Genomic DNA, 72,089 nt, shown 5'->3' with positions numbered 1-72,089 from the left:
ATTATTTGTCATTAACATAGAAAGTTGAAAAAATAAAGTAACAATTTGTTGTAACCACTGATATTAATTATTCATAATATTAAAAAACAGTTTCTAATGTTTGAAATATTCCAGCTCCAGGCCGCTGCAGATCCAGCAGAGCTGCTTCCAGTCAGGAGGTTTGGATCATCAGTTCGGAAGACCACGAGGAGCCGCTGCCAGACCCCACCCCGACACTGGGCCAGGAACTACCAGGATATTTTGCCCCCCTGCCTTCTGATTTGGCTGTGTCTGTGTCCACAGGTCCGGCTGACAGGAAGAGGAAGGGGCAGAGCGGGAGCCGGGAGGAACCAGACGATGGAAGTCCATCCACTTCATTTAAAACACCTGCGAAACGTTCTCGCAAAGGTCAGAATAGACTTATATTAAAAAGTTATGGCTCAATTATTAAATGATTTGTCATTAAAAAATATTCCTCAGCTGTTTGATGTAAGGACTGCATTAAAGTTATGTCTTTTGTACAGCTTTAGAGACTGCAACATGTTTTCTCTTAAGACGTTTCTTTGATCGTATGTTTTGCAGAAGCATATACGAAGGGCCGTTTGCTGGGAAAGGGCGGATTCGGCGCCGTGTATGCTGGGATCCGCAGGTCTGACGGACTGCCAGTAAGACATTTTCTTCCCTCCTTTGTTCAGACAGCCTTTATAAATGTTGATATCAGTAAATTCAGGTGTGATTTACTGTGGCTTATCGTCTACAGGTGGCCATCAAGTACGTCTCTAAGGACAGGGCCCTAAAGATGCTGAAAGATGTAAGTTCCAGCGTGAATCTGTTGTTCTGTTTCCTCCGTTTCGCTCAGCGCTGGATATAATGGAGCATTTGTCCCTGCAGGAAGGTCAGGGTCTGCTGCCTCTGGAGGTGGCATTGATGGCCCGGGTCAATTCGGCTCCCGCCTGCCCCAACGTCCTGCAGCTGGTGGAGTGGTTTGAGCGTGACACCCGCTACAGCCTGATCCTGGAACGGCCAGTTCCCTGCCAAGATCTGCAGAGTTTCTGCGAGGAGAACGGCTGTCTGGATGAGAGCTTGGCCAAGAAAGTGCTGGTGCAGCTGATCTCCGCTCTGAAGCACTGCGAGAGCCGCGGAGTCCTGCACCGGGACGTCAAGCCAGAGAACCTGCTCATCTCCACAGCTTCACACCACATCAAGCTGCTGGACTTCGGTTGTGGAGCGCTGATGAAGGACTCGGCCTACACGTCTTTTGCAGGTGGGTTTGCGTTACAGGAGGAAACGCTCTGTGGATGTTTGTGAACTTTTGGTGAGAGAATTAGTTTGGACCGGAGTTTATTCAGTGGATGTTTCTGGTCTTCTTGTGTCTCTCAGGTACTCTCGAATACGCCCCTCCTGAGTGGTTTAATCAGCGCCGCTATCATGCAGGACCGGCTACTGTTTGGTCTGTGGGGGTGACGCTCTATAACATCCTGTGCTTCCCCTTCATAGCCGCAGACAGGATCTCCTTTAGAAGCAGACTGATCTTCCCTAGAGAGCTGTCTACAGGCAAGAGATAGCAAACATTCAGAGGTAGAAACCCAGGATGAGTTTGTTGGTTTGTGTTTCTGAAGACTGTGTTGTGTGTAACAGAGTGCCATCAGTTGATCAGCTGGTGTCTCAGGGACGCGGCGGCAGACCGTCCCACTTTAGACGACATTGAGGTCCATCCCTGGTTGCAGTGAACAGGTGACCAGTGACATTACACTTATCTGAATCACAGCATTCATGGCTTGGATTGTATTGTTAGGATAGTGTAGATAAACGGTTTTGATTATGTGTTTAGGGTGAGCAGGAGTGACACCGGAACTGCAGAGAGCTTCCTGATCACCTACAGAAGTGGACCATCAACTACAGTTTACATCCTCTGCTCCCACTGATCTACACAAATATAGACACACTGTATTTGTCATAAATATAGATCAGTGTCTGCTGCGCTCTGTGAAGCTGTGTAGACGCTGGAGGAGCTGAACACGCAGCGCCAGCTGAAACCAGAGCCCAATGGGCCAGAGATCTGCTATTCCAGAGTAGCAAAACACGTAGTTTGTACCTCAATAGACCAAAGGGGAAAAAACACTGGGACAGAGCGCAGGGCTGCATTTCCCGATAACGTTGTCTCTTAGCGCGCTACGAAGACTCTAAAGGTATAACTTAACTAAAGGTATCCCATTTCTAGGCGTGCCCCGAACTATATCTTAGGAGGTTGCTTAAGGTTTACCTTCTTAAGTGCGGCGTCAGCAGGTGCTGAATTAGTTTATCAATGACTCAAAAATAGATGAATCACTCTATGCAGGGGCTGTTTAACTGCGTTATGTGAGACAGCGGTGTTCTTTATAATAGAAGCACTTCAGAAATTGTTGAAATTGCATTTATCAGGACTCGTGAGATCTTATAAATATAATCCAAATTGCAAACTAAATTAAAAATAAAAACCGTGGATAATTTATATAATTTTGAAATGATTGTGCGAACCTGCAACCTCTCATGCCCAAAGGTATCATGCATCAACCCACTAACGGGCAGTATGCCATTTATATTATCATAATATATTTTACCATAGTCTTCATTTACTCCACAAGCAGAGTTGATTGCCCGCATAACATTATTGGTGTAAATCACTAATTTCGGTTATTGGATGACCTACTCAATAAAGGCGCCACACGCGAAACATAATCAACAGCTATAGCGGAAAAAAAAGAAAGAAAGAGAAGAGTGGCGGCAGCTGAATTTCGGGGCTACTCCGTTGAGTTTGTCTTGAAAAAGTCGGAACAACAAGATCAAAAAACCGCTGAATTTACTGTCATGGCAGGCAAAATTAATTTTGAATTGCAGCTTTGGACAGGGTAGCCAGGGGACTAAAGTTTTCACGGATGAAATAGTGCACATAGAAATGGCTCCGCGGACGGCGCCGTCTTTGATTTAGCACAAATATTCGCTGTATCGCTGCCATAGTTTGACCAAACTCCCCTCCACAATCATTCCCTTTAAATAGACTCCATAATGGTTTGCCAGCTGATGAACCTTTGGATAATATAATTAAAAAGCTAACAACCATTAGTGTAATGACAATTTTAATCCTTACATGAAAAAAAAAAAACAAATAAATTAGCCTAATTGAACACTGGGTGTACAGTATATTACAACTTCAGAATTATATTCATATGGACTGACATGTAAAGAAGCTTTTTGCACAGTGGTGGCCACCAGTGGAATGAACTGTCAATAATGATAAGGTATAGCTAAGAGTGATTCAGACCAACCTTACGAAAGTAGGACTTACAGAAGGTATTCTTAACTAAGATCGTTTCAGGAAACACGTATTAACGTTAAGGTGCACCTTAAGGTATAACTTAAGAACGACGAGAAATCCAGCCCAGAACAGTCTGAGGCAGTGTTAACAAGCATAATGTGCTTGTTTTTCTCTTTTTGAAACTAGGACAGTAAAAATACAAACAGTCCAGTAGGCGGAGACAGACACACAGAAGCATCTATAAACTAAATACATTTATTATGCTCAGAACAATAACTAACATATTGTACGATGAGGTAGAGGGTGTGTGTGAAAGTCATTGAACTGCAGAGTGTAAACTAGCATAATGAGGTTTATTTATTATTACAAGGACAAGGAACAGAAATAAAATTAAGAAATAGAAAATACAAGAAATTAAACCCAGAGCTTAAATTAAACCCTTCCTGCAAAACAAGAGACCCAGGATCAACTAATTAATATTTATATTTATATATCTATTGTATTTTTTAAATTATTTATAAAAATCATGACAATGATTAAAACAATGTGTAAATAAAAGCCTAACACATATAGTGAGTGTGTCTATAGTCAGTGCTGAACATTAAATGCAAAACGGTTCAAATATAAACACTTTCAAAAACTTGCCCACCGTAACACAGAAAAACAAAAGCACGGACTAAACACACACACATTTACTGATCTAAAAATAGTCATTCTATTAATCTTATTTTTATATTACCATTACAACAGTCCCTTTACATTAACTGCTCTCATAAATATAAAAATTTTGTATTTTATACCTTACAGTCAATAAAAGGCATATTTAATGTAGCAGAATGTGTCACGTGTGTTTGGTTTTGTTTCCTGTTCATGTTTCATGTCTTTTATTCTGAAGTTGATCACAGTCATGGTTCCTGTTAGTCATGTGATCCTCTTGCCCTCATGTGATCTTATCATGTGCTTCTCTTGTGTCATGTTGTCATTGGTTCATTGTCTTGATTGTTCACAGGTGTGTCTTGTTTAGTCATTAGTCCTTGTGTATTTAAAGGGTCACTTCAGTGATGTAGCATTAAGCTTTGTATCAGTAGAAACCCCGTAGTAGATTTGAATTATGGTACTTTCCCCCCCTCATATCCCCCTGAGACGAGAGAATTATGCATTTTATTTCTGGAAAAAATCCTCCAATGACGCGTAATCTGAGGATTTTTTTGGCCAGAGGCTGTAGACTACAGCCAGTAGATGTTTTCAACCCGCCCACAGTGGGGAGATCTCACTCACTCACTTCCAGGCCCGGATTGGCTAATCGGTAGCACCGGGAAAATTCCCGGTGGGCCGGTCTGTTTTTTTGGCCACGAGGGCCGTTGTTGTCATGGCACTGGGTTGAAATATGGATGCTGTCCCTATAGCTGCCTGCACTCACAGCAGCCCCACTTTTTTATTTATTATTTTACCGCAGTCCCACTCTTTTTTATTTAATATTATCACGCAGAGTGCAGCCTGCAGGTTAATGATGACGTGATTATCTTTTCACTCCCTGGCCCCGCCCCCGACACAGCACCTTGCAAATTGCTCAAAATAAAAAAAGTCCGATTTTGGATAATAGGAAGCGCAAAGGCGGCGCTGAAAAGGCCAGGATAAAAAAGAAGAAAGCTTTGGAAACTGACGCGGCCAAATGTTCTAAGCTGAGCACATTTTAAATAAATGAAGACGACGAGGCCGGTAATAAGCTAACGTTAAGGTAGTTAGGAGCAGTGCGAGATGCTAGCGACCGTGCAAAACAACGTTGTCTGCAAACCACGTTCATGTATCAAACTTTTTCTTGTAGCTCTTCAGCAGCAGCCGCCTCTAGTCCGGTTTGCTGCTAACAGTGAAGAGCAAGGCCCAGTAACGTTACTAAGCACCAGTCATGAGCCCAACACACCAGATTGTCATTCAGAAGAACTAGTAATAGTAACGAAGCGCCCTAGTCAATGAAAAATGCCCTGAGATAATTAATGATACCTGATGATTCAGCAATACATTCATGAAACTGACTTGACTTGATTTAAAAGCTTTGTAAAAAGGGGATATTTGTGATGAGAAATAAATGTAACAAATTTAATTTAGTGTCAGAAAGAGAGCCAGGACCCAGTTGTGAAGAGACTTATGCTCTCACTGTGAAATACACAGGTAAGCTGCTATTGTACCATAGTGTGTGAATAAGCAAACATTATCACTGAAAAAATGCTTTTCTTACTTAGTATCTTACTTGTTTCCAGTTCAAATATATAAATTATTCTTAATTCAAGATACATTTACTAGACAAGGGAAATGGCATAAGAAATGATGTCTTGTTTTCTGGAGAGAAAAAAAACACCCTAAAATTATTATTTTGCTTAAAACAAGCTAAATCTAAAACAATTATTTTTTAGATAAGTGCAATACTTGTTTAATTCTTTAACTAATGTTCTCATATTTGTGAAAAATATTTGAAGTTGTAAAGCAGCTGTTTCCTTGAAAAAGATGCTACTGTCATTAGAAAGTGCAATACATTTTATTTTAATCTTTATTTTTTATATAATTATTTTTGTTAAATTTTTTTTTCTTTTTTTCAATGTTTGGATATGAATACTAATTCTTAAAGAAAATAGATTCTGATACTGTCCTGTTATTTACTGTTCTAATAAATCTTCAACTGTGAAGCAAAACTTAGGCTACTGTTCTTGCACTGAATTGGAAATGATGTTGTTTTTCAAAAACACAAAGAATTACAAGGCTGTAGAGAACAGTGCGCCTATTGCAGACTTATATTCCGAGGTTTTAATTACATTATTTTAATATAGTCAGTCGTGAACTAAAGTGGGCCGGTCTAAGGCATGAAACTCCAGGGCTGAAAATGAGTCCCAATCCGGCCCTGCTCACTTCAGACGCTTGTAAGTCAGCGTTTGGGCATGAAGGCACCTCACCAAACTGATTTCGGACAGACTTCTTAGGCAGTGTAACCGTTTAATGATCTACAGCAAAATAGAGAGAGCTTTGGTGAGAACTAAACACATATTTAATTACTACATTAGTCATTTCTCGCTAGAAATGACATCAGAAGTAGAAAATGTTGGTAAAAAACTTACATTTACACACAAACTGACCAGCAAACGCAACTTTACACAGAATGTCCATCAGTTTGACGCACATGCGCACATCGGCCCTCATTCAGTGAAGTCTAAAACATATTGTCATGTTCAAAAAAGCCTAACAGCTAAAACCGCACCAAACTAGCACTTCTAGTCTGGACCAGACTGGACATGTGTTGATCTAGAAGCTGATCAGAAGGGATCCTCACATGATTCATTTATAATGATTTACAAGAAGAATATAATGATTGACAAAAGGCATGCGATTTTCTCTTAGACCGTTTGATAATAAATACATTAAAATTGCTATTAGATTGTGTAGCAACTCATAATGTTGCACAAGCCCCCATGACTTCAATGTTTGAATCGACCATTCAAACTGAACTAGGAAACACATAATGGTTTAATATTAGTACAGGGGCCCGTTTCAGAAAGGAGGTTAAGTGAAAACTCTGAGTAGGTTAACCCTGAAATAAGGGAAACTCTGGGTTTTCTGTTTCAGAATGGGAGGTATGTCAAACCCGAGAAAGCAGGGTAAGCCAAGCCCGTTTCTGAAAGAGAGGTAACTTATACTCAGAGTCAGTTACCAGGGTAACTTACTCTGTGAACCTAACCTGGTCTGGAGCAGGTTTTCTTTGGTAAACCCAGAGTTTCTTTCGTTCTCCTTCCCCTTTTTAAAGCACCAGCAGTGTTTAAATAGCCTACTTTATTCATTCATTCAAACGCCACAAATTCTTTTCTGCTTTTTTTTCTACTTACTGAGTATTTTGGTCGTATTTCAAGTATAAATATAAACAAATTTATAAATTTTATCTAAATCTAAAATAAGCGAAGTTGACTTAAAACAAATTAAATTATCTGCCACTTGACAAAAATACATAGTAAGAAAAGCATTCTTTGCAGGAACATTCATTGCTTATATTTCATCATGAGGACACTGTCAAAGAGACAAAAATGGCATGTCCTTTTGATACAGGATCCTGACCTTCACTTGATAATCCTCTAGAAGTATCCTAATAATTTGAATTTCCTTTAGGATTTACAGTGGTTGGATGCATAGATGACACTCATATTCCCATCATCACACTTTCTGAAAACGGATTACTGTATGGGATGGAAGGATGCTGCCAGATGGTAGTACGAGATATATGCCATAACCACCACCACAGCTGTTAAATACATTTATTTACAATTAATGTATTTAACGTTATTTCCTACAAATACTTTATTCTTTTTCCTGTTGGATGTTAATATTCTTCCTCCATCTCCTCTTCATCTGTCAGTGGTGCTGGTGTTTGGGCTGCCCTGAGTAGAAGTAAACTGTTTAATATCATTACCCTCATTAATAAATGTAACTGGTGGGATCAGAGAACATTTCATTATGTGAAAGAGCATAGACCCTTTTCACATTTCTGGGTTTCCGAAGCTGAAGTCGTCATAGTTGGGTTAACTCTTATAGCGGTGAATGAGAGAATACATTAAATATATATTTGTGTGTCTCCATTTGCTCAAATAGCAAAAGAAAAACTCCACAATAGTGATTTCACAACTTTCAAAAAGATGGACAAATTAGAGTGAGATTGATAACGGAAGAGAAAAGAGAGAAAGATGTTAATTTTAACTATCACTCCCATAGACACTGTATTAGAAACACTAATACACTTTTTGATGCAAAAGTAATATAATACAAAGTATTAGTGTTATAAATGTACATACATTAAAAAAAAAAAAATACAAAACACGTTTCAGGATTTATGATATTGATGACCATTAAAACACGTCGTCACAGTCTGTGAAAAGGGTCTATGTGGGAAAAGCTGCTGCACATTGGACTCTGAATGATATTTATTTAATATGTCAAATGTTTGTAAAGTCATTAAACCTACACCCATGAACATTTTATGCTTAAAGCTTTTCCTGATTGAATTATGTTTTTTTTTTTTTTTTTCATTTTTAGCTGCTGCCACATTCTTTGTTTGCCTTTTGGATACCATGAAAATTAAACTTAATTAAAATAATTAAGAATTAAACTTGTGTATTGACCCGGAAGTATGCAAACATCTTTTTGTTGGGTGCTGTTGCCATGGTGAATCGTAATTTCGGAGCTCCATTGATCGTGGCTTTTCATAGTTGGAGTGCATGAGCTTAACTCAGAGTCAGTCTACTCAGAGTTGATTAAACTACCTCAATTCAGCTGTTCTGAAACCCAAAACTCAGAGTTTCCCATCTCAGAGTTCAGGTTTAAACTCAGAGTTGGTTGAACCTCCTTTCTGAAACAGGCCCCAGGTGTATGACAAGGCTGCATTACATTTACATTTATGCATTTGGCAGACGCTTTTATCCAAAGCGACTTACATTGCATTCAATGTACACATTTCACATTTAGTCAATTCTTGCTTTCCCTGGGATTCGAACCCATGACCTTGCATTACTTCTTCAACACCGTTGTAGCGGAGCTCAGCCAATCAAACTTGAGGACCGGCGGTAAGTGGCATCTGTCTAGAAGCACTTTATTCTTCACAAATGTTTTCTTAACTCATAACTTACATTCGACTGTTATCATCATCTGTAAAGATTAAAACATAAGTATTTCTAGGTTCTCATCTTAAGCAAGTTTCAGTTAATATGTAACAGAAGCAGCGCTTAGACAAAGAAGTGCAATGCAAATCATTTTTATTCATGAAAATAAAAGTGCAATGTGTTAATACACAGATTATTATACAATATAATCTCTTATAAATTCAGTTTTATATGTTCTTAAATTCTCAAAAAGTGGTTTACTTTGGCATGACACAAAATCAACGTGTTGTCCAGAACTTACAAGCATGGAAAACATTTTAATGTTCTGTGGGATCCAAAAGTCCACAATCTGGGATTTAAACCTGAAAATGAATAATGGTTTTAGGATTTCTGATTTAGATCCTGTCTTTTTTTTAAGATCACAAATCAAATAAATACATTTTGGTGCAGACGGTCAGATGTTCTCACAGATGAACGGATGTTGTCACTCAGTGTATTCATTCAGTATTGTATACTGGCCGTGTCATGATGTCTAAGACAAATTTCCCAGGAATGGGACAATAAAGTATATTCTATTCTATTCTATTCAATCAAAGGGAAAAAACGAAGAGATTCTGAAATTCATGAATATTTCATATTGCAACTTTGGATGTAAAGTGGACTTTTGGAGCCCTGTAGCTTTAATGTATAGCCATATATTAAGCAATAAGTCTTTTGTAAAGAACACTGATGCTGATTTAGAAGCTGATTACACCATTTGTATAGTATTTTTCAGCATATATCCTGAATCACTTTTAAAAGACAGTGGTGCAGCAGAGTGTGTTGCTGTGTATGTGTGTGTGTTTCTTCAGGACATGAATGCACGCACACTCCCACGAATGACCGCCCTGCATATGGGGCAGTGGCGCAGACTGTGCAGACGACCAGATGGCCACAGGGGATGAAGACCATGGAGACCAGCTTGTCCATGCAGACCTTACAGGTCCTCTCTTCCTGAAGCTGTCTCAACTGTTCCTCTGGACTCAGATCTGATCGCACTGAAAAACACAAATACACTGACATTTCAACTCAACCTGGGTCAATTAAGATGATTATGATCTGTTCCATCCCAGAGGCTACTAGATAGAGAGAAGAAGATGATACACACACACACACATTATAAGTGCAATGAGAGCGGGTTAATATAAACCTTTCTCCCTGACTGAGACCTGCGTTCTTGACGTTCTCGGACTCTCCACAGTCTCTGAGGGGAAAAAACATTAACACATTAGAGGAGGGAAAACGGCACATATCATTTTATTACATTTTTTAGTGAACACGTGGCTATTAATATACAGTACTGTGCAAAAGTCTTAGGCACGTTAGTATTTTCACCAACAAAAAAAAATGTTTTAACACTCGGGTACTGTTCACGTGTACTGTTTTTTTTAATTATTTTTTTTATAAAATGATTGTACTAGGCTATATTTTAGTTTGATAATGTTTTTTAATACATATTTTGTGTTTTAAGGGTACTATAGTACTAATGGTTTTATGGTACTAAATTATATTTATGCAGTAGTTATAATCCATTTATTTACTTTTTGAGTGGTATTATTTTACCTCTTAACAGACGAACAGAAGCTAACTAAGTTTTGGTCCTGGTCCGAATCGAAACCACATACAATCACAATTTCATCTCAGTTTCATCTCACACAAAAAACACCCTAGTATGAGATGGACCTGTATAGAAGAAGCCAGCTTGTGCCAGCGTGTCGGGCTGAACTGATGCTCCTGTGGGCCAGTTGTGGTAGGTGGACAACCGGCTGTCCTCGGACTCCATCTCCAGGTTCACCGGCTGCCCGGGCGGCACCTGCTCGTCCACGGTCAGCCGCTGCAGTTGACTCAAGAGCTGCCCATCCACAGAGTCGGACGCGCCCCGCGGAACATAATAATAATAATATATATATGTGTTTGTGTGTGTATTCTACGCGCAAGGCTTTAAAACCCATGCAAATAATGAATTCTCATTCAAAAATAAAACAACTCATATCAAGGGCATAGTAAGTAACCTTCTCCAGCAAGCAAGCCGCTCTCTCTCCGTAGTGTACAGTCGCGGGAGTTCTTGTCTCGCAAAGTAATGCCGCCTAGCCTAGGTAAACTGTATCTTGGAATTGGCTGTTTTTGGGCAATGCATGTAATATTATGGAAGCTTGTTTCCGGCACGGAATAAAAAATAAAAAAGGAACAAGATTTAAAGTCGCAATTGAGTCAGAATTGTGTGGTATAAAGTCGCAATTGCGAGAAAAAAAAGAACTGCGAGATATTAAGTCAGAATTGCGAGATGTAAAGTCAGGATTGCGAGATATAAAGTCAGATTTGCTTGTTATAAAGTCAGAATTGCGAGTTATAAAGTCAGATTTGCTTGTTATAAAGTCAGAATTGTGAGTTATAAAGTCAGAATTGCGTGATATAAAGTCAGAATTGCGTGATATAAAGTCAGAATTGCGAGTTACAAAGTCAGAATTGCGAGTTATAAAGTCGGAATTGCGAGTCATAAAGTCGGAATTGCGAGATATAAAGTCGGAATTGCGAGTCATAAAGTCAGAATTGCGTGATATAAAGTCAGAATTGCGAGATATAAAGTCAGAATTGCGAGTTATAAAGTCAGAATTGCGAGTTATAAAGTCAAAATTGCGAGTTACAAAGTCAGAATTGCGAGTTATAAAGTCGGAATTGCGTGATATAAAGTCAGAATTGCGAGTTACAAAGTCAGAATTGCGAGTTATAAAGTCGGAATTGCGAGTCATAAAGTCGGAATTGCGAGATATAAAGTCGGAATTGCGAGTCATAAAGTCAGAATTGCGTGATATAAAGTCAGAATTGCGAGATATAAAGTCAGAATTGCGAGTCATAAAGTCGGAATTGCGAGTCATAAAGTCAGAATTGCGTGATATAAAGTCAGAATTGCGAGATATAAAGTCAGAATTGCGAGTTTTAAAGTCAGAATTGCGAGTTATAAAGTCAGAATTGCGAGTTACAAAGTCAGAATTGCGAGTTATAAAGTCGGAATTGCGTGATATAAAGTCAGAATTGCGAGTTACAAAGTCAGAATTGCGAGTTATAAAGTCGGAATTGCGAGTCATAAAGTCGGAATTGCGAGATATAAAGTCGGAATTGCGAGTCATAAAGTCAGAATTGCGTGATATAAAGTCAGAATTGCGAGATATAAAGTCGGAATTGCGAGTCATAAAGTCAGAATTGCATGATATAAAGTCAGAATTGCGAGATATAAAGTCGGAATTGTGAGTTATAAAGTCAGAATTGTGAGTTACAAAGTCAGAATTGCTAGTTATAAAGTCAGAATTGCGAGTTACAAAGTCAGAATTGCGAGTTACAAAGTCAGAATTGCGTGATATAAAGTCAGAATTGCGTGATATAAAGTCAGAATTGCGAGTTACAAAGTCAGAATTGCGAGTTACAAAGTCGGAATTGCGAGATATAAAGTCAGAATTGTGAGTTATAAAGTCAGAATTGCTAGTTATAAAGTCAGAATTGCAAGTTACAAAGTCAGAATTGTGAGTTACAAAGTCAGAATTGCGTGATATAAAGTCAGAATTGCGAGTTACAAAGTCAGAATTGCAAGTTACAAAGTCAGAATTGTGAGTAACAAAGTCAGAATTGCTAGTTATAAAGTCAGAATTGCGAGTTACAAAGTCAGAATTGCGAGTTACAAAGTCAGAATTGTGAGTTACAAAGTCAGAATTGCTAGTTATAAAGTCAGAATTGCGAGTTACAAAGTCAGAATTGCGAGTTACAAAGTCAGAATTGCGAGTTACAAAGTCAGAATTGTGAGTTACAAAGTCAGAATTGTGAGTTACAAAGTCAGAATTGCTAGTTATAAAGTCAGAATTGTGAGTTACAAAGTCAGAATTGTGAGTTACAAAGTCAGAATTGCTAGTTATAAAGTCAGAATTGCAAGTTACAAAATCAGAATTGCGAGTTACAAAGTCGGAATTGCGAGATATAAAGTCAGAATTGTGAGTTACAAAGTCAGAATTGCTAGTTATAAAGTCAGAATTGCAAGTTACAAAGTCAGAATTGTGAGTTACAAAGTCAGAATTGCGTGATATAAAGTCAGAATTGCGTGATATAAAGTCAGAATTGCGAGATATAAAGTCGGAATTGTGAGTTATAAAGTCAGAATTGTGAGTTACAAAGTCAGAATTGCTAGTTATAAAGTCAGAATTGCGAGTTACAAAGTCAGAATTGCGAGTTACAAAGTCAGAATTGCGTGATATAAAGTCAGAATTGCGAGATATAAAGTCGGAATTGTGAGTTATAAAGTCAGAATTGTGAGTTACAAAGTCAGAATTGCTAGTTATAAAGTCAGAATTGCGAGTTACAAAGTCAGAATTGCGAGTTACAAAGTCAGAATTGCAAGTTACAAAGTCAGAATTGCGAGTTACAAAGTCGGAATTGCGAGATATAAAGTCAGAATTGTGAGTTACAAAGTCCGAATTGCTAGTTATAAAGTCAGAATTGCAAGTTACAAAGTCAGAATTGTGAGTTACAAAGTCAGAATTGCGAGTTACAAAGTCAGAATTGCAAGTTACAAAGTCAGAATTGTGAGTAACAAAGTCAGAATTGCTAGTTATAAAGTCAGAATTGCGAGTTACAAAGTCAGAATTGCGAGTTACAAAGTCAGAATTGCAAGTTACAAAGTCAGAATTGCGTGATATAAAGTCAGAATTGCGAGTTACAAAGTCAGAATTGCAAGTTACAAAGTCAGAATTGTGAGTAACAAAGTCAGAATTGCTAGTTATAAAGTCAGAATTGCGAGTTACAAAGTCAGAATTGCGAGTTACAAAGTCAGAATTGCAAGTTACAAAGTCTGAATTGTGAGTTACAAAGTCAGAATTGCTAGTTATAAAGTCAGAATTGCGAGTTACAAAGTCAGAATTGCGAGTTACAAAGTCGGAATTGCGAGATATAAAGTCAGAATTGTGAGTTACAAAGTCAGAATTGCTAATTATAAAGTCAGAATTGCAAGTTACAAAGTCAGAATTGTGAGTTACAAAGTCAGAATTGCGTGATATAAAGTCAGAATTGCGTGATATAAAGTCAGAATTGCGAGATATAAAGTCGGAATTGTGAGTTATAAAGTCAGAATTGTGAGTTACAAAGTCAGAATTGCTAGTTATAAAGTCAGAATTGCGAGTTACAAAGTCAGAATTGCGAGTTACAAAGTCAGAATTGCGTGATATAAAGTCAGAATTGCGTGATATAAAGTCAGAATTGCGTGATATAAAGTCAGAATTGCAAGTTACAAAGTCAGAATTGCGAGTTACAAAGTCAGAATTGCGAGTTACAAAGTCAGAATTGCGAGATTTAAAGTCAGAATTGCGAGTTACAAAGTCAGAATTGCGAGTTACAAAGTCAGAATAACATGATACAAAGTCGGAATTGCGAGATATAAAGTCGGAATTGTGAGTTATAAAGTCAGAATTGCGAGATATAAAGTCAGAATTGTGAGTTACAAAGTCAGAATTGCTAATTATAAAGTCAGAATTGCAAGTTACAAAGTCAGAATTGTGAGTTACAAAGTCAGAATTGCGTGATATAAAGTCAGAATTGCGTGATATAAAGTCAGAATTGCGAGATATAAAGTCGGAATTGTGAGTTATAAAGTCAGAATTGTGAGTTACAAAGTCAGAATTGCTAGTTATAAAGTCAGAATTGCGAGTTACAAAGTCAGAATTGCGAGTTACAAAGTCAGAATTGCGTGATATAAAGTCAGAATTGCGTGATATAAAGTCAGAATTGCAAGTTACAAAGTCAGAATTGCGAGTTACAAAGTCAGAATTGCGAGTTACAAAGTCAGAATTGCGAGATTTAAAGTCAGAATTGCGAGTTACAAAGTCAGAATTGCGAGTTACAAAGTCAGAATAACATGATACAAAGTCGGAATTGCGAGATATAAAGTCGGAATTGTGAGTTATAAAGTCAGAATTGCGTGATATAAAGTCAGAATTGCGTGATATAAAGTCGGAATTGCGAGTCATAAAGTCGGAATTGTGAGTCATAAAGTCAGAATTGCGTGTTATAAAGTAAGAATTGCGAGATATAAAGTCAGAATTGCGTGATATAAAGTCAGAATTGCGAGATATAGTCAGAATTGTGAGTTATAAAGTCAGAATTGCGAGATATAGTCAGAATTGTGAGTTATAAAGTCAGAATTGTGAGAACCTGTGAATGTTTAATTCTCGCAATTCTGACATTTTAACTCGCAATTGGTATTTTATATCACGCAAATCTGAATTTTTTTTTAAATTGTGAGCTGTAAACTTGCAATTGTGAGATAAAACGTCGCAATTATCTTTTTAAATGTTTTATTCCATGGTGGAAACAAGATTCCATATAATATAAAAAAAAAAAATTCTGGTTTTGTTTGAAACAGATGGCCATTTCCAAAAGTGCATGTCCATGTCAGACTGTGAGATGCAGAAACAGAACTCCTACATCAACATCAAGTGCTGCCAGAAGGACTTTTGCAACACCTTTGACTGATCTGAGCCATATATGAGCCTGATTCATAAAACATTGTTTATTAAAATACGTTGCATGCCTGCTTCTGATTTGTTACTTAAAAAATATAAATCAACATTTCCTCATTGAATTTTGAGTTGTGCAAGTTACAAAGTCTAAAAGTGGCAATGGTCGTTAAAATAAACTAAAATAAAAGCAGTTTGGTGGTGTGATTTACTTGCTTTTTAATTCAGATATCATACAAAAATACATAATTCTCATTCACACAAAATTGTTTATCAAATCAGGGCCCTAAAATAATCCTTCTTTTATTTTTTTTGTCCATCAGAAAGCTTATATTATTTAATTTTTGTAATATTTGTTCTAGTCTTTAATGCATAATAAATATATATATATATATATAATTTTTTTTTTACCATTAAATTACTAGATTTTTATCAAGAAATAATATAATTTAAGCACATTTTTCGCATTATTTTAACTTAAATTCAAAGTAATTCTTTAAAACTCAGCTCAAATCTCACATTGGGCCAATTTTTGTCTTTGCCGACCTCTTGTGGAAAAATAAATATATATATATATAACATGATATTTCATATGGCCTTATAGCAGTTCTCAAGTTTATCACTTCAGTATGCATTCAGATCCACATGTAGACATTATAAAATCATTTTGGGTGAATAATTTTTTAGGTTTTTCTATATAAGCTGAAGCATTCCTCGCATTCCATTCATTCCAGGATTTTTTACTTATTTAAATTTCAACCAAAAAACTCCTCGAATCCAGTCATTATGTTTGTGTGTATTCGTGGGTTCAAGTGTGACAAAAGTCCCAAGGTCTTGGACCACTCAATTTTATATATATATATATATATTAATAAACTTATTTAGGCCAAACCAGCCTAACTAGCTCAAATTTATGACCTTGGTGATTATAAAACCCTTCCTATGGCCCTGCCTGTGCACGACTTAAATAACAAGCATTGTGTGTGATGATTTCTTAAATAAATCTGTTTTATTCTGCTTTTCCTAAGTACAATAATGGACTGGAGTACGAGTTCAGGTGCTACGCCGAAGCCCCGCCCACAGCGCAGAACGGAATTCTCTGCGGCTCTGGAATGTCATTTAGAATGTGACGTCATAGTAGCTCGGTATAAAGAATGTTACTTTGCTCAATCTGCACCACTCACTGTTCGTTGATGATCGATTTACTGCTTCTCGTGTCTTTCACTCGATTCCTGCTTAAACCACAACAACTTGCTTGCATTTTAACTACATTGATTTATTGCGCACTGGATTTTACACCATTTTTATCTGTACACAACGTAAATTCAGCAGCGATAAATAACAAACGTTGACCTCGCTTCACACTGCAGGTTCGCCTAACAAAGGCATCAAAATGCTGTTTACTTTGTTAGGATTGTACGCCTTTTTCCAGCGTGAATGGAAAGTCCAAAACAACCACTCACAGAGTGATGATGGTAAGTGAGATGTTCATGTTATGAGAATATGTAACTGCTTATTGGAGTCTGCACTGGCTCTACGCTTATTTTTGCTTTACGGTTTTTTGGAGGAAAGTAAAAAATGTAGAAGCACAGTAATTTTATTAATACTGTAATATTTATGTCATTACCATCTTTAGATGAGCCTTCATATCAGGATATCCCCAGCGAGCCTGAAGTCAGCGATGACTGGAGTGAAGACGATACGGACTCGAGTAATGACGAAGCCTATTACAACTTCCTTACTCCTTCTCAGTTGAGCCTGGATGAACAGAACGCAATGGGGGGTCAGTTTGTTAACAAAACCCTAACATAACCCAACACACACACACTTTAATCAGCTGTTTAATGGTTTATACTTCAAATTTACTTTAAAACATGCTTTGTTTAAGGGTAGTTGAAAAATAACACAGGTTTCATTTAAATGTGTGTATGTATGGGTGAAGTTGTATATTTGACACTGATTTCTGTTTTTTTTTTTTTTTAATGCCTACAGTTTTCTTAAATAGTCCTGTAGTGATGAATTTAATGAATAATATGATGAATGTTATGAATGAATGAATATTTAAAGGCACAAATATTCAATTTAGTAACTCAATTAATCAGACAAATCTTGTTGAAATAGTTTTAGGTAAAGTAGCTGCTGTCACTGCTTATTATTAACACCTCTTATTTTTCTTTTAACAGACATCAATTACGAAATCGGCTTTCAACTCAGCCAAAGAGGTTTTGGAGATGGTGGTCCAGTGGGTTAAACCACTGAACTGATATACAGATGCTGGTTTGATCCCAGCGGAGAAAGAAGCGAATTGAACTGGAGAAAGTCAGTCTTTTTTTTTAAAGTTATATTTACTTTATATTTTTTATATATATATTTTTAAATGTTGCCTCTTTTTGTTTGTGTGTGTATATATATATATATATGTTGTTTGTGTAATGTATTTAAACAATTACCGGATTTCTTTTATTGTTTCAAATTGCAGACGTATAATGAGGAGGGGGAAAAGAGCAAACCAGCATCCCATACTTGACCAGCAAACCAGCATCCCATTTATTAAAAATAAATCCCATTTATATAAAAAATATATCCCATTTTATAAGTTTTAATATATTTTTTATTATTTATTTAATATATATATATTACATATACAATTTTAATATATATACATTTTTTTTTGTAAAGATGCATGAATTTAAAGTATATTTAAGATATTTTAAGAGACTTATTGACCTTTCCTTGTGTGATAGTATAAAGACTCACTTGTTAATAAATTAATTATGGAAAATAATGCAGGACATGTCACAGTACAGGCTGTTTTTTCACAAATTATTTCTACCCGTTTCTTTAGGGGTGAACACGAGGAACTACAGCTCCTTCTCCTTCATGGTAAGTTCTTATACTGTACCTCATGCTTATTCATAATGATCTGCAGGGGCTGTTTAATGTTTTTGGTATGTTGTTTATATATAGTTAAGCTCGAAGTCAAAAATACACCAAGATTTTTTGCATAGGTATATCTTTTTCAGAGAAGGACAAAAGTTAGAAATTAAAAAAAATAGTGCTAAATGGGTATGTATTCAATTAAATATAGATTAATCCTTGATTAAAGCTATGAAAGTCATTTAAACAGGAACAGTGAGTAACTGTGCTTCTTAAGTAAATGTATCTTAATTAAAAATGTTTAGGTATTTGTATACTGAAAAACAAGACAAAAATAATAATTAAGCAAATATTTTTTTTCCTTTTTCTGTAAATGTATAAAAAGAGCCTTTTGAAAAATGCACAATATTTCTTAAAGTGCCCCTATTATGATATTTTAAAGGCTCCTGATGAACATAGGTGAGTCGGCTACATATTTATTTTTGGGTACCCAAGACGTCTCCGGCGTGATGACTCCGATCTTTCGAATATTCCTATTTTATAATTTTTTAAACGACATGTCATCCTCAATAAACCAGTCTCTGGCGTGATGACTCCGATCTTTTGAATATTCTGATCTGATATGACCTCTGACCTGTAAAGTTGCCAGAATAATAATCATACACTGTTTGTTAATTGGCCAGAGGAGAACTGGCACCCCGACTGAGCCTGGTTTCTCCCAAGGTTTATTTTTCTCCATTAGGTCACCTGATGGAGTTTTGGTTCCTTGCCACTGTTGCCTTTGGCTTGGCTTGCTCAGTTGGGGACACTAAATTTATAAAAAAGTTACACAGTCCTTAAGTGCGGCGTTTTCTATAATACTCTACCCTACAATACAATAAACTACCTAAATACAAGTCATTGGACAACATTACTTAGGCTGCATATAAAGAACCAAAATGCATGTGCCATGGATAAATAGAATTAAAAAAATTAACATTTCTAATATTACAGTAATAGTAAACATTAGGGATGCCACAATTCTCAATATAATATTGAACCGTTCGGTACAGCATTCACGTTCAATATGAGCTTGTGAATTGCGTTTTTTTATTTCTCTCCGAAATGGCTCTGTTTGAGTGTGCCTGTGAGTCTACGCGCTGATATGAGCAAATATCCAATCACTATACTCTAAAGTTAGAGGTGTTTAGCCACGCTTGCAATGCTGTTCACACTTTAACAGAGCGGGGAAGTGAGGAACGTGTGTCTGTATATTAGATGCGTGCAGGTCTTAAATTGACAGCAGTGCAGTAGTGAACACGCTGACGCTAGTCCTTAAAGGGATAGTTCACCTCTAACTGTCATTATTTCCTCACTCTAATATTGTTCCAAACCTGTATTGAACCGTGGACTAACTGCGCTGAAGAAAATTAACACTGGTAAACTGAAGAGCTTGTTCTTCCCAACAACACGCTGAAACATGGCAACTAAGCCCAAAGAATTCACAACATTTTATTACAATAGTGTATGTGGCGAGGTTGGCGAGGGACATGGGAGGAGCGAGCGGGACCGGTGGGTGATTGAGAATGAACACCACCTGCGAGTCACACCGGTCTCGAGTTCTCTCATGAGGGAGCCCGGAGACATACAAGTGGAGGACGAGAGAGGGCCAGGCCTGGAATTTTATGTTGTGTAAACGGGTTTCCTTTTTTGGCTATGCCTTTTTCACCGAACTATAGAGCGCTTGGCGAACGCCGGCGACTCCTCCGCTCCCTCCAGGACGGCAGCCACCCCACCTCGACCCAGGGGCACAGCAGCGAGCTCTCCGTCCCACCGGATCTCTCTTCACTCGTTCCAGTACCACTGCCTCGTAAATACCTTAATATTACGATAATACGATTTATATCTGCTTGAACTAATCAGAATGTGTAAGCCGTAGACGCGCTCTTCTCACAAAAATGCACTGAAACAACTACCGTTTATTACAATACTGTTCTCATTATAATTATAGTTGACCTCCTCTTTATTAATAAAATATCATAAGTCATCATTGTCGTCATCACTGTGGTTTTTTTCACTGTGTCAATGTATTAAAAGCATCACTCTTTCATTATTATAGTAGGCTAATTGTGACTTTGACAGTGATTTATTTCTTGTGTTTGTAATTTCTTGTTGTTTAGACAGTTTTCACACTTACACTGCAGATCTATATCATTTTGGTAACACTTTACAATAAGGTCTCATTTGTTAACAATTGCATTAACTAACAATTAGTGATATATTTTTACAGCATTTATTAACCTCAATTGTTCATGTTAGTTCACAGTGCATTATCTAATGTTGACAGATACGACTTTTGATCATACAAATGTATAAGTAAATGTTGAGATTAACTAATGTTAATGAATTGAATATTATTTTATAGTTACCATCATTTTTTTATTAGTCACTTGAATTGTTGCATTTGCAAAATATAAACTTGGAATTACAATAAGATATTTTTTTTTTTATCACTAGTTTTCAGGTGTAATTTTGAGAAAGTCAGTTTGAGATTTGAATGCAAAATATCAAACATCTTGTACAAATAAACTGATAGGACACAATTGCAACAGCACAAACATGTGAATTTGTTAGTGTGTAATGCATTTGGCTTCAATGAAACATTTATTTATTTGATGTTAAAGTGTGTTGTTGTATATGTTGCTTTACTCAGATATATTTTTCAGCAATGCCACATCTCGCAGCTTTAGATGAAAAATAACATTCACACTGTGTGAATATGTGTGTGTGTGTGTGTGTGTGATTTTGTGACTTGACATCAAGAAGGTCCAATAAACAGCACTTCGAGAAGGATTACTTGTGGAAAGATCTCAGAAGAGCTCCATGCTGCTGTGTCTGCTGCCCTGAGGGAATGGGAACAAGAGATATTCCTCTCCTCCACCTCCATCTACAGATCAGAGAAAGAAAATGATAATAATAATTAAGAGTGCAATCAAGAAGAAATTTACATGTGTGCAATTTGTGACCTTGGAGAATGTAAGAGGTTTTCAGTCCCATGACCAAAACTTGATATTTGACAGTCGAAAGATCTGGTTATGAATTCATCCATTCATCCGCCACTTACAATACACACTATTTTAAGAGACTTTCCCCTGGTTTCACAGACAAATCTTAAGCCTAGTCCCAGACTAAAATGCATGTTTGAGCTGTTTTAACTGGGAAAAAAAGCCCTGTCTGTGAATCCAGGAGAGAGTCATTAATCCCCAAGCGCATAACAGCCCTTAATCCCGCCTTCGTGGACAAATTTGGGCACGAAGGTCTCAGGTGTGATCCCCCTTAAAAAAAAAAAAAAAAAATGTTATATCACCACCTACGATAAAATAAATTCTATTAATTTGTGCCTTTTTTATGATTTTTGGGGTATTAATGAATTGATTTACCTCTAAAAGTACCATATTTTTTTAATGTAAAATATGCTTATTTTTATGTTATATTTAATATTTCTTTAACTTCAGTAAAAAAACATATCAGCAAGTCCAGAGAGCCAAAACCTAAAAATGTGGTGACTTTGGTGACATATGATGGTATTAATTATTTTTTAAAGCTACAATATCAATAGCCAGTAGATGGCAATAGAACTCAATGGCTGCATATGAACTGAAACCTTTTTTTATTTTTTATTGCTTACATAGTTATTGGCTCATTTAATTCCTTTGTTTGTGTATATGTGAGTGACTGTTTTTTATTTGACAAAAAAAACCTTCTGTTATAGGCTCATTCAATGGCTTTCAATGCTATGCTTTTGTGGATATGTGTGTGTGTGTGTGTTTTTGCCACTTTGAGAATGTTGTATAGGCTCACTCCTTCATTTGTGTGTATGTACGATCTGCATTGTGTTGGATTTATTGATTTTTATTGGACAAATAAATAAAAAAATGCTCTGAATTAAAGTTTTTTCCATTCATTCCTATGGGTGACCATTTTTGTCCATGAAGGGGGGATTAAGGAGGTTTTTTTTTTTTCAAGCACTTAACATTGTATAATCGAGTCAATTTGTTTTGTGTGTGTTCAGGTGGCAAACTTAGAAAAAGTAGCCAAATCTTGTACCGCTCAGATTAAGGAAAGTATTTAAAAAAAAATTTTAACAATTATTTTGCCCACATTTGTCCCCAAAAGGAACACAACACTCTTTTTTTGTTAAATAGGCTAATTTTCCAGCTCCCCTAGGATTAAAAAGTTGAGTTTTACTGTTTTCGGATCCATTCAGCCGATCTCCGGGTCTGGCGGTAGCACTTTTAGCATAGCTTAGCTTAGCATAGATCATTGAATCTGATTAGACCGTTAGCATCTCGCTCAAAAAATGACCAAAGAGTTTTGATATTTTTCCCATTTAAAACTTGACTCTTCTGTAGTTACATCGTGTACTAAGGCTGACGGAAAATAAAAAGTTATTATAGGCCGATATGGCTCGGAACTATACTCTCATTCCTGCGTAATAATCAAGGAACTTTGTGTCGTACCATGAGTGCGCAATGATATTACACAGTACCTGAAAATAAGCTAACTTCAACATAACCAACGTGACAACCTAATCTTCAGTGTATTCCGGTTCAAATACGGTTCAGGATCTGCACCAAAGTAAATATCTTCTGAATCGTCTCTCACAAATGTCTCCATTATTACAAGGCACGCTCCTTGTGCACCGCGTAACTCAAATAGGACACACATTATGGCGAATGGTTTTAAAGACATGCAATACGTAACATCCGAGACGTCCAAATACGTGACATCATCGCGCTACAGTCTGCAGTGAGGGGCATCTCCGGTAATCCACTGCTATTCCTGCAGTTCCCGGATCTGAAGTGTTGAATTTTCTGTCAAATTTGAGCCAATGAATTTGTGGAAGTGAATTTGTAAAGCAAAATAAAATGGACCGGAAATTGGCTGTCGAATATTATAGGTTGTATTTTTAAAGCTGCAGTCTGTAACTGTTTGCGCTCTAGCGGTTAAAGAGCACCTATTATGGCATTTAAAATGTTCCAAATATTGTTTTAGAAGTCCCCAACAACAGTTTTGCATGCATGCAATGACAAAAAAAGACTAGTTTTCTTATAATATGCATTTATTTTTACCTGTTTTGACAGCGATTCTCAAATTATTCCTTTAGTGATTCACTTTTCAAAACTCGCCTTTACGTGACGCTAATCTGCGGTGATTGGTCCGATGACCCAGTCAGTTGTGATTGGTATAGTCTGTGCAGATATTTTCGGAAACGGAACGCCCATCAAAGTCTTAAAGTGACAGTAATTTGTTAATATGTGTCAGGAGTTATGAATATGAAAACCATGTCTGTACCGTTTGATTGTAATATGAGCCTCAGCTGATCTCATTCATAAAAAAACTCCTCCATTCTCCTCACGAAGACTCGCGACAAATCAACATCCCTCAGGGTTTTTAGTTCAAAAGTGTGCAGATGAGGAGAAATATTGATAGATTCTCATCTGTCTGTGTCAAATTTCTAAACAGAGGAGTAGTTTTTATTCAATACTTCCTCAAAATGCGCAGATGTAGCCTAATTGAGCGACTGAGTCTCTTATGTGTTGTTTTCAATTCTGGCAGCCGGAGGGCGCTCTGTGCACATGTAGTCCATATATGGTACAGACAGACGAAGAAGAACCATGTGCCATAATAGAAGTCCATAATAAAAGCTTCCTGAGATCGCGAAACATGCAGACATTTGAAGACTAATAAACACTCAATCGCGACGATGTATGGTTTGTCTTCAAGCCACTTAGTCTTCAAATGCTCATCCTTGGGCAGATGAAAAAAGTTTGCTTTTGAGTCGCACTTCAGAACACAGCGTCTCGTCGCCATGATGTTTTCTAGTTTTCACTGGCGTCTTGGAGCGCAATAAGTATCGTATTCAAATAACTTGACAAGTTGACGTCATCTAGTCAGAGAAAAAGCTTCGGCCTTCTAACGATTCTTAAAAATGACACAGATTTGACTCTTACTTTTGAAAGAAAATAACTATATATACGGTGCACTGTCATATTTCAAACTTTGCAGGATGTTTTTGTTCACTTAGATCTATGTTACACACTACATGAAAGGTCAATTTCAAAATTCCATGATAGGTGCTCTTTAATAAACAGAACAGCATGTGTCTTGCGGAAGAACATTGCAGCCGGAGCTACTTCTCTGTTTATGTCTATAAATGTCTATCTCTATGGCGAATCACGCAGAGACTGTGCTCCTCCACAGCGGTTCCTACCAGACCAGTCTGAAATAATCCCAATATAAACACTTATTATAAGTTTACCATAATGATTCAGGGTAAGACAAAAACAAAGTTTGGAATAGATTCATTTTGTACATTCTCATTATATAATTTTTGTAAATCTTGAACACAAAAAAGTTACGGACAGCAGCTTTAAACAGAATGAATATTTTGAAGTGAAATCTGAGGTGAATTTGGATTATTGAATTTTTAATAATGAAAATGTGCGTGCAATGTTTTCAATTGAAATATTCACATCTTAAATATACAACCATGTTGACTATCAGCCCATAAAAATGCAAGCATGGTTAATGCAGTGCATATGCAAATAAAATGCCCACTGCTGTGATACTTTAGTTTAAACGCCCACTGCTGTGATTGGCTGCTGTGATACTTTAGTGTAAACGCCCACTGCTGTGATTGGCTGCTGTGACTTTCATTTAAACGCCCACTGCTGTGATACTTTAGTGTAAACGCCCACTGCTGTGATACTTTAGTGTAAACGCCCACTGCTGTGATAATTTAGTGTAAACGCCCACTGCTGTGATTGGCTGCTGTGATACTTTAGTGTAAACGCCCACTGCTGTGATTGGCTGCTGTGATACTTTAGTGTAAACGCCCACTGCTGTGATTGCATGGTTAACTAATTGTGAAAAGTGTTTATAGTGTTATAGAATGAATGCTTTCATTATAACCAACAGTGCAAAAAAAGATTTGTTGACCAATTACAGTCACAATTTAATCACAGTTTAAATAACAGATAATTTTCATCCTAGAAACAATGTGACCGTTTAGTCCAGTGTTCCTCAAACTCGGTCCTGGAGGGCCGCTGTCCTGCAGAGTTTAGCTCCAACCCTGAGCAAATGTTGCAGGCCCCGGCGCCCATTAAGTACAGAGGCAGAGGTTTTTGACAGAACTCTTCAACAAGAAAAAAATTATAGCACCAAAAATTTTAAAAGCAAAGCTGCAGTTATTGAAGTATGTGAAAATTATAATGTAGACTGACATGGGAAACAAATTGTCCAGTGTGTAACATTTTGGGGGGAATCTATTTGCAGGAATAACCAACACACACACACTTTTCATGATTACCTGAAAATAATAATTGTGCATTAATTAATTTAGAATGGGCAGTTTTTTATCTAAATACGTTCCCTTTCCACGGAGGCCGCTATGTTGCACCTCCATGTTCCTACAGTAGCCCACAACGGACACACAAACACTGGGTTTAGATTGTACCTCTCACATTTTCTCGTCGGCTACCGTAGCTTGGAAAGATAGAGGTGAGGGAAGCTGGTTGCAATCGTCAAACCTCACTGATAGATACGACTAAATCCTACAGACTGATCATTTAAAGAACAGAATTCAATGATTGAGCTGAACTGTGCTACTACATTATTAGCTAATTCCATGTTGGTGGAGTAGGATGCATACAGTAGCCTGAATTTATCAACCTATTATATTATATAGTTATACCATTCTGACGGTAGAGGGTTCGCTTCCGGTGCCTCACACTAAGGTAGAGCCCCTCAATTGATTGCTGCATTCCTCTGTGTGTTGTGCCTTGACTGGCACGAGATGTATCAGGTGTCTCTGTAGAAGATATAGTGAAAGCAAATTCACTGTTAAAACAACACAGAACCGTTTCTCTGTTTAAATTTTATGTAAAACCTTTTAATCCAACTTATTTAAACTTTGTATGTGCACTTCCTGCAGGGAACTGGAATATAATAATAAACCTGAGAAAAATGTGGCATCACATTAGATGATGATCCACCTACTATTTTCTGCTGCTCTTTAATATCAAACATAAAATTTAGATTGTAGAAAGGGATGTTTGTTGTTTCTTTTATCTGGTCATGCTTACCACCAGCTGCCCATTCCTTTACATCAGATAGCCACTGTGTCACCACTTCATCTGTGCAATCTAGCTCTGTTTTTAGGTCAGCTAGCCTTGCAGTCTCATCATTGAGTCTCTGACAAGTCTGATGAACAGTGTTATACAATAATCAGGATTAAAACTTTGTATGATTAACAACAGGCCAAGTAAACACAACAAAAGGACACACAAAACAATTAATATGAGACTTACCTTCACATATCTCGTGGAAAGTGCCTGATGTAAAGAGAGATTTTTTTTCTCATTCCACCCTATTGCATGCAATGTAAGCATGTCCACCCGTGCTGTTGAAAGCAAATAATGAGGTTATGATGATCAATCTAAAAAAAAGTATACACGAATATTGCAAACTCTGATCACCTGCTTTGGACATATATTTGGTCGTCAGGGCACAACGTGAGAGGTAGCTGTTCACTTGCTCCACCTCCTCACCAGCGGTTGTCCCTGCTCCTTCCTGGTTCCTGCCACTCCAATTAATCTGTTAGTAAAGGGTGGAAGAAATTCAATTTAATTTTATTTATATAGCCCAATATCACAAACCAAAATTTGCATCAAAGGGCATTACATTCCATGCAAGAAATGGTTATGCAAAAAGACAAGATAATATAGTGTAGCTTAACTTATATTTCATATTATTAATGTGCTTGTAAATATTACAAATGTACATATGATGCCAAAATATTATACACACCTCACACTTAGTAGCATGGGCTCGAGCATGCATTACACTGAGAAAGGGTTTCATAGTGGTCAGTTCCTGAAGAGCAGGAAGGACACTAGCAACTTTCTCCAGTATTTGCATGCCACGTCCATTGCGAAGAATTGTGCCTTGGCTGACATGAGCTCCCTTTGAAGGTACAGAGGGTAGGCAAATATCTCCCCCCTGTACATATTAAGGGCTTTCAAAAGGAACCCATGGCGACACACAGCAACCTCCATCCCCTCTTCATCCAATTTTGAAGCCCTCCTTGAAGTTTCCCTCGCTGCTGTCCACTGGGAGTCCCCACATGTGCCTCTTCCCTGTGTCTATGACACACAAAACAAACACGACAAATCAAATTTCAATACAATGGCGTCATTCAATATATGGCATTTATTCTCTCAATTTGATTTTGTAATTGGTAGTCAACAGTAATTGAAGTGGGGGTTACGTTTATTATTGTAACAACTATTTTGTCAACTTGCATTTTTCACTGCTTTCTGTATGGTGTCGACAAATCTAGACACCGCACTGTCTTCAGCCACAAAGAGCCCCTCAAAAAAGCCAGGATCATCAGAGCTGAGGAAGAAAGAAAAATAGAAACTCCATTCATGAAATATATGAAGTAAGAAAATAAATCAATAAAAAGACTGGAAGAAAGATCACCTTCCGTTTCGGCGAAAGCGATATAGCTTTCTGTTTCCATCTGCTGAAACAGCCAACATTTCCGGCGTGCAGGCTGGGCAAGTGAAAGGAGCACTACAGCAGAGCTGGTCTTCCTCAAATGATGCATACGAAAGCTCTAAGAAGCTTTGCTGCAGTGCATCGCCGTTGATAGGTCCAGACTGGACAATATATAGAATGAAATTATATTTTGATATTGTCTGCTTATGGATTTTTTTTTTATATAAAATGTTAATAACATTTACACTTACTCTTCCTCCACACTTAGTGCGATGTTCCAGCAGCTTTGCGAAGGCTTGTCTGGAGAATCCCGGAGAGATGATCTTGAGTTCCTGAAGGGAGCTCAAGAGGTCCAATGTATAAAGTGTGGAATTGGTGACGGAGGCTGGCCAATATCCACTTCTTAGGAGGTCTTTAAAGTCAGGGGTCCACTGCTGCTGGCATGTTTGACATTCATACAGTGGCTGATGCAAGTCAAAACGCCCTTGGAACAAAAAAAAAAAATTAAAAATATAATACACATTTACCAAATACTTAATTTTACAACACTTAGTTCATTATGCACATTGTGAATGGTTGAGAGACATTGCACAAGTTCCTATAATCCCACATTTATATTTTCTAATTCACTAAATTCCACACTGCTGTGTTGATTGGACATCATGCTGGAAAGATGCTAATTATTTTTTTCTTTGCGGAGGACAAAAAAAACCAAACAAACATCTGTCTTTGTTTCAGTTAATAACAATACCATGTGCTATTCCATGTGTTCTGTCACTTCTGCAATTATAAGCACAATGCCACAGCACACTATATATATATATATATTTTTTTTTTTTTTTTTTACCATTGATGGTAATTAAAATCACTGATTTGCCTGGTAACACAGTAAAGTTTGTGCCTCCACAGGAGCAGTCTGGCACCTTCACAGTTGGCAAAATGCAAGCTGGCAAAAAGAAGGAAAACCAATTATTTAGATTATCTATAACTGTCTGCTAACACACATTGAACAGCAAAATTAAAGCTTTCGTGAGAACGTACCTTGCTCATGGGTGCAATATCCATCTTCCCCTTTAATGATGCATGTGGTCGGAGGAATGGCTTCAAAAAAACCACGAATCACGCATTCCCTGTTGTGGAGTGGCTGTTTTTTGTGATGCAATACATCACAGTCCCCACAGAACCACTCCTCAGGAAGACACTCTCTGCACCTAAGGAGAAAATAAAACAATATTATAATATAATACATTATTACAGGTTAATAACTCATATAAAGTACTGTACACTCTATTTAAGCTATTTCACTTTTACTAGGTTTGATTTTATTGTATAGGATTGCATAGTGGCTCAGTGTTTAGCACTGTCACCTCACAGCAAGAAGGTCCTAGATTTACTTTTCTCATTAATGTGTTTTTCATCTGGGTATCTAAGTCTTCTCCCATCCCAAAAGACATGCATCTTAGCCTATAAAGCAGGGCACTCAGCAAACCTACCCTGGGTAATTGAAGTTTGGTATTAATGAAAACCAACCTAATAACAGCAGGCTCGTTGCAAAGGCAACACAGGGGATGACCAACAGCCTCTTTTGAAATAAGGCATTTTAGGTGGTATGGTCTTGCTTCTTTCCAGCGCTCAGAGGCTTTCTGCTGCCGAAAAGACCATGATGATGCAGAGCTACTTTGAGGCTGAGCAGCAGAAGAACATGACGCCAAAATATCAGAGAGCCTCTCCATATTTTTTTCTGTAAAGAAAATCCAAAAATAAAGCGGTAAGGGATCATTTACTGTAGATAAGGAACAATTAAAAGTCAACTGATCAGTATTAGAATGAACACTTTTTTTATACTGTACATGCATAAATTCATCACTGTGAATTACCAAATTCCTCTTGAGGATTTAGTTTTGTTGAGGTTGCAGCAAGTGGAGCAATCAACCGTGGGGTGTGTGGCTGTAAAACAGTAATAGAAGAATAAGAACAAGTTAGGCTATCACACTCTATTCTTGTTCTTCTTTTCAAACTATATACTAAACAATTTATGAAATCAGACATATGTTTGTTAAGTACTTGGTAGTGTCTTCTACAATAATGTCACTGAAAGGTTTATCTACTTTTTAATGTCTTTTTAGATATTTGAATATTTTAAACTCTCAATAAACAATTACATTGTTCTAATTTGAGTTGGTCCAACATTGTCATAGTAAATTCCTACAAATGTCAAATAATCCAGATATAACCTGTAGCGGAGGCTTGGCGTCGCCCTCGGCTTACCACGTCCTACAGAGTCCCTTTTAGAGGTGTGTGGAGGGTCTCGTACACGTTTCCTCTCATCAGCTGCTCTCTGTGTATTGGAGTGAATATTTCTTGTAAGACTGATGTTGATAAAAGTATGGTAACCAAAAGGCAGGTAACTTGTGAAAGGAAAACACAACATAGTGTGTTAGTAAGGTGTTGAACAGCTTAAATGAGCCTTGGAATAGATTCTCCAAGTCTCTGTAACTCAGAGGAATGGAACTGCATATACTATTATTATTATTATATTCCCTTATTAACACGTCACAGAGCATGGCAGGATGCATCATGCAATATACCTGTATTAAATCTTCTGCACTCATCATTCTTACATATTCCTCATCATGTTTTACTTTAATTTGTTATATTTGTTATAAAATGATTGAGGTGTACAAAAACTCTAACCTTGGCTTCAGCTAGAATGTGTTCATGTTTCAGCTCCAGAGCCATGCGTCTCCCCTCTTGGTAGTGGGGATCCTTTGAATCAAGTTTATGCTTGGTGGCCATTGCAATGCAGTCAGATACAGACAGTCAGACAGACACAGACAGACAGTCAGAGTGAGATACAGACAGACAGTCAGATACAGACAGACAGTCAGATACAGACAGACAGTCAGAGTGAGATACAGACAGACAGACACAGTCAGATACAAACAGACAGGCTGACAAAAGATGGGTAAGACAGACAAGTAGACAAAGACAGACAGGGAGGAAAGAAAGAGCAATAGATAAAGACCGTGAGATAGATAAAGATTAAAGAGATGGACAGAAATATAGATAGTGAGAACAAAGAGGATGTAAGATATAGAAAATAATGAAGAGATGGCTCTTAAAAGTGCCTTTGGGTTTTAAAAAGCAGGTTCAGATATGTTTGACAGGTGATATGTTTGACAGGATCTGCAGGGAGAACAAAAGAAAATGTTAATTATGTAGTGTTATGTTGATATAAGATTTAAAAAGTGTACCCTAATAGTGAGTGATTCCCATTTTCTTATAAATGCTTAGGATAAATAAATACAGATCACGTTCTTATTTCCTATGCTACTGTTAAAAGTCACGTAACATTTTTTTAAATTAATTTTTATTAATATATATAGGCCTACATATATATCTAGAACCTATATCTAGGCCTAGAACATGTTTTTTTAATAAACTCGTAATTGTATTAATTTTGGACGTGTAAATAATGCTCATGAATTCATCTTGCTTATTAGACTGTTGTAAGCGACTTACCGTGGTGGAATCGCGCTGGGCAATGGTTTCTGCGATGGTCGCACACTGTGACGTGTTGCACAAAATTGCGCCAAAATATCAATCATAATTAAAAAGTACAGTCTTAATATTTTATATCCGTGCTCAATTTTAAAGGGGTCAGCATAAATGTCCAAGTGAAGGAAACACGAGTATGTAGCCATTACATTTAAACACATATCTCTTCCCAGAATGCATCCATCTCTTTGCCAAAGGATATGTCCATATAAAGTAATATAAACATTTCTGCAGTAGGCTATATAATTCATTTTTTACAACTTCATAATCAGTATTGAGATGAAAGTTATATAAAAGTAGGCTATTCTTTTTGTCTTTTCTTTTTTGGCGCAAAAAAAAGCAAAGTAGGCTCACTATTGCAAATTGAAATACCATCGACAATTATAAAATATCCCACAATAAATCAAGGCATGTTTTAAGCCTACAGCAGATATGCAGTCCTGCAATTATGTCGTTTTAATGTATTCCGAAATTATATTAAAAAGAGAGGAAAAATCGTGATATTACCGAATGAGAAAAGGGTTTCAGCTAGCTACCCTCAACGTCGGCTTATGGACGTGAGGGGAAAATTACCACAATATGTGATCGAAAATTATCAAATATAATGATGAATGTTTTAAGCATATAGAAAATATACCGTCCTGTAATTATGTAATTTTAATGTATAAAATTAAATAAAAAAGAGAGGAAAAAGAGTTAGTGTTAGAAAAATAATCAAAGTTCAAAATTCAAAGATGAGGGATTTGCACTCAAATCTATCGGACGACCCTCTCCGTTGTCAAGTGACGAATAGGGGTGAGACCGTGTTGCAAAGAAAAACGTGGTGCAGGCACGGAAAATACGTCCCGTTGAAATAGACATTAGATTGAAAGTCGTGCTGCATTTAATAATTATTAAAAAAAAAAAAAAAAGAGTGATTTTAAATTTAGTCCTGTGAATTAAACCGGTTAGTAGTCGAGGGGTGAAGAAATTAAAATTAATAAACGAGCCCAAAACAAAACGAAAAAGCCCATTATATGATTTTACTAATGAAGGAACGGGTGATGACCTTCATGATGTATAATGATCATAAGCACCATCTCTCAGTGTTTATGAACACATATCATTTAAGTTTATTAAGAGTTAAATGTATCTGCGATGTCATGTGACGATTCGGACTTAAATATTACGGTTAGGAATAATGCATGGTAATAAAACAAAATCATACATCGAAATAAAATAGGCCTAAACTTTATGAATAAAATAAAACTTCAAAGCTTGACTTCAATGGACGGCAAACAAGTATGTAGTTTGCCCCGCTATTTTAAATACATACATTTCTAAATTTTAGGTAAATTAAACAGAGTCCCAATCAAAGAAATAGGCTACATTTAAATCAAATGTCTATATTTTGAATTGAAGGGGTGTCATTTGCAACTGTGAATTCATTAATTGTACTCAGTTTTCTTATGATGAACAATTAAGGCTTTGAAAATGATAAATTCCAGGAATTATAAAACAAGTACAAAACCGAGAGCGTAACTGCACTCACGCACGCGACGTTATTTGTGTTTTTGCGTGCGTGCATATGAGCGTGCTCATATGAGTTGCTATAGCGACGCGTCCTGTGAATATGAACTTTAAATATAAACAGTGGAATCCGTCGCTGTTTGTTGGTTGAGCGGAGGCGAGACACCGACACGGTTGCAGATTGTTTCCTGTGCAAATCTCGAGATTTTGAGGCTGTTTGAAAGAGTTTTGAGGAGGCTTTTATTCTAGAAGGAGATCGGAAGATATTTTCTTTCCATCGACTTTTATTTTCTGAAAGAGTTCATATTATTTCTGATTACAATTTTATTTTATTGTAATTTTCGACGGAGTTTGGAGTTTTATTTCGTTTTTTTATTTGATTTGATTATTTTTTTGGGGAGGGGTATTTCTGAAGAAGGTTGTATTATATTCTCTTTTTTTGTATTGTATTTTGTATTGTTTCTATTACAGGTTGGAGGACGATGTCGATGGCTCTCATGGGTGAAAGAAGAGGTGAGTGTTTATTTTTGTTTCTGTATTTGTTGATTGGTTTGGGTTATGGTATGATCGAAGAGTAGAGAAGCCCAAGAGGCGAAACTCTGTTGTGTTATGGGTAACAGTCTGTAGATGGCGCTGCTGAGGCGCGGCCGCCATTATTGACTGAAAGCTGCTGAAATCGTTAGCGCGCCAGTCACAACTGTGAAGATGAATATAAGTTTTGTCAAAACGCAAGCAGTGTTCTGCAATAAATTGCAAAAATTATACACAAATGCACACACAATAGATGGTGGTGTCTGATTAATTACTGAGATCTTATGACACCACTTCCATTTTAGTCCTGTTTATAGTTCATGTGTGCACTTGCTAGATTGCACATCTTTTTTGTACCTTTCCGCCTGTAATAGGACATTCACAGATTGATTTTGTTTTTGTTCTTGCCATTGAAACGTTCACTGTGTGCACTTTCACTGAAGATGTTGAAAAACAAGTTGTTAATATTTTTGGGATATTCTATGTAAAAGAAATTTCTTTAGAAATGTTCATTTATTATTTTATGAATTAATTTATTTTTCCAAATCATATATATGGTGATGTTCACTATTATCAAAATCAACATTTGAATAAATATCTTATTACTGTGTGTCTGCCTATATATTATTTCATGAATTTCTGTTATTCATAAAACAAGGAAAATGCATAATAGAACATAAATATTGATAGATTAAAGGTTTGCAGTAATTTTATAATTGTATCTTTGCAAACCGTAAGTGGTAGGCTAATGAAGCCGAATCGGTGGGGCATACCCTTACGAAAAAGTACTACAGGAATCTTATAGTATTTTGGGACAAAATATTATAGTAATCTTATAGGAATACTGTAGTAATTTGGGACATACTATAGAAGTACGATAAGACTACTATAGCAGCTTTAAAATATTATAGAGGTATTACAGAACATCACAGAAGTATGTTATGTTCTGTAATGCCTCTAATATCCTAGAGCCGCTATAGTATTTCTATAGTAGTCTTATAGTACTATAGTAATATTTTGTCCCAAAATACTATTTTCCGAAGGATAATTAGGCCATTCATAACCAGCACATAGACGTAACATTTTCTGTCATTTAACGTCGGTCATCCTCATTAATGTATTTGAAATTGTTTTCATATTTAGATATGACGGCCAGAAAAAATTAAGTTATGTTAAGTTTTTATGTTAAGTTGGTTCAGTGCCATTGACTTCCATTATTTTTCGGCGTTTTCCTTCAGTTTTCAGTCCATAATGGCGGCCGTCATGGGGCAACGGTTGCTATGGAGCGTTCTATTGAGTTTCGCCTCTTGGGCTTCTGTACTCTTTGGTGTGATGTTGTACAATAATTGACTAAATTAATGTGAAGAAACTTGTGCGAGGTAACCACATGTGATCCCTAAATTTCCCGGGCAAAGTGATCACATGTATTTGATTCCTTGCATATGAAATAAACTTGAGTTACTCTAAGAACAATTTGTAATTGATTATTATTAAAATATGACTAATTATTTGATGTGAAATATTCCAGCTCCAGGCCGCTGCAGATCCAGCAGAGCTGCTTCCAGTCAGTCGGCTGGTCAGGAGGTTTGGATCCTCAGTTCGGATGACCACGAGGATCCGCTGCTACACCCGATACTGAGCCAGGAACTAGTAGGATATTTTGCCCCCCTGCCTTCTGATTTGGCTGTGTCTGTGTCCACAGGTCCGGCTGACAGGAAGAGGAAGTGGCAGAGCGGGAGCCGGGAGGAACCAGACGATGGAAGTCCATCCACTTCATTTAAAACACCTGCGAAACGCTCTCGCAAAGGTCAGAATAGACTTATATTAAAAAATGTATGGCTCAGTTAATCAATTATTTGTCATTAACATAGAAAGTTGAAAAAATAAAGTAACAATTTGTTGTAACCACTGACATTAATTATTCATAATATTAAAAAACAGTTTCTAATGTTTGAAATATTCCAGCTCCAGGCCGCTGCAGATCCAGCAGAGCTGCTTCCAGTCAGGAGGTTTGGATCATCAGTTCGGAAGACCACGATCACGAGCCGCTGCCAGACCCCACCCCGACACTGGGCCAGGAACTACCAGGATATTTTGCCCCCCTGCCTTCTGATTTGGCTGTGTCTGTGTCCACAGGTCCGGCTGACAGGAAGAGGAAGGGGCAGAGCGGGAGCCGGGAGGAACCAGACGATGGAAGTCCATCCACTTCATTTAAAACACCTGCGAAACGTTCTCGCAAAGGTCAGAATAGACTTATATTAAAAAGTTATGGCTCAATTATTAAATGATTTGTCATTAAAAAATATTCCTCAGCTGTTTGATGTAAGGACTGCATTAAAGTTATGTCTTTGTACAGCTTTAGAGACTGCAACATGTTTTCTCTTAAGACGTTTCTTTGATCGTATGTTTTGCAGAAGCATATACGAAGGGCCGTTTGCTGGGAAAGGGCGGATTCGGCGCCGTGTATGCTGGGATACGCAGGTCTGACGGACTGCCAGTAAGACATTTTCTTCCCTCCTTTGTTCAGACAGCCTTTATAAATGTTGATATCAGTAAATTCAGGTGTGCTTTACTGTGGCTTATCGTCTACAGGTGGCCATCAAGTACGTCTCTAAGGACAGGGCCCTAAAGATGCTGAAAGATGTAAGTTCCAGCGTAAATCTGTTGTTCTATTTCCTCCGTTTCGCTCAGCGCTGGATATAATGGAGCATTTGTCCCTGCAGGAAGGTCAGGGTCTGCTGCCTCTGGAGGTGGCATTGATGGCCCGGGTCAATTCGGCTCCCGCCTGCCCCAACGTCCTGCAGCTCGTGGAGTGGTTTGAGCGTGACACCCGCTACAGCCTGATCCTGGAACGGCCAGTTCCCTGCCAAGATCTGCAGAGTTTCTGCGAGGAGAACGGCTGTCTGGATGAGAGCTTGGCCAAGAAAGTGCTGGTGCAGCTGATCTCCGCTCTGAAGCACTGCGAGAGCCGCGGAGTCCTGCACCGGGACGTCAAGCCAGAGAACCTGCTCATCTCCACAGCTTCACACCACATCAAGCTGCTGGACTTCGGTTGTGGAGCGCTGATGAAGGACTCGGCCTACACGTCTTTTGCAGGTGGGTTTGCGTTACAGGAGGAAACGCTCTGTGGATGTTTGTGAACTTTTGGTGAGAGAATTAGTTTGGACCGGAGTTTATTCAGTGGATGTTTCTGGTCTTCTTGTGTCTCTCAGGTACTCTCGAATACGCCCCTCCTGAGTGGTTTAATCAGCGCCGCTATCATGCAGGACCGGCTACTGTTTGGTCTGTGGGGGTGACGCTCTATAACATCCTGTGCTTCCCCTTCATAGCCGCAGACAGGATCTCCTTTAGAAGCAGACTGATCTTCCCTAGAGAGCTGTCTACAGGCAAGAGATAGCAAACATTCAGAGGTAGAAACCCAGGATGAGTTTGTTGGTTTGTGTTTCTGAAGACTGTGTTGTGTGTAACAGAGTGCCATCAGTTGATCAGCTGGTGTCTCAGGGACGCGGCGGCAGACCGTCCCACTTTAGACGACATTGAGGTCCATCCCTGGTTGCAGTGAACAGGTGACCAGTGACATTACACTTATCTGAATCACAGCATTCATGGCTTGGATTGTATTGTTAGGATAGTGTAGATAAACGGTTTTGTTTATGTGTTTAGGGTGAGCAGGAGTGACACCGGAACTGCAGAGAGCTTCCTGATCACCTACAGAAGTGGACCATCAACTACAGTTTACATCCTCTGCTCCCACTGATCTATACAAATATAGACACACTGTATTTGTCATAAATATAGATCAGTGTCTGCTGCGCTCTGTGAAGCTGTGTAGACGCTGGAGGAGCTGAACACGCAGCGCCAGCTGAAACCAGAGCCCAATGGGCCAGAGATCTGCTATTCCAGAGTAGCAAAACACGTAGTTTGTACCTCAATAGACCAAAGGGGAAAAAACACTGGGACAGAGCGCAGGGCTGCATTTCCCGATAACGTTGTCTCTTAGCGCGCTACGAAGACTCTAAAGGTATAACTTAACTAAAGGTATCCCATTTCTAGGCGTGCCCCGAACTATATCTTAGGAGGTTGCTTAAGGTTTACCTTCTTAAGTGCGGCGTCAGCAGGTGCTGAATTAGTTTATCAATGACTCAAAAATAGATGAATCACTCTATGCAGGGGCTGTTTAACTGCGTTATGTGAGACAGCGGTGTTCTTTATAATAGAAGCACTTCAGAAATTGTTGAAATTGCATTTATCAGGACTCGTGAGATCTTATAAATATAATCCAAATTGCAAACTAAATTAAAAATAAAAACCGTGGATAATTTATATAATTTTGAAATGATTGTGCGAACCTGCAACCTCTCATGCCCAAAGGTATCATGCATCAACCCACTAACGGGCAGTATGCCATTTATATTATCATAATATATTTTACCATAGTCTTCATTTACTCCACAAGCAGAGTTGATTGCCCGCATAACATTATTGGTGTAAATCACTAATTTCGGTTATTGGATGACCTACTCAATAAAGGCGCCACACGCGAAACATAATCAACAGCTATAGCGGAAAAAAAAGAAAGAAAGAGAAGAGTGGCGGCAGCTGAATTTCGGGGCTACTCCGTTGAGTTTGTCTTGAAAAAGTCGGACCAACAAGATCTAAAAGCTGCTGAATTTGCTGTCGTGGCAGGCAAAATGAATTTTGAATTGCAGCTTTGGACAGGGTAGCCAGGGGACTAAAGTTTTCACGGATGAAATAGTGCACATAGAAATGGCTCCGCGGCCAGCGCCGTCTTTGATTTAGCACAAATATTCGCTGTATCGCTGCCATAGTTTGACCAAACTCCCCTCCACAATCATTCCCTTTAAATAGACTCCATAATGGTTTGCCAGCTGATGAACCTTTGGATAATATAATTAAAAAGCTAACAACCATTAGTGTAATGACAATTTTAATCCTAATTTAATTTTAAAAAAAAATTAAATTAGCCTAATTGAACACTGGGTGTACAGTATATTACAACTTCAGAATTATATTCATATGGACTGACATGTAAAGAAGCTTTTTGCTCAGTGGTGGCCACCAGTGGAATGAACTGTCAATAATGATAAGGTATAGCTAAGAGTGATCCAGACCAACCTTACGAAAGTAGGACTTACAGAAGGTATTCTTAACTAAGATCGTTTCAGGAAACACGTATTAACGTTAAGGTGCACCTTAAGGTATAACTTAAGAACGACGAGAAATCCAGCCCAGAACAGTCTGAGGCAGTGTTAACAAGCATAATGTGCTTGTTTTTCTCTTTTTGAAACTAGGACAGTAAAAATACAAACAGTCCAGTAGGCGGAGACAGACACACAGAAGCATCTATAAACTAAATACATTTATTATGCTCAGAACAATAACTAACATATTGTACGATGAGGTAGAGGGTGTGTGTGAAAGTCATTGAACTGCAGAGTGTAAACTAGCATAATGAGGTTTATTTATTATTACAAGGACAAGGAACAGAAATAAAATTAAGAAATAGAAAATACAAGAAATTAAACCCAGAGCTTAAATTAAATTAAACCCTTCCTGCAAAACAAGAGACCCAGGATCAACTAATTAATATTTATATTTAAATATCTATTGTATTTTTTTAATTATTTATAAAAATCATGACAAGGATTAAAACAATGTGTAAATAAAAGCCTAACACATATAGTGAATGTGTCTATAGTCAGTGCTGAACATTAAATGCAAAACGGTTCAAATATAAACACTTTCTAAAACTTGCCCACCGTAACACAGAAAAACAAAAGCACGGACTAAACACATACACATTTACTGATCTAAAAATAGTCATTCTATTAATCTTATTTTTATATTACCATTACAACAGTCCCTTTACATTAACTGCTCTCATAAATATACAAATTTTGTATTTTATACCTTACAGTCAATAAAAGGCATATTTAATGTAGCAGAATGTGTCACGTGTGTTTGGTTTTGTTTCCTGTTCATGTTTCATGTCTTTTATTCTGAAGTTGATCACAGTCATGGTTCCTGTTAGTCATGTGATCCTCTTGCCCTCATGTGATCTTATCATGTGCTTCTCTTGTGTCATGTTGTCATTGGTTCATTGTCTTGATTGTTCACAGGTGTGTCTTGTTTAGTCATTAGTCCTTGTGTATTTAAAGGGTCACTTCAGTGATTTAGCATTAAGCTTTGTATCAGTAGAAACCCCATAGTAGATTTGAATTATGGTTCTTTCCCCCCCCCTCATATCCCCCTGAGACGAGAGAATTATGCATTTTATTTCTGGAAAAAATCCTCCAATGACGCGTAATCTGAGGATTTTTTGGCCAGAGGCTGGAGACTACAGCCAGTAGATGTTTTCAACCCGCCCACAGTGGGGAGATCTCACTCACTCACTTCCAGGCCCGGATTGGCTAATCGGTAGCACCGGGAAAATTCCCGGTGGGCCGGTCTGTTTTTTTGGCCACAAGGGCCGTTGTTGTCATGGCACTGGGTTGAAATATGGATGCTGTCCCTATAGCTGCCTGCACTCACAGCAGCCCCACTTTTTTATTTATTATTTTACCGCAGTCCCACTCTTTTTTATTTAATATTATCACGCAGAGTGCAGCCTGCAGGTTAATGATGACGTGATTATCTTTTCACTCCCTGGCCCCGCCCCCGACACAGCACCTTGCAAATTGCTCAAAATAAAAAAAGTCCGATTTTGGATAATAGGAAGCGCAAAGGCGGCGCTGAAAAGGCCAGGATAAAAAAGAAGAAAGCTTTGGAAACTGACGCGGCCAAATGTTCTAAGCTGAGCACATTTTAAATAAATGAAGACGACGAGGCCGGTAATAAGCTAACGTTAAGGTAGTTAGGAGCAGTGCGAGATGCTAGCGACCGTGCAAAACAACGTTGTCTGCAAACCACGTTCATGTATCAAACTTTTTCTTGTAGCTCTTCAGCAGCAGCCGCCTCTAGTCCGGTTTGCTGCTAACAGTGAAGAGCAAGGCCCAGTAACGTTACTAAGCACCAGTCATGAGCCCAACACACCAGATTGTCATTCAGAAGAACTAGTAATAGTAACGAAGCGCCCTAGTCAATGAAAAATGCCCTGAGATAATTAATGATACCTGATGATTCAGCAATACATTCATGAAACTGACTTGACTTGATTTAAAAGCTTTGTAAAAAGGGGATATTTGTGATGAGAAATAAATGTAACAAATTTAAGTTAGTGTCAGAAAGAGAGCCAGGACCCAGTTGTGAAGAGACTTATGCTCTCACTGTGAAATACACAGGTAAGCTGCTATTGTACCATAGTGTGTGAATAAGCAAACATTATCACTGAAAAAATGCTTTTCTTACTTAGTATCTTACTTGTTTCCAGTTCAAATATATAAATTATTCTTAATTCAAGATACATTTACTAGACAAGTGAAATGGCATAAGAAATGATGTCTTGTTTTCTGAAGAAAAAAAACACCCTAAAATTATTATTTTGCTTAAAACAAGCTAAATCTAAAACAATTATTTTTTAGATAAGTGCAATACTTGTTTAATTCTTTAACTAATGTTCTCATATTTGTGAAAAATATTTGAAGTTGTAAAGCAGCTGTTTCCTTGAAAAAGATGCTACTGTCATTAGAAAGTGCAATACATTTTATTTTAATCTTTATTTTTTATATAATTATTTTTGTTAAAAATTTTTTTCTTTTTTTCAATGTTTGGATATGAATACTAATTCTTAAAGAAAATAGATTCTGATACTGTCCTGTTATTTACTGTTCTAATAAATCTTCAACTGTGAAGCAAAACTTAGGCTACTGTTTTTGCACTGAATTGGAAATGATGATGTTTTTCAAAACTACAAAGAATTACAAGGCTGTAGAGAACAGTGCGCCTATTGCAGACTTATATTCCGAGGTTTTAATTACATTATTTTAATATAGTCAGTCGTGAACTAAAGTGGGCCGGTCTAAGGCATGAAACTCCAGGGCTGAAAATGAGTCGCAATCCGGCCCTGCTCACTTCAGACGCTTGTAAGTCAGCGTTTGGGCATGAAGGCACCTCACCAAACTGATTTCGGACAGACTTCTTAGGCAGTGTAACCGTTTAATGATCTACAGCAAAATAGAGAGAGCTTTGGTGAGAACTAAACACATATTTAATTACTACATTAGTCATTTCTCGCTAGAAATGACATCAGAAGTAGAAAATGTTGGTAAAAAACTTACATTTACACACAAACTGACCAGCAAACGCAACTTTGGGGCGGCGTCTTTTTTCCCAGCTCAACTGTCACAGAATGGAACGCACAGGATTGTGGGAAATCAAAGGCAGCGAAGGATACACATATGCTGCCTTCAAAAATCGATCAGATGAAGGGATCTCAGGAGACAGGAAGTGAAGCGAACATTAGATTCGGACGTGCCTTGGTGCCTTCCTGCCTTGAAATGTGTCCTCCGAAGGCAGCATTTTCCAGGTTTCGGACGCAGCCCTCATGTTTGCCATGTTCCCAATTGTCTAGCTTTGTTATATGTACCCATGGTGGTGAGGTCATGTGTCAAGTCTGTGTTTGTGTCAATTCCTTGTTTGTTTTGTTCACTTATAATTAAACTGCACTTGGGTTCTCACTTCAACTTGCCTCCAGTGGATCCTTCATTACACAGAATGTCCATCAGTTTGACGCACATGCGCACATCGGCCCTCATTCAGTGAAGTCTAAAACATATTGTCATGTTCAAAAAAGCCTAACAGCTAAAACCGCACCAAACTAGCACTTCTAGTCTGGACCAGACTGGACATGTGTTGATCTAGAAGCTGATCAGAAGGGATCCTCACATGATTAATTTATAATGATTTACAAGAAGAATATAATGATTGACAAAAGGTATGCGATTTTCTCTTAGACCGTTTGATAATAAATACATTAAAATAGCTATTAGATTGTGTAGCAACTCATAATGTTGCACAAGCCCCCATGCCCCAAAGTAATTCTTTAAAACTCAGCTCAAATCTCACATTGGGCCAATTTTTGTCTTTGCCGACCTCTTGTGGAAAAATAAATATATATATATATATAACATGATATTTCATATGGCCTTATAGCAGTTCTCGAGTTTATCACTTCAGTATGCATTCAGATCCACATGTAGACATTATAAAATCATTTTGGGTGAATAATTTTTTAGGTTTTTCTATATAAGCTGAAGCATTCCTCGCATTCCATTCATTCCTCAGGGGGTCAAATTGACCCGTGAGGAAAGGATTTTTTACTTATTTAAATTTCAACCACAAAACTCCTCGAATCCAGTCATTATGTTTGTGTGTATTCGTGGGTTCAAGTGTGACAAAAGTCCCAAGGTCTTGGACCACTCAATTTTATTATATATATATATATATATATATATATATATATATATATATATATATATATATATATATATATATATATATATATATATATATATATATATATATATATATATATATATATATATTAATAAACTTACTTAGGCCAAACCAGCCTAACTAGCTCAAATTTATGACCTTGGTGATTATAAAACCCTTCCTATGGCCCTGCCCCTGCGCGACTTAAATAACAAGCATTGTGTGTGATGATTTCTTAAATAAATCTGTTTTATTCTGCTTTTCCTAAGTACAATAATGGACTGGAGTACGAGTTCAGCGGCTACGCCCAAGCCACAGCGCAGAACGGAATTCTCTGCGGCTCTGGAATGTCATTTAGAATGTGACATCACAGTAGCTCGGTATAAAGAATCTTACTTTGCTCAATCTGCACCACTTGCTGTTCGTTGATGATCGATTTACTGCTTCTCGTGTCTTTCACTCGATTCCTGCTTAAACCACAACAACTTGCTTGCATTTTAACTACATTGATTTATTGCGCACTGGATTTTGCACCATTTTTATCTGTACACAACGTAAATTCAGCTGCGATAAATAACAAACGTTGACCTCGCTTCACACTGCGGGTTCGCCTAGTAAAGGCATCAAAATGCTGTTTACTTTGCTAGGATTGTACGCCTTTTTCCAGCGTGAATGGAAAGTCCACAACACCCACTCACAGAGTGATGATGGTAAGTGAGATGTTCATGTTATGAGAATATGTAACTGCTTATTGGAGTCTGCACTGGCTCTACGCTTATTTTTGCTTTACGGTTTTTTGGAGGAAAGTAAAAAATGTAGAAGCACAGTAATTTTATTAATACTGTAATATGTATGTCATTATCATCTTTAGATGAGCCTTCATATCAGGATATCCCCAGCGACCCCGAAGTCAGCGATGACTGGAGTGAAGACGATACGGACTCGAGTAACGACGAAGCCTATTACAACTTCCTTACTCCTTCTCAGTTGAGCCTGGATGAACAGAACGCATAAACGCATTAACATAACCCAACACACACACACACACACACACACACACACACACACACACACACACACACACACACACACACACACACACACACACACACACACACACACACACACACACACACACACACACACACACACACACACACACACACACACACACACTTTAATCAGCTGTTTAATGGTTTATACTTCAAATTTACTTTAAAACATGCTTTGTTTAAGGGTAGTTGAAAAATAACACAGATTTCATTTAAATGTGTGTATGTATGGGTGAAGTTGTATATTTGACACTGATTTCTGTTTTTTTTTTTTTTATGCCTACAGTTTTCTTAAATAGTCCTGTAGTGATGAATTTAAAGAATAATATGATGAATGTTATGAATGAATGAATATTTAAAGGCACAAATATTCAATTTAGTAACTCAATTAATCAGACAAATCTTGTTGAAATAGTTTTAGGTACAGTAGCTGCTGTCACTGCTTGACATTTCATGTCAACACCTCTTATTTTTCTTTTAAAGGGGTGGTAAAACACATTCTTTTGAAGGCTTGACTGTGTTTGTGGGGTGCACTGTAACATGTGTTCATGCTTCGTTTTAAAAAAAATTGCCTTATTTTTCATATATTTGACCTTTATTCTACACTGCTCTGTCCCTCCTTGTAAAACGGTCTGATGCTTTCCGGGTTGTATGAAGCCAGTCCCTCAAAAATACGCAGTGGGCTCAGATTGGTTAGCTGGCCCAGTGTGTTGTGATTCGCTAACCGCAGTGCACGTCGGAAACGTCACGCCCCTTACCGGAGGCTGTGCTTTGGTCAGTGTTAGAAACAACGGCGTCAATAAAACCATATGAGCCTGAATCAGATCCAGAACATTTGAGTGAAGATGATCGAGCAGAACCTGTTCAGTCCTCAGGAGTAAAGACTGCGGATCTATAATGATCGCTACTGAATGGCACTTTAACTTTTGTATTTTTAGAATGATTACAGCCAAATATCTGTCGCAAGAACTAACCCAAAACAAACACTAAGCACTGGCTTTAACTAGTAAGTTAGCCAAATCACACACAGAACCATGTTTAGCATGCCTGTAGATTACAATACATAAAAGCTCTAATCAAAGAATCATGTACACTAATGCCAAGTTTGCTGTTGAGATTTTAACGTTAGTGTTTGTAATGTTAGGTGTTCGTCGGATAACGTTAAGTATGAATGAGCATTTAACAAACTGGTTTGCAGAACAGCATTGTCATCCTGTAACAACCTATTACAGGAAAACACATCGATGAAAAATAAATCAGACTTACAGGTTGTGGCCCGTGAACAGCTTCTGTTTGTAAATCCAGCTTTCAGGACAAGCCGTTGTGCATATCCTGTATTGAACTCGCGAAGTTTGTGGAAGTTTGTGTTGTCCTCCGTGAAATGTGCAGCGCGCGCGTCGTGCATCCACGCACCGGCAGTGTTTTTTTCACGCAGCTGACGTTGTGCAAATCCGGCATTGAAATCGCGAAGACGGTGGATGTTTTCCTCTGTTAGATGTAGGATTATTTAGCTGCAGGAGCCCCGCGCGCGCCTGATTCCCCGCTGACTCAAACACACGTGCATATAACATGCTGTGTGTTAAACGCTCTGCAACGCACCCCCGTCCCTATGAAGGCTGAACAGAGCAAGTACCCCAGACCTGCAATCCGGATGAAAATAACAGCGTTTCCTCGGCATCGCGGCAACAACACTCCAGCCTAACTAACTTATACCACAACAGCGCCGCGATACAAAATGGCCTCACCCCCCCTTATTTAATATTCTCGGAGGAGGGGTTTATGTAAATATTGAGCCTGGTGATGTCAGCAAGCCCTGGAGGAATGTGTGTAGTCCCTACTGGCCGTTTGCTGTAGTTCTTAGAAACTGATTTCTTTAAAAGCAAATATCTCCCTTTGCTTTAAACTTTGAACGTTGTAACTTTGCAGATGTTGTTTATGCTCAAGCAGCAACATTACACGTTAGCTAAAGTTAGAATAGTGAAATCGTGGTTTACCACCCCTTTAACAGACATCAATTACGAAATCGGCTTTCAACTCGGCCAAAGAGGCTTTGGAGATGGTGGTCCAGTGGGTTAAACCACTGAACTGATATACAGATGCTGGTTTGATCCCAGCGGAGAAACAAGCAAATTGAACTGGAGAAAGTCAGTCTTTTTTTTTAAAGTTATATTTACTTTATATTTTTTATATATATATTTTTAAATGTTGCCTCTTTTTGTTTGTGTGTGTGTATATATATATATATATATATATATATATATATATATATATATATATATATATATATATATATATATATATATATATATATATATATATATATATATATATATATGTTGTTTGTGTAATGTATTTAAACAATTACCGGATTTCTTTTATTGTTTCAAATTGCAGACGTATAATGAGGAGGGGGAAAAAAGCAAACCAGCATCCCATACTTGACCAGCAAACCAGCATCCCATTTATTAAAAATAAATCCCATTTATATTAAAAATATATCCCATTTTATAAGTTTTAATATATTTTTTATTATTTATTTAATATATATATTACATATACAATTTTAATATATATACATTTTTTTTTGTAAAGATGCATGAATTTAAAGTATATTTAAGATATTTTAAGAGACTTATTGACCTTTCCTTGTGTGATAGTATAAAGACTCACTTGTTAATAAATTAATTATGGAAAATAATGCAGGACATGTCACAGTACAGGCTGTTTTTTCACAAATTATTTCTACCCCTTTCTTTAGGGGTGAACACGAGGAACTACAGCTCCTTCTCCTTCATGGTAAGTTCTTATACTGTACCTCATGCTTATTCATAATGATCTGCAGGGGCTGTTTAATGTTTTTGGTATGTTGTTTATATATAGTTAAGCTCGAAGTCAAAAATACACCAAGATTTTTTGCATAGGTATATCTTTTTCAGAGAAGGACAAAAGTTAGAAATTAAAAAAAAATAGTGCTAAATGGGTATGTATTCAATTAAATATAGATGAATCCTTGATTAAAGCTATGAAAGTCATTTAAACAGGAACAGTGAGTAACTGTGCTTCTTAAGTAAATGTATCTTAATTAAAAATGTTTAGGTATTTGTATACTGAAAAACAAGACAAAAATAATAATTAAGCAAATATTTTTTTTCCTTTTTCTGTAAATGTATAAAAAGAGCCTTTTGAAAAATGCACAATATTTCTTAAAGTGCCCCTATTATGATATTTTAAAGGCTCCTGATGAACATAGGTGAGTCGGCTACATATTTATTTATGGGTATCCACGACGTCTCCGGCGTGATGACTCCGATCTTTCGAATATTCCTATTTTATAATTTTTTAAACGACATGTCATCCTCAATAAACCAGTCTCTGGCGTGATGACTCTGATCTTTTGAATATTCTGATCTGATATGACCTCTGACCTGTAAAGTTGCCAGAATAATAATCATACACTGTTTGTTAATTGGCCAGAGGAGAACTGGCACCCCGACTGAGCCTGGTTTCTCCCAAGGTTTATTTTTCTCCATTAGGTCACCTGATGGAGTTTTGGTTCCTTGCCACTGTTGCCTTTGGCTTGGCTTGCTCAGTTGGGGACACTAAATTTATAAAAAAGTTACACAGTCCTTAAGTGCGGCGTTTTCTATAATACTCTACCCTACAATACAATAAACTACCTAAATACAAGTCATTGGACAACATTACTTAGGCTGCATATAAAGAACCAAAATGCATGTGCCATGGATAAATAGAATTAAAAAAATTAACATTTCTAATATTACAGTAATAGTAAACATTAGGGATGCCACAATTCTCAATATAATATTGAACCGTTCGGTACGGCATTCACGTTCAATATGAGCTTGTGAATTGCGTTTTTTTATTTCTCTCCGAAATGGCTCTGTTTGAGCGTGCCTGTGAGTCTACGCACTGATATGAGCAAATATCCAATCACTATACTCTAAAGTTAGAGGTGTTTAGCCACGCTTGCAATGCTGTTCACACTTTAACAGAGCGGGGAAGTGAGGAACTTGTGTCTGTATATTAGATGCGTACAGGTCTTAAATTGACAGCAGTGCAGTAGTGAACACGCTCTTAAAGGGATAGTTCACCTCTAACTGTCATTATTTCCTCACTCTAATATTGTTCCAAACCTGTATTGAACCGTGGACTAACTGCGCTGAAGAAAATTAACACTGGTAAACTGAAGAGCTTGTTCTTCCCAACAACACGCTGAAACATGGCAACTAAGCCCAAAGAATTCACAACATTTTATTACAATAGTGTATGTGGCGAGGTTGGCGAGGGACATGGGAGGAGCGAGCGAGACCGGTGGGTGATTGAGAATGAGCACCACCTGCGAGTCACACCGGTCTCGAGTTCTCTCATGAGGGAGCCCGGAGACATACAAGTGGAGGACGAGAGAGGGCCAGGCCTGGAATTTTATGTTGTGTAAACGGGTTTCCTTTTTTGGCTATGCCTTTTTCACCGAACTATAGAGCGCTTGGCGAACGCCGGCGACTCCTCCGCTCCCTCCAGGACGGCAGCCACCCCACCTCGACCCAGGGGCACAGCAGCGAGCTCTCCGTCCCACCGGATCTCTCTTCACTCGTTCCAGCACCACTGCCTCGTAAATACCTTAATATTACGATAATACGATTTATATCTGCTTGAACTAATCAGAATGTGTAAGCCGTAGACGCGCTCTTCTCACAAAAATGCACTGAAACAACTACCGTTTATTACAATACTGTTCTCATTATAATTATAGTTGACCTCCTCTTTGTTAATAAAATATCATCAATAGTCATCATTGTCGTCATCACTGTGGTTTTTTTCACTGTGTCAATGTATTAAAAGCATCACTCTTTCATTATTATAGTAGGCTAATTGTGACTTTGACAGTGATTTATTTCTTGTGTTTGTAATTTCTTGTTGTTTAGACAGTTTTCACACTTACACTGCAGATCTATATCATTTTGGTAACACTTTACAATAAGGTCTCATTTGTTAACAATTGCATTAACTAACAATTAGTGATATATTTTTACAGCATTTATTAACCTCAATTGTTCATGTTAGTTCACAGTGCATTATCTAATGTTGACAGATACGACTTTTGATCACACAAATGTATAAGTAAATGTTGAGATTAACTAATGTTAATGAATTGAATATTATTTTATAGTTACCATCATTTTTTTATTAGTCACTTGAATTGTTGCATTTGCAAAATATAAACTTGGAATTACAATAAGATATTTTTTTTTTTTTATCACTAGTTTTCAGGTGTAATTTTGAGAAAGTCAGTTTGAGATTTGAATGCAAAATATCAAACATCTTGTACAAATAAACTGATAGGACACAATTGCAACAGCACAAACATGTGAATTTGTTAGTGTGTAATGCAATTGGCTTCAATGAAACATTTATTTATTTGATGTTAAAGTGTGTTGTTGTATATGTTGCTTTACTCAGATATATTTTTCAGCAATGCCACATCTCGCAGCTTTAGATGAAAAATAACATTCACACTGTGTGAATATGTGTGTGTGTGTGTGTGTGTGATTTTGTGACTTGACATCAAGAAGGTCCAATAAACAGCACTTCGAGAAGGATTACTTGTGGAAAGATCTCAGAAGAGCTCCATGCTGCTGTGTCTGCTGCCCTGAGGGAATGGGAACAAGAGATATTCCTCTCCTCCACCTCCATCTACAGATCAGAGAAAGAAAATGATAATAATAATTAAGAGTGCAATCAAGAAGAAATTTACATGTGTGCAATTTGTGACCTTGGAGAATGTAAGAGGTTTTCAGTCCCATAACCAAAACTTGATATTTGACAGTCGAAAGATCTGGTTATGAATTCATCCATTCATCCGCCACTTACAATACACACTATTTTAAGAGACTTTCCCCTGGTTTCACAGACAAATCTTAAGCCTAGTCCCAGACTAAAATGCATGTTTGAGCTGTTTTAACTGGGAAAAAAAGCCGTCTGTGAAACCAGGAGAGAGTCATTAATCCCCAAGAGCATAACAGCCCTTAATCCCGCCTTCGTGGACAAATTTGGGCACGAAGGTCTCAGGTGTGATCCCCCTTAAAAAAAAAAAAAAAAAAATGTTATATCACCACCTACGATAAAATAAATTCTATTAATTTGTGCCTTTTTTATGATTTTTGGGGTATTAATGAATTGATTTACCTCTACAAGTACCATATTTTTTTAAATGTAAAATATGCTTATTTTTATGTTATATTTAATATTTCTTTAACTTCAGTAAAAAAACATATCAGCAAGTCCAGAGAGCCAAAACCTAAAAATGTGGTGACTTTGGTGACATATGATGGTATTAATTATTTTTTAAAGCTACAATATCAATAGCCAGTAGATGGCAATAGAACTCAATGGCTGCATATGGGCTGAACTCTGTAAACCAATGTTTTACAACCTTTTTTTATTTTTTATTGCTTACATAGTTATTGGCTCATTTAATTCCTTTGTTTGTGTATATGTGAGTGACTGTTTTTTATTTGACAAAAAAAACCTTCTGTTATAGGCTCATTCAATGGCTTTCAATGCTATGCTTTTGTGGATATGTGTGTGTGTGTGTGTGTGTGTGTTTTTGCCACTTTGAGAATGTTGTATAGGCTCACTCCTTCATTTGTGTGTATGTATGATCTGCATTGTGTTGGATTTATTGATTTTTATTGGACAAATAAATAAAAAAATGCTCTGAATTAAAGTTTTTTCCATTCATTCCTATGGGTGACCATTTTTGTCCATGAAGGGGGGATTAAGGAGGTTTTTTTTTTTTCAAGCACTTAACATTGTATAATCGAGTCAATTTGTTTTGTGTGTGTTCAGGTGGCAAACTTAGAAAAAGTAGCCAAATCTTGTACCGCTCAGATTAAGGAAAGTATTTAAAAAAAAATTTTAACAATTATTTTGCCCACATTTGTCCCCAAAAGGAACACAACACTCTTTTTTTGTTAAATAGGCTAATTTTCCAGCTCCCCTAGGATTAAAAAGTTGAGTTTTACTGTTTTCGGATCCATTCAGCCGATCTCCGGGTCTGGCGGTAGCACTTTTAGCATAGCTTAGCTTAGCATAGATCATTGAATCTGATTAGACCGTTAGCATCTCGCTCAAAAAATGACCAAAGAGTTTTGATATTTTTCCCATTTAAAACTTGACTCTTCTGTAGTTACATCGTGTACTAAGGCTGACGGAAAATAAAAAGTTATTATAGGCCGATATGGCTCGGAACTATACTCTCATTCCTGCGTAATAATCAAGGAACTTTGTGTCGTACCATGAGTGCGCAATGATATTACACAGTACCTGAAAATAAGCTAACTTCAACATAACCAACGTGACAACCTAATCTTCAGTGTATTCCGGTTCAAATACGGTTCAGGATCTGCACCAAAGTAAACATCTTCTGAATCGTCTCTCACAAATGTCTCCATTATTACAAGGCACGTTCCTTGTGCACCGCGTAACTCAAATAGGACACACATTATGGCGAATGGTTTTAAAGACATGCAATACGTAACATCCGAGACGTCCAAATACGTGACATCATCGCGCTACAGTCTGCAGTGAGGGGCATCTCCGGTAATCCACTGCTATTCCTGCAGTTCCCGGATCTGAAGTGTTGAATTTTCTGTCGAATTTGAGCCACTGAATTTGTGGAAGTGAATTTGTAAAGCAAAATAAAATGGACCGGAAATTGGCTGTCGAATATTATAGGTTGTATTTTTAAAGCTGCAGTCTGTAACTGTTTGCGCTCTAGCGGTTAAAGAGCACCTATTATGGCATTTAAAATGTTCCAAATATTGTTTTAGAAGTCCCCAACCACAGTTTTGCATGCATGCAATGACAAAAAAAGACTTTAGTTTTCTTATAATATGCATTTATTTTTACCTGTTTTGACAGCGATTCTCAAATGATTCCTTTAGTGATTCACTTTTCAAAACTCGCCTTTACGTGACGCTAATCTGCGGTGATTGGTCCGATGACCCAGTCAGTTGTGATTTGTATAGTCTGTGCAGATATTTTCGGAAACGGAACGCCCATCAAAGTCTTATAGTGACAGTAATTTGTTAATATGTGTCAGGAGTTATGAATATGAAAACCATGTCTGTACCGTTTGATTGTAATATGAGCCTCAGCCGATCTCATTCATAAAAAAACTCCTCCATTCTCCTCACGAAGACTCGCGACAAATCAACATCCCTCAGGGTTTTTAGTTCAAAAGTGTGCAGATGAGGAGAAATATTGATAGATTATCATCTGTCTGTGTCAAATTTCTAAACAGAGGAGTATTTTTTATTCAATACTTCCTCAAAATGCGCAGATGTAGCCTAATTGAGCGACTGAGTCTCTTATGTGTTGTTTTCAATTCTGGCAGCCGGAGGGCGCTCTGTGCACATGTAGTCCATATATGGTACAGACAGACGAAGAAGAACCATGTGCCATAATAGAAGTCCATAATAAAAGCTTCCTGAGATCGCGAAACATGCAGACATTTGAAGACTAATAAACACTCAATCGCGACGATGTATGGTTTGTCTTCAAGCCACTTAGTCTTCAAATGCTCATCCTTGGGCAGATGAAAAAAGTTTGCTTTTGCGTCGCACTTCAGAACACAGCGTCTCGTCGCCATGATGTTTTCTAGTTTTCACTGGCGTCTTGGAGCGCAATAAGTATCGTATTCAAATAACTTGACAAGTTGACGTCATCTAGTCAGAGAAAAAGCTTCGGCCTTCTAACGATTCTTAAAAATGACTCAGATTTGACTCCTACTTTTGAAAGAAAATAACTATATATACGGTGCACTGTCATATTTCAAACTTTGCAGGATGTTTTTGTTCACTTAGATCTATGTTACACACTACATGAAAGGTCAATTTCAAAATTCCATGATAGGTGCTCTTTAATAAACAGAACAGCATGTGTCTTGCGGAAGAACATTGCAGTCGGAGCTACTTCTCTGTTTATGTCTATAAATGTCTATCTCTATGGCGAGTCACGCAGAGACTGTGCTCCTCCACAGCGGTTCCTACCAGACCAGTCTGAAATAATCCCAATATAAACACTTATTATAAGTTTACCATAATGATTCAGGGTAAGACAAAAACACAGTTTGGAATAGATTCATTTTGTACATTCTCATTATATAATTTTTGTAAATCTTGAACACAAAAAAGTTACGGACAGCAGCTTTAAACAGAATCAATATTTTGAAGTGAAATCTGAGGTGAATTTGGATTATTGAATTTTTAATAATGAAAATGTGCGTGAAATGTTTTCAATTGAAATATTCACATCTTAAATATACAACCATGTTGACTATCAGCCCATAAAAATGCAAGCATGGTTAATGCAGTGCATATGCAAATAAAATGCCCACTGCTGTGATACTTTAGTTTAAACGCCCACTGCTGTGATTGGCTGCTGTGATACTTTAGTGTAAACGCCCACTGCTGTGATTGGCTGCTGTGACTTTCATTTAAACGCCCACTGCTGTGATACTTTAGTGTAAACGCCCACTGCTGTGATACTTTAGTGTAAACGCCCACTGCTGTGATAATTTAGTGTAAACGCCCACTGCTGTGATTGGCTGCTGTGATACTTTAGTGTAAACGCCCACTGCTGTGATTGGCTGCTGTGATACTTTAGTGTAAACGCCCACTGCTGTGATTGGCTGCTGTGATACTTTAGTTTAAACGCCCACTGCTGTGATTGGCTGCTGTGATACTTTAGTGTAAACGCCCACTGCTGTGATTGGCTGCTGTGATACTTTAGTGTAAACGCCCACTGCTGTGATTGGCTGCTGTGATACTTTAGTGTAAACGCCCACTGCTGTGATTGGCTGCTGTGATACTTTAGTGTAAACGCCCACTGCTGTGATTGGCTGCTGTGATACTTTAGTTTAAACGCCCACTGCTGTGATTGGCTGCTGTGATACTTTAGTGTAAACGCCCACTGCTGTGATTGGCTGCTGTGACTTTCATTTAAACGCCCACTGCTGTGATACTTTAGTGTAAACGCCCACTGCTGTGATAATTTAGTGTAAACGCCCACTGCTGTGATAATTTAGTGTAAACGCCCACTGCTGTGATTGGCTGCTGTGATACTTTAGTGTAAACGCCCACTGCTGTGATTGCATGGTTAACTAATTGTGAAAAGTGTTTATAGTGTTATAGAATGAATGCTTTCATTATAACCAACAGTGCAAAAAAAGATTTGTTGACCAATTACAGTCACAATTTAATCACAGTTTAAATAACAGATCATTTTCATCCTAGAAACAATGTGACCATTTAGTCCGGTGTTCCTCAAACTCGGTCCTGGAGGGCCGCTGTCCTGCAGAGTTTAGCTCCAACCCTGAGCAAATGTTGCAGGCCCCGGCGCCCATTAAGTACAGAGGCAGAGGTTTTTGACAGAACTCTTCAACAAGAAAAAAATTACAGCACCAAAAATTTTAAAAGCAAAGCTGCAGTTATTGAAGTATGTGAAAATTATAATGTAGACTGACATGGGAAACAAATTGTCCAGTGTGTAACATTTTGGGGGGAATCTATTTGCAGGAATAACCAACACACACACACTTTTCATGATTGCCTGAAAATAATAATTGTGCATTAATTAATTTAGAATGGGCAGTTTTTTATCTAAATACGTTCCCTTTCCACGGAGGCCGCTATGTTGCACCTCCATGTTCCTACAGTAGCCCACAACGGACACACAAACACTGGGTTTAGATTGTACCTCTCACATTTTCTCGTCGGCTACCGTAGCTTGGAAAGATAGAGGTGAGGGAAGCTGGTTGCAATCGTCAAACCTCACTGATAGATACGACTAAATCCTACAGACTGGTCATTTAAAGAACAGAATTCAATGATTGAGCTGAACTGTGCTACTACATTATTAGCTAATTCCATGTTGGTGGAGTAGGATGCATACAGTAGCCTGAATTTATCAACCTATTATATTATATAGTTATACCATTCTGACGGTAGAGGGTTCGCTTCCGGTGCCTCACACTAAGGTAGAGCCCCTCAATTGATTGCTGCATTCCTCTGTGTGTTGTGCCTTGACTGGCACGAGATGTATCAGGTGTCTCTGTAGAAGATTTAGTGAAAGCAAATTCACTGTTAAAACAACACAGAACCGTTTCTCTGTTTGAATTTTATGTAAAACCTTTTAATCCAACTTATTTAAACTTTGTATGTGCACTTCCTGCAGGAAACTGGAATATACTAATAAACCTGAGAAAAATGTGGCATCACATTAGATGATGATCCGCCTACTATTTTCTGCTGCTCTTTAATATCAAACATAAAATTTCGATTGTAGAAAGGGATGTTTGTTGTTTCTTTTATCTGGTCATGCTTACCACCAGCTGCCCATTCCTTTACATCAGATAGCCACTGTGTCACCACTTCATCTGTGCAATCTAGCTCTGTTTTTAGGTCAGCTAGCCTTGCAGTCTCATCATTGAGTCTCTGACAAGTCTGATGAACAGTGTTATACAATAATCAGGATTAAAACTTTGTATGATTAACAACAGGCCAAGTAAACACAACAAAAGGACACACAAAACAATTAATATGAGACTTACCTTCACATATCTCGTGGAAAGTGCCTGATGTAAAGAGAGATTTTTTTTCTCATTCCACCCTATTGCATGCAATGTAAGCATGTCCACCCGTGCTGTTGAAAGCAAATAATGAGGTTATGATGATCAATCTAAAAAAAAGTATACACGAATATTGCAAACTCTGATCACCTGCTTTGGACATATATTTGGTCGTCAGGGCACAACGTGAGAGGTAGCTGTTCACTTGCTCCACCTCCTCACCAGCGGTTGTCCCTGCTCCTTCCTGGTTCCTGCCACTCCAATTAATCTGTTAGTAAAGGGTGGAAGAAATTCAATTTAATTTTATTTATATAGCCCAATATCACAAACCAAAATTTGCATCAAAGGGCATTACATTCCATGCAAGAAATGGTTATGCAAAAAGACAAGATAATATAGTGTAGCTTAACTTATATTTCATATTATTAATGTGCTTGTAAATATTACAAATGTACATATGATGCCAAAATATTATACACACCTCACACTTAGTAGCATGGGCTCGAGCATGCATTACACTGAGAAAGGGTTTCATAGTGGTCAGTTCCTGAAGAGCAGGAAGGACACTAGCAACTTTCTCCAGTATTTGCATGCCACGTCCATTGCGAAGAATTGTGCCTTGGCTGACATGAGCTCCCTTTGAAGGTACAGAGGGTAGGCAAATATCTCCCCCCTGTACATATTAAGGGCTTTCAAAAGGAACCCATGGCGACACACAGCAACCTCCATCCCCTCTTCATCCAATTTTGAAGCCCTCCTTGAAGTTTCCCTCGCTGCTGTCCACTGGGAGTCCCCACATGTGCCTCTTCCCTGTGTCTATGACACACAAAACAAACACGACAAATCAAATTTCAATACAATGGCGTCATTCAATATATGGCATTTATTCTCTCAATTTGATTTTGTAATTGGTAGTCAACAGTAATTGAAGTGGGGGTTACGTTTATTATTGTAACAACTATTTTGTCAACTTGCATTTTTCACTGCTTTCTGTATGGTGTCGACAAATCTAGACACCGCACTGTCTTCAGCCACAAAGAGCCCCTCAAAAAAGCCAGGATCATCAGAGCTGAGGAAGAAAGAAAAATAGAAACTCCATTCATGAAATATATGAAGTAAGAAAATAAATCAATAAAAAGACTGGAAGAAAGATCACCTTCCGTTTCGGCGAAAGCGATATAGCTTTCTGTTTCCATCTGCTGAAACAGCCAACATTTCCGGCGTGCAGGCTGGGCAAGTGAAAGGAGCACTACAGCAGAGCTGGTCTTCCTCAAATGATGCATACGAAAGCTCTAAGAAGCTTTGCTGCAGTGCATCGCCGTTGATAGGTCCAGACTGGACAATATATAGAATGAAATTATATTTTGATATTGTCTGCTTATGGATTTTTTTTAAATATAAAATGGTAATAACATTTACACTTACTCTTCCTCCACACTTAGTGCATTCATACAGTGGCTGATGTAAGTCAAAACGCCCTTGGAACAAAACAAAAAAAATTTAAATATAATACACATTTACCACATACTTAATTTTACAACACTTAGTTCATTATGCACATTGTGAATGGTTGAGAGACATTGCACAAGTTCCTATAATCCCACATTTATATTTTCTAATTCACTAAATTCCACACTGCTGTGTTGATTGGACATCATGCTGGAAAGATGCTAATAATTTTTTTCTTTGCGGAGGACAAAAAAAAACAAACAAACATCTGTCTTTGTTTCAGTTAATAACAATACCATGTGCTATTCCATATGTTCTGTCACTTCTGCAATTATAAGCACAATGCCACAGCACACTATATATATATATATTTTTTTTTTTTTTTTTTTACCATTGATGGTAATTAAAATCACTGGTTTGCCTGGTAACACAGTAAAGTTTGTGCCTCCACAGGAGCAGTCTGGCACCTTCACAGTTGGCAAAATGCAAGCTGGCAAAAAGAAGGAAAACCAATTATTTAGATTATCTATAACTGTCTGCTAACACACATTGAACAGCAAAATTAAAGCTTTCGTGAGAACGTACCTTGCTCATGGGTGCAATATCCATCTTCCCCTTTAATGATGCATGTGGTCGGAGGAATGGCTTCAAAAAAACCACGAATCACGCATTCCCTGTTGTGGAGTGGCTGTTTTTTGTGATGCAATACATCAAAGTCCCCACAGAACCACTCCTCAGGAAGACACTCTCTGCACCTAAGGAGAAAATAAAACAATATTATAATATAATACATTATTACAGGTTAATAACTCATATAAAGTACTGTACACTCTATTTAAGCTATTTCACTTTTACTAGGTTTGATTTTATTGTATAGGATTGCATAGTGGCTCAGTGTTTAGCACTGTCACCTCACAGCAAGAAGGTCCTAGATTTACTTTTCTCATTAATGTGTTTTTCATCTGGGTATCTAAGTCTTCTCCCATCCCAAAAGACATGCATCCTAGCCTATAAAGCAGGGCACTCAGCAAACCTACCCTGGGTAATTGAAGTTTGGTATTAATGAAAGCCAACCTAATAACAGCAGGCTCGTTGCAAAGGCAACACAGGGGATGACCAACAGTCTCTTTTGAAATAAGGCATTTTAGGTGGTATGGTCTTGCTTCTTTCCAGCGCTCAGAGGCTTTCTGCTGCCGAAAAGACCATGATGATGCAGAGCTACTTTGAGGCTGAGCAGCAGAAGAACATGACGCCAAAATATCAGAGAGCCTCTCCATATTTTTTTCTGTAAAGAAAATCCAAAAATAAAGCGGTAAGGGATCATTTACTGTAGATAAGGAACAATTAAAAGTCAACTGATCAGTATTAGAATGAACACTTTTTTTATACTGTACATGCATAAATTCATCACTGTGAATTACCAAATTCCTCTTGAGGATTTAGTTTTGTTGAGGTTGCAGCAAGTGGAGCAATCAACCGTGGGGTGTGTGGCTGTAAAACAGTAATAGAAGAATAAGAACAAGTTAGGCTATCACACTCTATTCTTGTTCTTCTTTTCAAACTATATACTAAACAATTTATGAAATCAGACATATGTTTGTTAAGTACTTGGTAGTGTCTTCTACAATAATGTCACTGAAAGGTTTATCTACTTTTTAATGTCTTTTTAGATATTTGAATATTTTAAACTCTCAATAAACAATTACATTGTTCTAATTTGAGTTGGTCCAACATTGTCATAGTAAATTCCTACAAATGTCAAATAATCCAGATATAACCTGTAGCGGAGGCTTGGCGTCGCCCTCGGCTTACCACGTCCTACAGAGTCCCTTTTAGAGGTGTGTGGAGGGTCTCGTACACGTTTCCTCTCATCAGCTGCTCTCTGTGTATTGGAGTGAATATTTCTTGTACGACTGATGTTGATAAAAGTATGGTAACCAAAAGGCAGGTAACTTGTGAAGGGAAAACACAACATAGTGTGTTAGTAAGGTGTTGAACAGCTTAAATGAGCCTTGGAATAGATTCTCCAAGTCTCTGTAACTCAGAGGAATGGAACTGCATATACTATTATTATTATTATATTCCCTTATTAACACGTCACAGAGCATGGCAGGATGCATCATGCAATATACCTGTATTAAATCTTCTGCACTCATCATTCTTACATATTCCTCATCATGTTTTACTTTAATTTGTTATGTTTGTTATAAAATGATTGAGGTGTACAAAAACTCTAACCTTGGCTTCAGCTAGAATGTGTTCATGTTTCAGCTCCAGAGCCATGCGTCTCCCCTCTTGGTAGTGGGGATCCTTTGAATCAAGTTTATGCTTGGTGGCCATTGCAATGCAGTCAGATACAGACAGACAGACAGACAGACAGTCAGAGTGAGATACAGACAGACAGATACAGACAGACAGTCAGAGTGAGATACAGACAGACAGTCAGATACAGACAGACAGACAGACAGATACAGACAGACAGTCAGAGTGAGATACAGACAGACAGTCAGATACAGACAGACAGTCAGATACAGACAGACAGACAGACAGACAGTCATATACAGACAGACAGTCAGAGTGAGATACAGACAGACAGACAGACACAGTCAGATACAAACAGACAGGCTGACAAAAGATGGGTAAGACAGACAAGTAGACAAAGACAGACAGGGAGGAAAGAAAGAGCAATAGATAAAGACCGTGAGATAGACAAAGATTGAAGAGATGGACAGAAATATAGATAGTGAGAACAGAGAGGATGTAAGATATAGAAAATAATGAAGAGATGGCTCTTAAAAGTGCCTTTGGGTTTTAAAAAGCAGGTTCAGATATGTTCGACAGGTGATATGTTTGACAGGATCTGCAGGGAGAACAACAGAAAATGTTAATTATGTAGTGTTATGTTGATATAAGATTTAAAAAGTGTACCCTAATAGTGAGTGATTCCCATTTTCTTATAAATGCTTAGGATAAATAAATACAGATCACGTTCTTATTTCCTGTGCTACTGTTAAAAGTCACGTAACATTTTTTTTTATTAATTTTTATTAATATATATAGGCCTACATATATATCTAGAACCTATATCTAGGCCTAGAACATGTTTTTTTTATAAACTCGTAATTGTATTAATTTTGGACGTGTAAATAATGCTTATGAATTCATATTGCTTATTAGACTGTTGTAAGCGACTTACCGTGGTGCAGAGCCATTGAGAGAGAGCCATTCAGAGCCATTCTCTCTCTATGGCTCTGCCGTGGTGGAATCGCGCTGGGCAATGGTTTCTGCGATGGTCGCACACAGTGACGTGTTGCACAAAATTGCGCCAAAATATCAATCATAATTAAAAAGTACAGTCTTAATATTTTATATCCGTGCTCAATTTTAAAGGGGTCAGCATAAATGTCCAAGTGAAGGAAACACGAGTATGTAGCCATTACATTTAAACACATATCACTTCCCAGAATGCATCCATCTCTTTGCCAAAGGATATGTCCATATAAAGTAATATAAACATTTCTGCAGTAGGCTATATAATTCATTTTTTACAACTTCATAATCAGTATTGAGATGAAAGTTATATAAAAGTAGGCTATTCTTTTTGTCTTTTCTTTTTTGGCGCAAAGAAAAGCAAAGTAGGCTCACTATTGCAAATTGAAATACCATCGACAATTATAAAATATCCCACAATAAATTAAGGCATGTTTTAAGCCTACTGCAGATATGCAGTCCTGCAATTATGTCGTTTTAATGTATTCCGAAATTATATTGAAAAGAGAGGAAAAATCGTGATATTACCGAATGAGAAAAGGGTTTCAGCTAGCTACCCTCAACGTCGGCTTATGGACGTGAGGGGAAAATTACCACAATATGTGATCGAAAATTATCAAATATAATGATGAATGTTTTAAGCATATAGAAAATATACCGTCCTGAAATTATGTAATTATAATGTATACAATTAAATAAAAAAGAGAGGAAAAAGAGTTAGTGTTAGAAAAATAATCAAAGTTCAAAATTCAAAGATGAGGGATTTGCACTCAAATCTATCGGACGACCCTCTCCGTTGTCAAGTGACGAATAGGGGTGAGACCGTGTTACAAAGAAAAACGTGGTGCAGGCACGGAAAATACGTCCCTTTGAAATACATTAGATTGAAAGTCGTGCTGCATTTAATAATTATTAAAAAAATAAATAAATGAGTGATTTTAAATTTAGTCCTGTGAATTAAACCGGTTAGTAGTCGAGGGGTGAAGAAATTAAAATTAATAAACGAGCCCAAAACAAAACGAAAAAGCCCATTATATGATTTTACTAATGAAGGAACGGGTGATGACCTTCATGATGTATAATGATCATAAGCACCATCTCTCAGTGTTTATGAACACATATCATTTAAGTTTATTAAGAGTTAAATGTATCTGCGATGTCATGTGACGATTCGGACTTAAATATTACGGTTAGGAATAATGTATGGTAATAAAACAAAATCATACATCGAAATAAAATAGGCCTAAACTTTATGAATAAAATAAAACTTCAAAGCTTGACTTCAATGGACGGCAAACAAGTATGTAGTTTGCCCCGCTATTTTAAATACATACATTTCTAAATTTTAGGTAAATTAAACAGAGTCCCAATCAAAGAAATAGGCTACATTTAAATCAAATGTCTATATTTTGAATTGAAGGGGTGTCATTTGCAACTGTGAATTCATTAATTGTACTCAGTTTTCTTATGATGAACAATTAAGGCTTTGAAAATGATAAATTCCAGGAATTATAAAACAAGTACAAAACCGAGAGCGTAACTGCACTCACGCACGCGACGTTATTTGTGTTTTTGCGTGCGTGCATATGAGCGTGCTCATATGAGTTGCTATAGCGACGCGTCCTGTGAATATGAACTTTAAATATAAACAGTAGAATCCGTCGCTGTTTGTTGGTTGAGCGGAGGCGAGACACCGACACGGTTGCAGATTGTTTCCTGTGCAAATCTCGAGATTTTGAGGCTGTTTGAAAGAGTTTTGAGGAGGCTTTTATTCTAGAAGGAGATCGGAAGATATTTTCTTTCCATCGACTTTTATTTTCTGAAAGAGTTCATATTATTTCTGATTACAATTTTATTTTATTGTAATTTTCGACGGAGTTTGAAGTTTTATTTCGTTTTTTTATTTGATTTGATTATTTTTTGGGGGAGGGGTATTTCTGAAGAAGGTTGTATTATATTCTCTTTTTTTTTGTATTGTATTTTGTATTGTTTCTATTACAGGTTGGAGGACGATGTCGATGGCTCTCATGGGTGAAAGAAGAGGTGAGTTTATTTTTGTTTCTGTATTTGTTGATTGGTATGGGTTATGGTATGATCGAAGAGTAGAGAAGCCCAAGAGGCGAAACTCTGTTGTGTTATGGGTAACAGTCTGTAGATGGCGCTGCTGAGGCGCGGCCGCCATTATTGACTGAAAGCTGCTGAAATCGTTAGCGCGCCAGTCACAACTGTGAAGATGAATATAAGTTTTGTCAAAACGCAAGCAGTGTTCTGCAATAAATTGCAAAAATTATACACAAATGCACACACAATAGATGGTGGTGTCTGATTAATTACTGAGATCTTATGACACCACTTCCATTTTAGTCCTGTTTATAGTTCATGTGTGCACTTGCTAGATTGCACATCTTTTTTGTACCTTTCCGCCTGTAATAGGACATTCACAGATTGATTTTGTTTTTGTTCTTGCCATTGAAACGTTCACTGTGTGCACTTTCACTGAAGATGTTGAAAAACCAGTTGTTAATATTTTTGGGATATTCTATGGAAAAGAAATTTCTTTAGAAATGTTCATTTATTATTTTGTGAATTAATTTATTTTTCCAAATCATATATATGGTGATGTTCACTATTATCAAAATCAACATTTGAATAAATATCTTATTATTGTGTGTCTGCCTATATATGATTTCATGCATTTCTGTTATTCATAAAACAAGGAAAATGCATAATAGAACATAAATATTGATAGATTAAAGGTTTGCAGTAATTTTATAATTGTATCTTTGCAAACCATAATTGGTAGGCTAATGAAGCCGAATCGGTGGGGCATACCCTTACGAAAAAGTACTATAGGAATCTTAAAGTATTTTGGGACAAAATATAGTAATCTTATAGGAATACTGTAGTAATTTGGGACATACTATAGAAGTACGATAAGACTACTATAGCAGCTTTAAAATATTATAGAGGTATTACAGAACATCACAGAAGTATGTGAAGAAACTTGTGCGAGGTAACCACATGTGATCCCTAAATTTCCCGGGCTAAGTGATCACATGCATTTGATTCCTCGCATATGAAATAAACTTGAGTTACTCTAAGAACAATTTGTAATTGATTATTATTAAAATATGACTAATTATTTGATGTGAAATATTCCAGCTCCAGGCCGCTGCAGATCCAGCAGAGCTGCTTCCAGTCAGTCGGCTGGTCAGTCGGTTTGGATCATCAGTTCGGATGACCACGAGGATCCGCTGCTACACCCGACACTGAGCCAGGAACTACCAGGATATTTTGCCCCCCTGCCTTCTGATTTGGCTGTGTCTGTGTCCACAGGTCCGGCTGACAGGAAGAGGAAGGGGCAGAGCGGGAGCCGGGAGGAACCAGACGATGGAAGTCCATCCACTTCATTTAAAACACCTGCGAAACGCTCTCGCAAAGGTCAGAATAGACTTATATTAAAAAATGTATGGCTCAGTTAATCAATTATTTGTCATTAACATAGAAAGTTGAAAAAATAAAGTAACAATTTGTTGTAACCACTGATATTAATTATTCATAATATTAAAAAACAGTTTCTAATGTTTGAAATATTCCAGCTCCAGGCCGCTGCAGATCCAGCAGAGCTGCTTCCAGTCAGGAGGTTTGGATCATCAGTTCGGAAGACCACGAGGAGCCGCTGCCAGACCCCACCCCGACACTGGGCCAGGAACTACCAGGATATTTTGCCCCCCTGCCTTCTGATTTGGCTGTGTCTGTGTCCACAGGTCCGGCTGACAGGAAGAGGAAGGGGCAGAGCGGGAGCCGGGAGGAACCAGACGATGGAAGTCCATCCACTTCATTTAAAACACCTGCGAAACGTTCTCGCAAAGGTCAGAATAGACTTATATTAAAAAGTTATGGCTCAATTATTAAATGATTTGTCATTAAAAAATATTCCTCAGCTGTTTGATGTAAGGACTGCATTAAAGTTATGTCTTTTGTACAGCTTTAGAGACTGCAACATGTTTTCTCTTAAGACGTTTCTTTGATCGTATGTTTTGCAGAAGCATATACGAAGGGCCGTTTGCTGGGAAAGGGCGGATTCGGCGCCGTGTATGCTGGGATCCGCAGGTCTGACGGACTGCCAGTAAGACATTTTCTTCCCTCCTTTGTTCAGACAGCCTTTATAAATGTTGATATCAGTAAATTCAGGTGTGATTTACTGTGGCTTATCGTCTACAGGTGGCCATCAAGTACGTCTCTAAGGACAGGGCCCTAAAGATGCTGAAAGATGTAAGTTCCAGCGTGAATCTGTTGTTCTGTTTCCTCCGTTTCGCTCAGCGCTGGATATAATGGAGCATTTGTCCCTGCAGGAAGGTCAGGGTCTGCTGCCTCTGGAGGTGGCATTGATGGCCCGGGTCAATTCGGCTCCCGCCTGCCCCAACGTCCTGCAGCTGGTGGAGTGGTTTGAGCGTGACACCCGCTACAGCCTGATCCTGGAACGGCCAGTTCCCTGCCAAGATCTGCAGAGTTTCTGCGAGGAGAACGGCTGTCTGGATGAGAGCTTGGCCAAGAAAGTGCTGGTGCAGCTGATCTCCGCTCTGAAGCACTGCGAGAGCCGCGGAGTCCTGCACCGGGACGTCAAGCCAGAGAACCTGCTCATCTCCACAGCTTCACACCACATCAAGCTGCTGGACTTCGGTTGTGGAGCGCTGATGAAGGACTCGGCCTACACGTCTTTTGCAGGTGGGTTTGCGTTACAGGAGGAAACGCTCTGTGGATGTTTGTGAACTTTTGGTGAGAGAATTAGTTTGGACCGGAGTTTATTCAGTGGATGTTTCTGGTCTTCTTGTGTCTCTCAGGTACTCTCGAATACGCCCCTCCTGAGTGGTTTAATCAGCGCCGCTATCATGCAGGACCGGCTACTGTTTGGTCTGTGGGGGTGACGCTCTATAACATCCTGTGCTTCCCCTTCATAGCCGCAGACAGGATCTCCTTTAGAAGCAGACTGATCTTCCCTAGAGAGCTGTCTACAGGCAAGAGATAGCAAACATTCAGAGGTAGAAACCCAGGATGAGTTTGTTGGTTTGTGTTTCTGAAGACTGTGTTGTGTGTAACAGAGTGCCATCAGTTGATCAGCTGGTGTCTCAGGGACGCGGCGGCAGACCGTCCCACTTTAGACGACATTGAGGTCCATCCCTGGTTGCAGTGAACAGGTGACCAGTGACATTACACTTATCTGAATCACAGCATTCATGGCTTGGATTGTATTGTTAGGATAGTGTAGATAAACGGTTTTGATTATGTGTTTAGGGTGAGCAGGAGTGACACCGGAACTGCAGAGAGCTTCCTGATCACCTACAGAAGTGGACCATCAACTACAGTTTACATCCTCTGCTCCCACTGATCTACACAAATATAGACACACTGTATTTGTCATAAATATAGATCAGTGTCTGCTGCGCTCTGTGAAGCTGTGTAGACGCTGGAGGAGCTGAACACGCAGCGCCAGCTGAAACCAGAGCCCAATGGGCCAGAGATCTGCTATTCCAGAGTAGCAAAACACGTAGTTTGTACCTCAATAGACCAAAGGGGAAAAAACACTGGGACAGAGCGCAGGGCTGCATTTCCCGATAACGTTGTCTCTTAGCGCGCTACGAAGACTCTAAAGGTATAACTTAACTAAAGGTATCCCATTTCTAGGCGTGCCCCGAACTATATCTTAGGAGGTTGCTTAAGGTTTACCTTCTTAAGTGCGGCGTCAGCAGGTGCTGAATTAGTTTATCAATGACTCAAAAATAGATGAATCACTCTATGCAGGGGCTGTTTAACTGCGTTATGTGAGACAGCGGTGTTCTTTATAATAGAAGCACTTCAGAAATTGTTGAAATTGCATTTATCAGGACTCGTGAGATCTTATAAATATAATCCAAATTGCAAACTAAATTAAAAATAAAAACCGTGGATAATTTATATAATTTTGAAATGATTGTGCGAACCTGCAACCTCTCATGCCCAAAGGTATCATGCATCAACCCACTAACGGGCAGTATGCCATTTATATTATCATAATATATTTTACCATAGTCTTCATTTACTCCACAAGCAGAGTTGATTGCCCGCATAACATTATTGGTGTAAATCACTAATTTCGGTTATTGGATGACCTACTCAATAAAGGCGCCACACGCGAAACATAATCAACAGCTATAGCGGAAAAAAAAGAAAGAAAGAGAAGAGTGGCGGCAGCTGAATTTCGGGGCTACTCCGTTGAGTTTGTCTTGAAAAAGTCGGACCAACAAGATCTAAAAGCTGCTGAATTTACTGTCATGGCAGGCAAAATTAATTTTGAATTGCAGCTTTGGACAGGGTAGCCAGGGGACTAAAGTTTTCACGGATGAAATAGTGCACATAGAAATGGCTCCGCGGACGGCGCCGTCTTTGATTTAGCACAAATATTCGCTGTATCGCTGCCATAGTTTGACCAAACTCCCCTCCACAATCATTCCCTTTAAATAGACTCCATAATGGTTTGCCAGCTGATGAACCTTTGGATAATATAATTAAAAAGCTAACAACCATTAGTGTAATGACAATTTTAATCCTTACATGAAAAAAAAAAAACAAATAAATTAGCCTAATTGAACACTGGGTGTACAGTATATTACAACTTCAGAATTATATTCATATGGACTGACATGTAAAGAAGCTTTTTGCACAGTGGTGGCCACCAGTGGAATGAACTGTCAATAATGATAAGGTATAGCTAAGAGTGATTCAGACCAACCTTACGAAAGTAGGACTTACAGAAGGTATTCTTAACTAAGATCGTTTCAGGAAACACGTATTAACGTTAAGGTGCACCTTAAGGTATAACTTAAGAACGACGAGAAATCCAGCCCAGAACAGTCTGAGGCAGTGTTAACAAGCATAATGTGCTTGTTTTTCTCTTTTTGAAACTAGGACAGTAAAAATACAAACAGTCCAGTAGGCGGAGACAGACACACAGAAGCATCTATAAACTAAATACATTTATTATGCTCAGAACAATAACTAACATATTGTACGATGAGGTAGAGGGTGTGTGTGAAAGTCATTGAACTGCAGAGTGTAAACTAGCATAATGAGGTTTATTTATTATTACAAGGACAAGGAACAGAAATAAAATTAAGAAATAGAAAATACAAGAAATTAAACCCAGAGCTTAAATTAAACCCTTCCTGCAAAACAAGAGACCCAGGATCAACTAATTAATATTTATATTTATATATCTATTGTATTTTTTAAATTATTTATAAAAATCATGACAATGATTAAAACAATGTGTAAATAAAAGCCTAACACATATAGTGAGTGTGTCTATAGTCAGTGCTGAACATTAAATGCAAAACGGTTCAAATATAAACACTTTCAAAAACTTGCCCACCGTAACACAGAAAAACAAAAGCACGGACTAAACACACACACATTTACTGATCTAAAAATAGTCATTCTATTAATCTTATTTTTATATTACCATTACAACAGTCCCTTTACATTAACTGCTCTCATAAATATAAAAATTTTGTATTTTATACCTTACAGTCAATAAAAGGCATATTTAATGTAGCAGAATGTGTCACGTGTGTTTGGTTTTGTTTCCTGTTCATGTTTCATGTCTTTTATTCTGAAGTTGATCACAGTCATGGTTCCTGTTAGTCATGTGATCCTCTTGCCCTCATGTGATCTTATCATGTGCTTCTCTTGTGTCATGTTGTCATTGGTTCATTGTCTTGATTGTTCACAGGTGTGTCTTGTTTAGTCATTAGTCCTTGTGTATTTAAAGGGTCACTTCAGTGATGTAGCATTAAGCTTTGTATCAGTAGAAACCCCGTAGTAGATTTGAATTATGGTACTTTCCCCCCCTCATATCCCCCTGAGACGAGAGAATTATGCATTTTATTTCTGGAAAAAATCCTCCAATGACGCGTAATCTGAGGATTTTTTTGGCCAGAGGCTGTAGACTACAGCCAGTAGATGTTTTCAACCCGCCCACAGTGGGGAGATCTCACTCACTCACTTCCAGGCCCGGATTGGCTAATCGGTAGCACCGGGAAAATTCCCGGTGGGCCGGTCTGTTTTTTTGGCCACGAGGGCCGTTGTTGTCATGGCACTGGGTTGAAATATGGATGCTGTCCCTATAGCTGCCTGCACTCACAGCAGCCCCACTTTTTTATTTATTATTTTACCGCAGTCCCACTCTTTTTTATTTAATATTATCACGCAGAGTGCAGCCTGCAGGTTAATGATGACGTGATTATCTTTTCACTCCCTGGCCCCGCCCCCGACACAGCACCTTGCAAATTGCTCAAAATAAAAAAAGTCCGATTTTGGATAATAGGAAGCGCAAAGGCGGCGCTGAAAAGGCCAGGATAAAAAAGAAGAAAGCTTTGGAAACTGACGCGGCCAAATGTTCTAAGCTGAGCACATTTTAAATAAATGAAGACGACGAGGCCGGTAATAAGCTAACGTTAAGGTAGTTAGGAGCAGTGCGAGATGCTAGCGACCGTGCAAAACAACGTTGTCTGCAAACCACGTTCATGTATCAAACTTTTTCTTGTAGCTCTTCAGCAGCAGCCGCCTCTAGTCCGGTTTGCTGCTAACAGTGAAGAGCAAGGCCCAGTAACGTTACTAAGCACCAGTCATGAGCCCAACACACCAGATTGTCATTCAGAAGAACTAGTAATAGTAACGAAGCGCCCTAGTCAATGAAAAATGCCCTGAGATAATTAATGATACCTGATGATTCAGCAATACATTCATGAAACTGACTTGACTTGATTTAAAAGCTTTGTAAAAAGGGGATATTTGTGATGAGAAATAAATGTAACAAATTTAATTTAGTGTCAGAAAGAGAGCCAGGACCCAGTTGTGAAGAGACTTATGCTCTCACTGTGAAATACACAGGTAAGCTGCTATTGTACCATAGTGTGTGAATAAGCAAACATTATCACTGAAAAAATGCTTTTCTTACTTAGTATCTTACTTGTTTCCAGTTCAAATATATAAATTATTCTTAATTCAAGATACATTTACTAGACAAGGGAAATGGCATAAGAAATGATGTCTTGTTTTCTGGAGAGAAAAAAAACACCCTAAAATTATTATTTTGCTTAAAACAAGCTAAATCTAAAACAATTATTTTTTAGATAAGTGCAATACTTGTTTAATTCTTTAACTAATGTTCTCATATTTGTGAAAAATATTTGAAGTTGTAAAGCAGCTGTTTCCTTGAAAAAGATGCTACTGTCATTAGAAAGTGCAATACATTTTATTTTAATCTTTATTTTTTATATAATTATTTTTGTTAAATTTTTTTTTCTTTTTTTCAATGTTTGGATATGAATACTAATTCTTAAAGAAAATAGATTCTGATACTGTCCTGTTATTTACTGTTCTAATAAATCTTCAACTGTGAAGCAAAACTTAGGCTACTGTTCTTGCACTGAATTGGAAATGATGTTGTTTTTCAAAAACACAAAGAATTACAAGGCTGTAGAGAACAGTGCGCCTATTGCAGACTTATATTCCGAGGTTTTAATTACATTATTTTAATATAGTCAGTCGTGAACTAAAGTGGGCCGGTCTAAGGCATGAAACTCCAGGGCTGAAAATGAGTCCCAATCCGGCCCTGCTCACTTCAGACGCTTGTAAGTCAGCGTTTGGGCATGAAGGCACCTCACCAAACTGATTTCGGACAGACTTCTTAGGCAGTGTAACCGTTTAATGATCTACAGCAAAATAGAGAGAGCTTTGGTGAGAACTAAACACATATTTAATTACTACATTAGTCATTTCTCGCTAGAAATGACATCAGAAGTAGAAAATGTTGGTAAAAAACTTACATTTACACACAAACTGACCAGCAAACGCAACTTTACACAGAATGTCCATCAGTTTGACGCACATGCGCACATCGGCCCTCATTCAGTGAAGTCTAAAACATATTGTCATGTTCAAAAAAGCCTAACAGCTAAAACCGCACCAAACTAGCACTTCTAGTCTGGACCAGACTGGACATGTGTTGATCTAGAAGCTGATCAGAAGGGATCCTCACATGATTCATTTATAATGATTTACAAGAAGAATATAATGATTGACAAAAGGCATGCGATTTTCTCTTAGACCGTTTGATAATAAATACATTAAAATTGCTATTAGATTGTGTAGCAACTCATAATGTTGCACAAGCCCCCATGACTTCAATGTTTGAATCGACCATTCAAACTGAACTAGGAAACACATAATGGTTTAATATTAGTACAGGGGCCCGTTTCAGAAAGGAGGTTAAGTGAAAACTCTGAGTAGGTTAACCCTGAAATAAGGGAAACTCTGGGTTTTCTGTTTCAGAATGGGAGGTATGTCAAACCCGAGAAAGCAGGGTAAGCCAAGCCCGTTTCTGAAAGAGAGGTAACTTATACTCAGAGTCAGTTACCAGGGTAACTTACTCTGTGAACCTAACCTGGTCTGGAGCAGGTTTTCTTTGGTAAACCCAGAGTTTCTTTCGTTCTCCTTCCCCTTTTTAAAGCACCAGCAGTGTTTAAATAGCCTACTTTATTCATTCATTCAAACGCCACAAATTCTTTTCTGCTTTTTTTTCTACTTACTGAGTATTTTGGTCGTATTTCAAGTATAAATATAAACAAATTTATAAATTTTATCTAAATCTAAAATAAGCGAAGTTGACTTAAAACAAATTAAATTATCTGCCACTTGACAAAAATACATAGTAAGAAAAGCATTCTTTGCAGGAACATTCATTGCTTATATTTCATCATGAGGACACTGTCAAAGAGACAAAAATGGCATGTCCTTTTGATACAGGATCCTGACCTTCACTTGATAATCCTCTAGAAGTATCCTAATAATTTGAATTTCCTTTAGGATTTACAGTGGTTGGATGCATAGATGACACTCATATTCCCATCATCACACTTTCTGAAAACGGATTACTGTATGGGATGGAAGGATGCTGCCAGATGGTAGTACGAGATATATGCCATAACCACCACCACAGCTGTTAAATACATTTATTTACAATTAATGTATTTAACGTTATTTCCTACAAATACTTTATTCTTTTTCCTGTTGGATGTTAATATTCTTCCTCCATCTCCTCTTCATCTGTCAGTGGTGCTGGTGTTTGGGCTGCCCTGAGTAGAAGTAAACTGTTTAATATCATTACCCTCATTAATAAATGTAACTGGTGGGATCAGAGAACATTTCATTATGTGAAAGAGCATAGACCCTTTTCACATTTCTGGGTTTCCGAAGCTGAAGTCGTCATAGTTGGGTTAACTCTTATAGCGGTGAATGAGAGAATACATTAAATATATATTTGTGTGTCTCCATTTGCTCAAATAGCAAAAGAAAAACTCCACAATAGTGATTTCACAACTTTCAAAAAGATGGACAAATTAGAGTGAGATTGATAACGGAAGAGAAAAGAGAGAAAGATGTTAATTTTAACTATCACTCCCATAGACACTGTATTAGAAACACTAATACACTTTTTGATGCAAAAGTAATATAATACAAAGTATTAGTGTTATAAATGTACATACATTAAAAAAAAAAAAATACAAAACACGTTTCAGGATTTATGATATTGATGACCATTAAAACACGTCGTCACAGTCTGTGAAAAGGGTCTATGTGGGAAAAGCTGCTGCACATTGGACTCTGAATGATATTTATTTAATATGTCAAATGTTTGTAAAGTCATTAAACCTACACCCATGAACATTTTATGCTTAAAGCTTTTCCTGATTGAATTATGTTTTTTTTTTTTTTTTTCAT

The 72,089-nt window shown here is 37.7% G+C and overlaps 5 protein-coding genes across 5 annotated transcripts in view; 3 read left to right on the top strand and 2 right to left on the bottom strand.

The window, feature by feature from the left end:
- Positions 1-1,709, top strand: part of LOC307128591 (serine/threonine-protein kinase pim-3-like) — a gene marked incomplete at both ends in the record, with an annotated part of 3,182 nt that extends 1,473 nt beyond the window's left edge. The window contains 5 exons of the mRNA XM_079820505.1: positions 562-644; positions 740-790; positions 871-1,243; positions 1,360-1,533; positions 1,618-1,709. Coding sequence (XP_079676631.1) covers positions 562-644; positions 740-790; positions 871-1,243; positions 1,360-1,533; positions 1,618-1,709 — 773 coding nt within the window. The remainder of the gene's footprint in view (positions 1-561; positions 645-739; positions 791-870; positions 1,244-1,359; positions 1,534-1,617) is intronic.
- A 24,367-nt stretch (positions 1,710-26,076) lies between these two features.
- Positions 26,077-30,653, bottom strand: LOC307128590 (uncharacterized protein; the record flags this gene model as incomplete). Its single annotated transcript, XM_079820504.1, has 14 exons — positions 26,077-26,166; positions 26,441-26,558; positions 26,666-26,757; positions 26,834-26,862; positions 26,913-26,951; positions 27,165-27,499; positions 27,659-27,752; positions 27,840-28,018; positions 28,109-28,341; positions 28,705-28,803; positions 28,899-29,068; positions 29,735-29,804; positions 30,126-30,195; positions 30,552-30,653. The coding sequence occupies 9 exons, from the start codon at positions 30,651-30,653 to the stop codon at positions 27,224-27,226; spliced, it is 1,293 nt and encodes a 430-aa protein (XP_079676630.1). The 3' UTR covers positions 26,077-26,166; positions 26,441-26,558; positions 26,666-26,757; positions 26,834-26,862; positions 26,913-26,951; positions 27,165-27,223.
- A 165-nt stretch (positions 30,654-30,818) lies between these two features.
- Positions 30,819-37,017, top strand: LOC307128589 (serine/threonine-protein kinase pim-3-like; the record flags this gene model as incomplete). The annotated part of the gene is made up of 9 exons (XM_079820503.1): positions 30,819-30,822; positions 33,396-33,437; positions 34,984-35,262; positions 35,421-35,696; positions 35,870-35,952; positions 36,048-36,098; positions 36,179-36,551; positions 36,668-36,841; positions 36,926-37,017. The coding sequence occupies 9 exons, from the start codon at positions 30,819-30,821 to the stop codon at positions 37,015-37,017; spliced, it is 1,374 nt and encodes a 457-aa protein (XP_079676629.1).
- Positions 37,018-49,535: 12,518 nt separating this feature from the next.
- On the bottom strand, positions 49,536-56,841 carry LOC307128588 (uncharacterized protein; the record flags this gene model as incomplete). Its single annotated transcript, XM_079820502.1, has 9 exons — positions 56,707-56,841; positions 56,526-56,619; positions 56,032-56,366; positions 55,780-55,818; positions 55,701-55,729; positions 55,533-55,624; positions 55,308-55,425; positions 54,917-55,033; positions 49,536-49,612 (listed from the first exon to the last, which is right to left on the bottom strand). Exons 3-9 carry the CDS (start codon positions 56,058-56,060, stop codon positions 49,536-49,538), a joined length of 501 nt encoding a protein of 166 aa, XP_079676628.1. The 5' UTR covers positions 56,061-56,366; positions 56,526-56,619; positions 56,707-56,841.
- A 5,440-nt stretch (positions 56,842-62,281) lies between these two features.
- Positions 62,282-65,463, top strand: LOC307128587 (serine/threonine-protein kinase pim-3-like; the record flags this gene model as incomplete). Its single annotated transcript, XM_079820501.1, has 7 exons — positions 62,282-62,312; positions 63,432-63,710; positions 64,316-64,398; positions 64,494-64,544; positions 64,625-64,997; positions 65,114-65,287; positions 65,372-65,463. The coding sequence occupies 7 exons, from the start codon at positions 62,282-62,284 to the stop codon at positions 65,461-65,463; spliced, it is 1,083 nt and encodes a 360-aa protein (XP_079676627.1).
- Positions 65,464-72,089: the final 6,626 nt, after the last annotated feature.

Source organism: Gobio gobio, assembly GCF_949357685.1.
Source record: "Gobio gobio genome assembly, chromosome: 6".
NCBI lineage: Eukaryota > Metazoa > Chordata > Actinopteri > Cypriniformes > Gobionidae > Gobio > Gobio gobio.
Note: the sequence above shows the minus strand (reverse complement) of the source record. Positions and strands in the feature narration are given on the sequence as shown.